Source organism: Xyrauchen texanus, chromosome 10 (assembly GCF_025860055.1).
Source record: "Xyrauchen texanus isolate HMW12.3.18 chromosome 10, RBS_HiC_50CHRs, whole genome shotgun sequence".
Classification (NCBI taxonomy): Eukaryota; Metazoa; Chordata; class Actinopteri; order Cypriniformes; family Catostomidae; genus Xyrauchen; species Xyrauchen texanus.
In genome coordinates this window covers 46,855,179-46,927,267 of record NC_068285.1, presented here as the reverse complement: position 1 = coordinate 46,927,267, position 72,089 = coordinate 46,855,179, and the positions used below count along the sequence as shown (strand labels likewise).

The 72,089-nt window shown below is 39.2% G+C and overlaps 3 protein-coding genes and 1 long non-coding RNA gene across 5 annotated transcripts in view; 2 read left to right on the top strand and 2 right to left on the bottom strand.

Moving 5' to 3' along the window:
- The window catches only part of LOC127650245 (cytosolic 5'-nucleotidase 3-like), a 116,252-nt gene extending 113,631 nt beyond the window's left edge, over positions 1-2,621 (bottom strand). Inside the window, exons 1-2 of the mRNA XM_052135558.1 lie at positions 1,848-2,621; positions 4-63 (exon numbers count right to left, since the gene is read on the bottom strand). The gene's annotated coding sequence lies outside the window, so the exon portion shown is untranslated. The remainder of the gene's footprint in view (positions 1-3; positions 64-1,847) is intronic.
- Positions 2,622-13,216: 10,595 nt separating this feature from the next.
- cratb (carnitine O-acetyltransferase b) lies at positions 13,217-47,232 on the top strand. The gene is made up of 15 exons (XM_052135534.1): positions 13,217-13,532; positions 13,746-13,964; positions 20,700-20,818; positions 21,063-21,116; positions 24,384-24,549; positions 29,048-29,222; positions 30,550-30,640; positions 30,751-30,838; positions 30,942-31,042; positions 31,177-31,296; positions 40,595-40,717; positions 41,644-41,779; positions 41,852-41,914; positions 42,407-42,544; positions 46,237-47,232. Exons 1-15 carry the CDS (start codon positions 13,482-13,484, stop codon positions 46,438-46,440), a joined length of 1,848 nt encoding a protein of 615 aa, XP_051991494.1. The 5' UTR covers positions 13,217-13,481; the 3' UTR covers positions 46,441-47,232.
- Positions 47,233-65,702: 18,470 nt separating this feature from the next.
- Positions 65,703-72,089, top strand: part of ppt2b (palmitoyl-protein thioesterase 2b) — a 13,534-nt gene continuing 7,147 nt past the window's right edge. Inside the window, exons 1-7 of the mRNA XM_052135564.1 lie at positions 65,703-65,995; positions 67,885-68,038; positions 68,425-68,520; positions 68,700-68,807; positions 69,768-69,851; positions 70,108-70,192; positions 70,304-70,358. Of these exons, the coding sequence (XP_051991524.1) occupies positions 65,861-65,995; positions 67,885-68,038; positions 68,425-68,520; positions 68,700-68,807; positions 69,768-69,851; positions 70,108-70,192; positions 70,304-70,358 (717 nt within the window). The 5' untranslated portion in view covers positions 65,703-65,860. The remainder of the gene's footprint in view (positions 65,996-67,884; positions 68,039-68,424; positions 68,521-68,699; positions 68,808-69,767; positions 69,852-70,107; positions 70,193-70,303; positions 70,359-72,089) is intronic.
- Positions 67,999-72,089, bottom strand: part of LOC127650268 (uncharacterized) — a 4,494-nt gene continuing 403 nt past the window's right edge. The window contains exons 1-3 of one of the 2 annotated variants that reach the window (XR_007971414.1): positions 72,031-72,089; positions 69,620-69,817; positions 67,999-68,585 (exon numbers count right to left, since the gene is read on the bottom strand). The exon at positions 72,031-72,089 is cut by the window's right edge and continues 403 nt beyond it. This is a non-coding gene — a long non-coding RNA (uncharacterized LOC127650268). The remainder of the gene's footprint in view (positions 68,586-69,619; positions 69,818-72,030) is intronic. The other variant, XR_007971415.1, reaches the window with a different exon arrangement.

Here is a 72,089-nt window from a genome sequence, read left to right as displayed (position 1 = left end):
TACTTATTTAGTGATGACTGAGTGTTGATTTATCATGTCTCCATTGAACAATCTGTGTCATAACTGCTGAAAAACAGACAGAACACAGAAATGTGACTGTACCTTTGATATCTCCTCCAGCTCAGAGTTCACATTCTCAGAAACACACACATAATGTTTACAAATATATTACAATAAATTTGGTTTGGAAGCACAGCAGCTCTCTGTGTTGTGTCTTCCTCTGTTCAGTGTTTCTTGTGCACAACATATTAAATGTGCTGCTGTTCTGCAGTTCCTCTCAGGGATCATTATGTCTAGAATATAACAATTGATCATTAAAATCTAAAATCTAATGCATTCATTTATGTCTTAAGTTATGATTTAGTGTTTACATTTTCATGAAAAATGTGTTAGAGTAGCCCCATGCTTAACAGGAATAAAACAGGGCAAAAAGTACAGTGTATTCAATAGTTTGTGCTGTTGTTTAAAGTGGTGTTGATCATTCAGCTGACAAAATGTTAAAAATACATCTTTCCAAAAGAACTTCAGTATCTCCAGAAAGCTTGAGTTCTGAGAATTAGATGTGATTGAGGACCTTTATACAGCTTTATACAGTGTGTGCTATTGTACAGAGTGTAGTATAAGCAGCTGATGGACTCACCTATACTCCCCTCAGCTGTATCTGTAGTTGGTACAGCCCAAACTGAATATGTGTGTGTTCCTTTAACAAGTTTTATAGGGTGACGCTGACCTGAGCAGTAAGGAAGTCCAGTTCATGAAATCCCGGCTTGTGTGTTCTTATTTGTTACTCATCTATCATAAGAAGTTACAGAACAGACTGTAAGTCTCTCTGTTTGTTTTTATCTGTGTCTATTTAATATGACATCTACCCTAACTTGGAGAACTACCTGTAAATAATCTAAAGAATGCAGACTTTAAAAGGGTTAAACCAAAAAAAAAAAACACAATATGTGTTATATATATAGCTGTTTCACATAAATATGTCTACAATATAAGTTTAGTTCTTCTCTCAGCATTCTCTGTGTTTTCAGTCTCCTCAGACACACATTTATTCTTCTGCTGAGGCTCCTCTTCATCCCCAAAAACACAATCAATGATTCACTCAATAATGAAAAGAATATGTGATTAATATTCAGGGAAAAAAGTAGTTTTTTGGTAATAGAATAAAAGAGATATATACAATCATTCAGAAGTGGCTGAAATACTGAATCCATGAAAAATGTATTTAATAAAGAGGTTAAAGTTTGAACTACATCAATATCTAAAAGTAATCCGTCTATTGTCAATAAATACTGATATTTAATATAGCCGAGGCTCTCAGCTTTCCAATGACTCCTAGACACCAGTAGGCCTACGGATGATGAGTGAGTGTTCATGGTAAGCAGGGACGTGCACAGACATTTTTGGGGGCAGGGGCTCAAGTGGAAAAAAAGGGCACTTTGCATAATTATTTAGTAAAAAAAAATTTTTAAACAAAACATACAAAATATTAACACAACTCTGACTTCCTTACCAATTTATTTGAATTCCCTCACACTCACGCAATATATATTAACAGATTTCGTTTGACTTGGTGGCTGTATAGATTCCTAAAATAATTCCCACTGGTTAAATGCTGTTTAAACAAGGCTAATATTATTAATAATTTAACAATTACATTTACCAAATAAATCCAATTAGCATAGAAAAACCAACATACACGTTCAGTAAGACACTGACTAATTGTGATATTACAAGTGACCTTAATATAGTAGGCTAATATATTGCCATTGATTACTGCAGGTAAATCAACGTGTTACTATATAAAACTAAATAGGCTATGTATTTTTAAAAAAAAACATCCTCACCATCAGCATTGGTGTGTTCCACCTCAACATGTCCGAAGAAGATGTTTGTGGGCTGTCCATCAAGCAGGATGCGGACATACACCATCACACACTACTTGACAGGCATTTCGGTGTCTCCATCATTGATGATTGAGATGTACTGAGCTGACGATACTTTATCTGCGGTGTTCTCGTTGATGGTATCTGCTATCACGCCGATGATGTTGGCACATAACTTGTCATTTGCTTACGCCATGTAGATTTCAACACTGTTCATTTTCATGAGCTGCAACATGGGTTTACATTTAGTAAAGGTGAGCTATTCTATGGCGGTGTTCAATTTCACGTTCAGCTCTGCCAATTGAGCGGAATGTCCGGCAGCATCTTGGTGATTAAAAGCTTCAACAATCGAACCTGATCCTGAATTCTTTGGCACACACTGATTTTGGCATTTCTTGTGCTTGGCACTCTCCCCGTGTTTAATTAAGCTCTTGCGCTTAAAATGTATGGATTCAGTGGCGAATGCAGTGTTACCTGCAACCTCTGTCACAGAATTTACAGTGAGCCTTTTTTATAGCGGAGACACTCTAAGTCTTTCAGCCACTCACTCCGAAAACTGTAAGCCTTCTTTTCTGCTGGTGGATCCAGATTCACCACATGATCGCCATAACCAACTTCAGGAGTTACATTAGCTGTAACTTTAGGCGGCTTACAAAATAAATCTCAGTGTTGTATTCAACTTCTCTCTTCAGCTCTTAACATTTTGCATGCTAGTTAGCTCCCTGTCACGTGACATGGAGCACGGTGAAAAGGAGTGATTGACGGCTAATATTAACCAATCCAAAATCTGCTTTAGATTTAAGAACGTAAAGATCAAGAATGTAAAGTTAAATTGGTTATGAAATGTTGAATGTAGCGGATGACTGGTCACTCTATCAGCTCACAGCAGGCACATAGTGCAGTAGTTAGCGAATGTTTTGTAGAGAAATGAAAACCGGTTGTGTCCCAACAATTATTTGCTTTCGCACAGATGCTCCCAAATATATTTTGAGGACGCCCAGATGACATTTCGGGAGCATATGCGACCAAAATGGTTGCAATTTCGAGACTTGTATCCTATTCACCTGCAGTGTCTTGACAAATAAAGCAAATTATCTAATTTTAATCAGTTAACACCTAATTTGCATATCAATGTGGCGATTGTGATGACGTTATTAAACACAAATTTGACAGTATTCACCTGTAATGTCTCCAATAAGTACAGTATATTGGCCTGTATGGCCATGATATATTGCCTTAGCTAGACTTTAGCTAACCTATTACATTAGCTAGTAGCTCATGAGTCATGAATGTTAGCAAGACACTAGTTAACTATATTTGCTTTTGGCTAATTAGCTGTAAAGTCGAGGCACTGTACACAACGCGGAGGGAGGGGGGGAGGGAGGGTGGTCATCGACAGAATCTCATCTACCGACCTGATGTTTTGATTTTTTATTTGATAAATATATTTGTTTGACAGGGAAGCTGTGCGCAAACAGGATATATTAATTTATTTATATATATATAAAAAACACCCCAGAAAAAAGGGCACTTTCTCTCGAGGAAGAAAAAGGGCGGGCTCAAGCCACCTTTTATGTCTATGTGTGCACGTGCCTGATGGTGAGTGTTCATCTGCGTAATGCAGCATCTGCATTTCTGATCTGGATCTGTAAACACGCACACACGAGCACACACACACGAGCACACACACACACACACACACACACACACACACACACACACACACACACAAAACAGTTGGGTTAAAAATAACCCAAAAATGTTAGAAATAACTTAATATAATGACCCACCTATTGGGTAAAATAAAATGAACCCAACAGTTTAATGCTATTATACTCACACTCAATCTATTACATGAGTATGTAGAATATATAATATAAACATAATTAATTTGAGAATGGTGCTGTTCAAATATTCTACTCTTTAAATCAGACATTGTTTTGTGGTTGTCCCACACATACCTTGTGTGTTCACAACACATAATTGATCATTGGTCAGTAAAGTTGAGCCTTTTCCTTTTGAACAGACTGAGAAAAAACACAAAAGGGAAGAAAGGATTCGTCTTACCATAAATATAAATACTAATGTTCTATATACTAGGAAATAAAACCTACACTTATACACAATGCATTTAAAAGCATAATGATGTGTTTTCACAAGTACCTAAATAGTTACTGTAAGCACTAGAGCTAGGCATGCTCCACAAATGAAAGTCTTGCTGAATCTTGGCTCATCTACACTATACTTTGTAAAGCTGCTTTGAAACGTTTTGTATTATGAGTATAATTTCTCAAGTACAGGCTCTTTTGACGCTCCACTCAAAGTTAAAATATTTTCAATTTTGAAGCTGTTGACACTACCTTTTTGAAACATAAGCTAATGATTACTGGATGAAGGCTGGACAATTTGGATGAAGTATCATTATGTAAGGCAGTGCCAGCGCTAAAATCTCTTATGTATGTGGAGCACAGATGATGCGGATGCCCTGACGCAAATCATGAATGTGCCTTCATGATTGCTGAAGCAAAGCAGATCATTCTTAGTCTAATTGATGTACATTGCATTTTTCATCCTACCAAGAGATAGTACACCTTCTACTCTGCCAGACATAAAAGTTATTCTAGGTTGGATTACATACTTATATCTCATGCTGCATACTCAGAATTACACAGTGTTGATATAAAGTCTTGTCCTTTATCTGATCATAGTGTGGTCTCAGCTAAAATCTCTCTTGTGTCTGCACCTTCTAGAGCATCACGTTGGTGTTTTAATTCCACACTGTTACAAAATAAAGATTTCTGTGCAATGCTCAAAAAAGAGTTGAGTTGGTTTATAGAGATAAATGCTGGTTCGGTGGATGATCCCCGCTTGCTCAGGGATGCTATTAAAGGTTGCATACGGTCTTCTTTTGTGTCCCAATTAAGTAAGTCTAGATTGTAGGAAATAAGCACTCTCGAGACAAAATTAAACAGGCTGGAGCATTGTCAGCAAATTTGTCACTTTGAAGATGTTCAGAAAGAAATAAAGGTGATGCATACAGAATTCATTATTACGGCATAGAGTTTTTAATGCACAAAGTTAGAAGAACTTATCACTTCAATGGTGCAAAACCAAGTCACCTTTTAGCACTTAGCAGGGGCGTTGCTAGGATCTTGATACATTGGGGGCTTAGCCCAGTCCCCCCCACCCACCCCCGCCCGCCCGCCCGCTTTTGGTAACTACTTCTTCTACTCATAGGCACATAATAATAAGCAATAATAATATAAATGGGGGGTCTGGGGGACCTCCCCCAGGAAATGTTGGCTATTAAACACTTCATTTCCTGCATTCAGGTGCATTTTTTTTTTTTTAGCATTTTAAATGATAGGTAAAAAGATAGAATGCTTTATTTGTAGAACTGTAACAGCTATTCACAGAAACACAAATAAATAATACATGAATATTAAATAATTAATAATGTATCCTGAATTTTACTTGTAACATTGGATAATGGGAAAAGGTAGAGGTGACTTGTTGAGTCAGTGACATGAATCTAATTATCTATTAATCTAACCAAATTAACCTCAAAAACATGAAGTTTAGTACTGTTTTCCAAGCTCACTCACTTTGGGATTGTAGTCGAGGCCGTTTGCTGGCCTCAGGAGGTGGAGGACTGCCGTCTTGACGGCGCTTAAAAAATTGCCGGATATCCATTTTTACATTAGACGTTTGGGCTAGTGAGTGACGGATGAATCTTGATGCAGTCTGCTGCTTCCTGCTGATTGGTCAACAAGACAGCACGCTGTATATAGCTGGTAGTAGTCAATATCGATGCACGCGCATGGAGCGCATTATGAAAGACTTCGTCTTAGGTTTAAACAACCTATGAAACTATAAATGAACAATATGAAACTAAAACGACATAAGCTTTAATTTAAAGTGGCTTAGGAACTATCTATTTAGAGGTGGATAAACGCAATTTAGAGGTGGATAAACCCACTTTGGAGGTGGGTAAACGCTATTTCCGAATTTTGGGAGGTGCGTAAACGGCGTTTATGTGCATTTAGCCTCCACTACATCCCTGAATAACGTTAATTTACACATCGTGTTTCAATCGCCAAATCAGATGTATAGGCTACTTCATCTACATTCCTCACGAGAAACGGATTATGGCTCACAAAATGGATTAGCTATAGGCGAAATAGTAAGGTCCCACGTACTTTATATATACAGTACATGTTCTGCATTAATACCACAGTGAGTAACTTACAGGGCTAGTAAGTTAGACCAGGGTTTGCTTAAGAGCCTTCACCGACCTGAGCTTAATGATGAGGGAACGGCGCCAGTAGATAACTCTTCTTGCCTCCCTCGTATCGTTCATGACTCCTTATTTTACTTTTTAAAAAGTGTCTAATGTCCATAATAGCTACCACCAGAAGCCACAAACAACAATGACAGTCAAGCCCTAAAGCTGTAAGTTAACCGATGACTCTTTCAGGCTCTCTCCTCTGGTGCGCACTCTAAATACAAGCATTCTGTAACCATAGTAACTTTGATCTGCTTGAACACATTTTAATCATCTTTAATACATGATTCCGAAGGATAGATTAAAAGACCCGGTACATTTTTTTAAATAAATACAAAATTATTAAAAAATAATAATAATTATGAATAAATTCAATTTTTTGAGATCCGGGGCTATAAAAAAAACATCCGGGGCTCATGTCTAACGACGCGCCTGGCACTTAGATTAAGGAATGGTGAAAAAAATTCAAATATTATGGCAATTCAATCTACTAATAGCTTGATAAGTGAACCTAAAGCTATAAATAGAGAGTTTAAAGATTTTTATCAGAATTTATATAGGCCGGATTTAGTTTTCAGTAAAACTTTATGTGACCAATTTATTCAAGATTTGACTCTTACATGTCTCTCGGAAGAAGAGGGTACATCTTTAAATGTTCCTATTTCGTTAAATGAGTTAAGGGATGCTCTTGTACGTATGAAGAGGGGTAGATCTCCGGGATGGGATGGAATACCACCTGAACTATACCTTTCTTTCTGGGATGAGCTGGGACAGCCTCTGTTGAATATGATTCATTAATCTATTTGGGTGGGTGTTTTTAATAATAGTGCTAATATGGCCATTACTACTCTTTTACCTCAGCCTAATAAAGACTTGACCAAGGTGCGGCAATTATAGACCAGTATCTCTGTTAAACAGTGATGTGAAATTGTTCGCCAAAGATTTGGCCTCCCGTTAGATGCATTCATGACTAAATTGGTGCATAACGATCAGACTGGTTTCATTAAATCTCGTCTTGCGGCCGATAATGTTTGCCGGTTATTGCACATCATACACGTGACTAGTGGAATGGACATACCGTGTGCAACTCTGTCTTTAGATGCTGAGAAAGCCTTTGACTGGCTTGAATGGCATTACCTTTGGTCAGTATTGGAGCATCTTGGTTTAGGCAGAGATTATATTAATATGGTAAAGGTATTATATGTCAATCCCTCTGCTGTGGTCATGATAGGGGGCATCACCTCTTCAAAATTTTCTATATTACGTGTGACTCGTCAGGGATGCCCTCTCTCACCACTCTTGTTTGCACTCTCTCTTGAGCCTCTTGCACAGAAAATTCATCAACATTCTTTGGTTAGTCCTATCACTTTTAGTAACACTTCTCATAGAATCTCGTTATATGCAGATGACATTCTTTTTTATATGTTAGTAATACTGCTGTGTCTATTCATCATATTTTGTCAGTATTAAACTCTTTTAGCCAATTCTCTGGGTATAAGATTAATTGGAACAAATCCTCATTAATGCACTTAAATATTTCATCCTCTAAGTCGGTTTTACCATCTTTTATACCGATAGTAACCAGCTTTAAATATTTGGGTGTGGATATATTTCCATCTCTACACACAATAGCTCTGAAAAATATCCAGGGTATATATAATTTTGTAGAGATGGACTTGACTCGCTGGTCAACACTATCTTTTTCTTTACAAGCTCGGATTTCTGTCATCAAAATGGATATTTTACCTCACGTAAATTTTCTCTATGATACCTCTGTCTCCATCTTTAGATTTCTGGTCTAAATTGCAAAAATTGTTTTCCAAGTTCATATGGAACGGCAAGTCCCCTCGTATAAAGTATTTAACATTAATTTGTTGCAAGGATGCTGGTGGACTTGCACTTCCAGACTTTAAGCTTTATCATTGGGCTTTTACATTACGACCTCTCACGGTATGGTTAAAGCCTGGTTCTGCTGTATCTTGGCAACCAGTTGAATTTAATCTGGTTTTACCTTATAGATTACAGGATTTAATTTATTGTAATACTCCGTTGAAGAGTGTAAAACAGTGTTTTGGCCCAATAATAGCATATCTCCTTTCTACCTTCAATGTATTCCCCATGATGACTATAAATGGCATTCTCATTCTCCATTATTCCGTAATCATGGTCTTCTTTCAGATAATAAGCCTTTTGTTTTCTAAGAGTGGAGTGATAGAGGGATTCATGTTTTGGCTGATGTTTGCGGGGACAATGGTTTACGAATGTTTAATGATCTACGTGCTGAATATAATTTACCAGGCACTTCATTTTTCTATGATCTGTGCCTGAGATCTGCCATGCGTGCATATGGGGTTCCTTGGGGCTCTAGTATTCCCTGTCTTACTTTGCATACGTTGCTTACTTCATGTGGAAATACAAGGGGTATAGTTTCATCCCTGTACATGTTGTTTCTGGAGGCTTCTTACAAAAAGTTACCAGTTGTAGATGTTTGGAGCAGAGATATTTATGGGATTGGTTCAGATGACAGTAATGACATATGTTGGGACTCAATATGGGCTAACCACAAACATGTCTCTAAAAATCCTAATCATCAATTGATCCATTTCAAGATGAAATCCCACATTGCAGTGGAGCACCGAGTAACAGATCAATGTCACAGTCCCAAGAATGGTGAGGTGGAAATTGAGAGGCCTTTTGGGGACTGAACACATTGGTGAATTCCTTGTAAACAGGTTTACCTCTTTGGCATTGGTAGGTCTCTCAACATTGATGGTAAAGCACTGGATAGGCCCCTTCAGAGTAAAGGTTTTAATGGTAGAGGGATGATGTGGATTGCACAGGCAGGACGAAAAGCAAGAATCGCTCCAGGCACACACCTCTCTGTTGGTCCTTGAAACTGTTTTATGACGAGCACCAGGACGACATCAGTGAAGCACTCATCCAAAATTAGGAAGGAGTTGGTGGTGGTATCTATTGGGGCTGACTGTTCACTGGACACTGATGAAGATGAAGTAGGCAGCACTCTTATTATAGTGTCCAGGTTGCGTTGAATCTGACTCATTATGTCTTCATGGCAATGGAGAGTTTGCCCCTGAGCAGAGGATTTGTTGAAACCGATCAGGTCCTGCTGGATCCATAGTGTGGTCGAGTCTTCTGTCACAGAGCAGAACTCGAAGATCAGGGTGAACCCAAGCACAGTGTTTATTAAACTGAACAAAAGAGAATAATATATAATAACAGGTATTCTTGCCAAAAGGAGATATACAACAATACATACAAGGATTAATATACCTGCTCACACATAGAGGAGAGATCAGTGTGGTCTAGATGAGACTTGGCAAAGACTGAGGGAAATAGTTGAGTAAACAGTGCGTCCGGAAAGTATTCACAGCGATTCCCTTTTTCCACATTTTGTTATGTTACAGCCTTATTCCAAAATTTATAAAATTCATTATTTTCCTCAAAACAACACCTTGTAATGACAACGTGAAAGAAGTTTGTTTGAAATCTTTGCAAATGTATTAAATATAAAAAACGAGGACCCTCAAAATTGAGCTCAGGTGGATCCTGTTTCAAAGGATCATCTTTGAGATGTTTCTACAACTTGATTGGAGTTCACCTGTGGTCAATTCAGTTGATTGGACAAGATTTAGAATGGCACACAATTGTCTTTATAAGGTCCCACAGTTAACAGTGCATGTCAGAGCACAAACCAAGCCATGAAGTCCAAGGAATTGTCTGTAAACCTCAGAGACAGGATTGTACCGAGGCACACATCTGGGGAAGGGTACAGAAAAATGTCTGCAGCATTGAAGATCCCAATGAGCACAGTGGCCTCCATCTTCTGTAAATGGAAGAAGTTTGGAACCACCAGGACTCTTCCTAGAGCTGGCCGGATGGCCAAAATGAGCAATCGGGGAGAAGGGCCTTAGTCAGGGAGGTGACCAAGAACATGATGGTCACTCTGACAGAGCTCCAGTGTTTCTTCATGGCCAGAAGAACAACCACCTCTGCAGCATTCCACCAATCAGGCCTGTATGGTAGAGTGGCCATTCCTCAGTAAAAGGCACATGACAGCCTGTCTGGAGTTTGAAAAAGGCACCTGAAGGACTCTCAGACCATGAGAAACAACATTCTCTGGTCTGATGAAACACTCTTTGGCCTGAATGGCAAGCATCATGTCTGGAGGAAACCAGGCAATGCTCATCACCTACCCTACAGTGAAGCATGGTGGTGGCAGCATCATGCAGTGGGGATGTTTTTCAGCGGCAGGAACTGGGAGACTAGTCAGGATCAAGGGAAAGATGAATGCAGCAATGTACAGAGACATCCTTGATGAAAATCTGCTCCAGAGCGATCTGGACCTCAGACTTGGGCGAAGGGTCTTGTCCTTTTGGAAGATGAACCTAAGCACACAGCCAAGATAACAAAGGAGTGGCTATGGGACAACGCCCAGACTTGAACCCGATTGAACATCTCTGGAGAGATCTGAAAAGGGCTGTGCACCGATGCTCCCCATCCATCCTGATGGAGCTTGAGAGGTCCCGCAAAGAAGAATGGGAGAAACTGCCCAAAAATAGGTAATAGCTTGTAGCATCATACCCAAAAAGACTTGAGGATGTAATTGGTGCCAAAGGTGCTTCAACAAAGTATTGAGCAAAGGCTGTGAATACTTAGGTACATGTGATTTCTTTTAATTTTTAATAAATTTGCAAATATTTCAAACAAACTGCTTTCACGTTGTCATTATGGGGTAGAATTTTGAGGAAAATAATGAATTTATTCAATTTTGGAATAAGGCTGTAACAACAAAATGTGGAAAAAGTGAAGCGCTGTGAATACTTTCCAGATACACTGTATGAAAGGGTTAATTACTGCCAGCTTGAAAGTTCTGGATTAAAGGAAACACCCCTTTTACTAGCTAAATTGGTATAGGGTCTAGCATACATGTTGTTGGTTTTGATGCGTTTACATGTTATGTTAGCTCTTCTTGACATTTAAAGGATTAGTTCACCCAAAAATGAAAATTAGTCTCATCATTTACTAACTCTTATGCCATCCCAGAACTCAAATTAAGATTTTTAGAAGAATTTCTCAGCTCTTTTGGTCTATACAATGCAAGGGAATTGGTGCCAACATTTTGAAGCTCCCAAAATCACATCCATAAGCATAAACGTATTCTATAAAATCAACATCCAGGGGTTAAATCAACATCTTCATAAGTGCTATGATAGGTGTGGGTGAGAAACAGATCACTTTCACACTCTTCTTCTTGTGTTTTTGGTGATTCACATTCTTCATGCATATGCCAATGTGGCAGGGCGGAGGGTGGGGCCGGGTTGTGATTATACACACCCGGTCCCTTATCAGGCTAATTAAGCCTCCGAGAGGGATAAAGACCAATGGCAGACAGTGGTGCGACGAGAGAGAGATAGTTTACGGACATGTCCGTCATGTGTGTGTTTGTCTTTTGTTTAAAGCCTTCATTAAAATATTATTTATATTGCCAATTCGGTTCTCGCATCTCCTTTCCATTGAACTGCTTTACAGCCACCTACTGGATAAGGAGAAGAATTTCAAGCAAAAAAGTACTTAAATATCACCCACGCCTTTCATATTGCTTCGGAAAATATAGTTTAAACCACTGGAGTCGTATGGATTACTTTTATGATGCCTTTATGTGCTTTTTGGAGCATAAAATTTTTGGTACCCATTCACTTACATTGTATGGACCTACAGAGCTGAGATATATTCTAAAAAACATTGTGTTCTGCAGAAGAAAGAAAGTCATACACATCTGGGATGTCATTAGGGTGAGTAAATGATGAGAGAATTTTCATTTTTGGGTGAACTATTGTTTTATTGTCTTCTATCGCAACACAAATGCTTTTGGTGCAAAAAAGATAAACGGTGAAGTACTTTTTTTTAAACACTAAATCATACTTCCGGTCAGAAGCAGTATGCACGTGACTTAATCGCATTGGGATTTGATGCGAGAACCGTCACACCCGGAAGAGCAGCACTGTTTACAAGTGAGTAGGAGGAACGCTGTACAGAAAACCTTCCGTTGATTTTGGTTTAGATATGTATTTATCTGTTTCTTTACTCACAATGGAGCATTTGTGTGCTTATCCTGCATGTCTCAACCATGAGGAGAACTTGAGATTACGTCCGTATCATGGCATTGGTAATATTTCACACGAGAGACCGCGTGCTCTCCACCCTCTCGCGAAGCTTCCCGGAAGAGTTGGATTATAGTTGTAAAATACTGAAATATTGATATTTTTTTGCACCAAAAGCGATTGTGTTGCTTTAGAAGACATTAATTTAACAGCTGGTGGCGTATGGATAAAGTTTATGATGACTGGAGCTTCAAAAAAAATCACAGACATTTGCATTTTAAGGACCTACTGAGCTAAGATATTTTTCTAATTTCTTCAGTCATAAGTCATACACACCTGGAATATAATGATGGTGAGCAAATAATAGGATCATTTTCATTTTGGAATGAACTATCTCTTTAATGTGTGCCTTTAGCCCCATTGTACCATATGCATAATGAAAACGAGTGTGTTTTGGCACTGTGGCAAATGTAATCGTCCAGGTTTTCATTGCTACCCGAATATTTGCATATTGTGCACAACATTATGCTTAGGCTACCACAGAAATAGTATGAAACAGTAGCATGGTGACATGTTACTGGAAACATAGCCACTGAAATAAAGATCAAGTTGCATTGCACAAGAGGGACTGTGGAGAAATAAAAGAAAGGGACAATATAAAAAAAATTAGTACCGTTTCAGTAAAAGCAGAAAAGGCAATGAATGAATGACGTCTTCAACTAAAAAATTATGTAGCCTATATAGTCTCCCATCAGGAGTGAAGAACTTGTGCTACCAACGTGCAGTAGAAGTTCGTACACATAGCATGACAGTATGTTTTTTCTGCCTCGCACACATACATGTTTGTAGAGTTTTGCGGACATACACGAAAGAATACGGCAGTGTGTGAGCACTGCACACGTGTTCTATTGACCACAGCACACGTTTTCTATTTGCCAATCCACACCCGAGCAGCGCGTGCTGGATCTCACGAAGTTCAGCCGAACTTTATCGACTGCGCACCTAGGCGGGACACTTCAGCTGCCAGCAGTAAAGCGTCAATCTGTTGATTTTCGTCCAGAAGTAAACTCGTTATCTTATTGCACTAAGATTGATGAGGACTCGGAGTCTGCGCGACGTGCATACTTGCACAAGCTTCAATCAATACGACTTTGCAAGTGCGGTGTGATCTACAAACAGCTTATAGTTATGATCTTAGAGAAAATTCCCACCAGAACATGCTCTTTCTTCATACTCAGGGTAAATGTTGTGCTTCATGTGCATTTACTGTAAACAAGGTTAAACAAGTTATAAGTGACGCTTTTAATTGTAAAACAATACACAGTTGCAAATTGCTCTCTGAATCTCACTCGACGTGTAAAGTACAGTTAACTTGCATAAGCTGGAAGTGAAGTGACTGTTTGGCGCATGTTTGAAGTGAAAACTTGTGAGTCATGCTGTGATGTTCCTCAGGTGGCGAGACAGGCCCACTCATCCTCCTCGGTACCGCCGCAGCCCGTTCCTCCGCTCGGGCAGACGCTGCAGCGTTATCTGCGGGCTCTGGAACCGCTCTTACCGGACGATGAGTTTGAACACACACGCAGGATTGTGCAGAAGTTTGGGTGCCCCGGAGGTCTGGGCGAAAAACTGCAGAGAGAGCTCATTAATCGAGCGAAGCATTCACATAACTGGGTTAGTTAAGCACTACATACCACCACCAACACAAAGTACCTAAGTAATCCCATGGTATTCTTAGGGTGTGTTCACACTTGGCAGGTTTGATTAGGCCTATATTAAAAAGTACTATGGTGCGATTGCTGTGTTAGTGCGGTTCATTTGAACGTCCGCTTCCATGGTACGGTTCGATTGATATATGAACGCAACATGGACCAAAAACGTCTAAACGGACCAAAAACAGGAAGCGATTTGCCTAATTCTGATTTCAAGCCTACTTGGTTCTTCTCATCATAGGAGCTATGTTGGCCATTACAGTTCGGTACTGGCGTCGGAACAGCCCGTCAGCCGTCCTTGCAGCATATCTTCGTTTGTGTTTACAACGGAGGAACTCCTGGCGTTGTTTTGACTCCTTTACACATTTTATAAACTCTTCATTTGTTCACAGCTGGTAAAAATACCACCATACATCCAACGAGCGCATTTCGCCAGCATTGTTTTGGAGATTCGGTAAGTTCCGTCAAAAATATATATGTCATAAAAGCTGTCCAATCAGGTCATGAATTTCCTTGATGCCTTTGGCTTTGTATCGGTAGGTTCGGTGTTAAAAATTCCAGTGTGAATGCTAAACGAACCAGGACTAGGGCTGGGATAAACGATTATTTTTTAAACGATTAATCTAGCGATTATTCTTCTCGGCGCATCGATTAACCTAACGATTAATTTTTTCCGCAGTCCGATTAGATTTTGATTAGATTATCTTCCAATTAATTGACTAATAGCAATTTATACATGTTGACTTACTTATCTGAATGAAAAAAAACATTAATTCCTTAACATTGCAATATATGTTTATTGCTCTTAAAATTCCAAAGTAAAAGACAACAACAGTCCTTCTGATGTAGGCTAATTCATGTTTAGCATATTTGATGCTATAAATTAACCAAGGAAAAGATGATCGGTTCACGAGCAGCTTTAACTGCGGCAATCTGTCACGACACATTAAAGAGCCACAAAATAGTAGGCCTATTTATGGTTTAATTTTTTTTGACTGACCAAATTTGAAAGTTGAGACTTAATTAAGTGTTACCTGCTTGGTCCTGTCTGTCAGCGCGTTGTCAGTGTCCTCTATGTATTTTTTACGACATTCATAGCTATAAGCCCATTATTAATAGCTATAAGCGAAAACTTTAGGTGTTGACAACGTATTATAGCCTACTCCAACATCGAGTGCAAAGTGGGGAGTTGGAAAAAAAACTTGCGGTGCTCTGTCATCTGCAGCTGCTCCCGGGTGGTGCCTCTTCAGGTGCTGGTGCATTGCTGTGGTGCTAGAATGGAAGGCCATCTCCATTTTGCAAAGACGACATATCGCAGAATTGTTTTCTTTTAAAGAATTCCCATACTTTAGAGGAACGAGTGCGTGCCGCCTTGCACTTCTGATAGTCTGAGGAGCCACTCGTGTTGCTACTACTCTCCGGCGCCGCCATCTTTGTTTTTGGTCTGACGAATCGACGTGCATATTTTGCGTCGACGTATTTTTTTGCGTCGATGTCACCGATTTAGCCCTAACCAGGACTAAATGTATCATTTTCATTTTTGGTCTGGACCAAGATAACGTGTGAACATGCCCTTAGATGTACCCCAGAGTACCATGTAAATACCCCGATAAATACAAATGACAATCTTTTAGTACTATGGTATTATCAAAATACCATGGTAATGCAATATTTTTGGACATTTCCTTGAATTCTAAAACAGAAATCTTATAGCCAGATATGTCATATATGAATATATAAAACATTATAGTTATTATATTTGAGCACTGTATGTAAATATTCAAATTCCACTAGTATTTGGGGAAATACACCGATGCCGCAACATTAAAACCACCTGCCTAATATTGTGTAGGTCCCCCTCGTGCCACCAAAACAGCACCAACCCGCATCTCTGAATGGCATTCTGAGATAATATTCTTCTCGCCACAATTTTACAGAGCGGTTATCTGAGTTACCGTAGACTTTTTCAGTTTGAACCAGTCTGGCCATTCTCTGTTGACCTCTCTCATCAACAAGGTATTTACAACAACAGAACTGCTGCTCACTGGATGTTTTATGTTTTTAGCACAATTCTGAGTAAATTCTAGAGACTGTTGTGTGTGAAAATCCCAAGTGATCAGCAGTTACAGAAATACTCAAACAAGCCCTTTCAAATTGTTTACACTTTTTCAGTTCTGTCCACAAATTTTCTATCAGATTGTGGTCAGGGCTTTGTTATGGCCACTCCAATTTATTGACTTTATTGTCCTTAAGCTATTTTGCCTCAACTTTGGAGGTATGCTTGGGGTCATTGTCCATTTGGAAGACCCATTTAACTTCCTGGCTGATGTCTTGAGATGTTGCTTCAATATATCCACATAATTTTCCTTCCTCATGATGCCATCTGTTGTGTTTAGTACACCAGTCCCTCTTGCAGCAAAGCACCCCCACAACATGATGCTGCTACCCCCATGCTTCACGGTTGGGATGGTGTTCTTCGGCTTGCAAGCCTCTCCCTTTTTTCTCTAAACATAACAATGGTCATTATGGCCAAACACTTCAATTTGTTTCATCAGACCAGAGGACATTTCTCCAAAAAGTAGCATCTTTTCCCCCCATGTGCACTTGCAAACAGTTGTCTGACTTTTTTATGGTGGTTTTGGAGTTGTGGCTTCTTTCTTGCTGAGCAGCCTTTCAGGTTATGTCGATATAGCACTCGTTTTACTGTGGATATAGATACTTGTCTACCCATCTACAAGGTCCTTTGTCATAATGCATTTCCTTCCTGAGCGGTATGATGGCTGCATGGTCCCATGGTATTTATACTTGCATACTATTGTTTGTAGAAATAAACGTAGTACCTTCAGGTACCACAGAAATTGCTCCAAAGGATGATCCAGTCTTGTGGATATCAAACATTTTTTCTGAGGTCTTAACTGATTTCTTTTGATTTTCCCGTGATGACAAGCAGAGGCACTGAGTTTGAAGGTAGTCCTTAAAATACATCCACAGGTACACCTCCGATTGACTCAATTAGCCTATCAGAAGCTAATTGCCTAAAGGCTTAACATCATTTTTTTGAGTTTTCCAAGCTGCTTAAAGACACAGTTACACTGTTTGTGGAGTGGTTTGAAAATGTGTTTTAATGACTTCAAACTAAGTGTATGTAAACTTCTGACTTAAACTGTATTTCCATTATATAACATTTCTGGAAATACATTGGTGCTTAAATATGGTTAAGTATTTATTCAGTACCAAGGTATACATCAAAATACTGTGGTATTAACATATGATGGTCTGATGTACCATGGTCGGCTACTGTGCTATTTTTAAGGGGCATGTTGATATTGTTTAAAGTAACACTTTGAAATGTCATATTATAACCAGGGGTTTAATTGGTCCAGAAAGAACCTGGGAGCTCTGGTTTCAATTCTTAAATCGGACTGTCTAGATAAACAAGCCTTTTAAAAGTATAACGTTTATTTTTGTTTATATGTGATGTTTACTCTTCATTTACTCATTATTTGATATGTGGATATGTCCAGACAGGAAAAAAACGATTTTAAGTGTTAGTTGGAGTAAAAGAGTTTGTGCTTAACATGTGCAGTTGTTTGCTGTCATAACTCGGAAGAGGTTTATGATATCAATCTAACCAACTTCAGTTCATAGTTTTGCACCATCCACTCCTCCTGTGACAGGTGAGGCACTGTCAAAATGGTCATCTTGACTTTCTAAAGTATCGACTCTATGAAAGTCTTTTGTTGTTGTTTTTTTGTGGTGGTAGCATAGTGGGCTAAAGCACTAAAATATTAAGCAGAAGGTTGTCGGTTTGATCCCCACAGTCACCACCATTGTGTCCTTGAGCAAGGCACTTAACTCCAGGTTGATCCGGAGGGATTGTCCCTGTAATAATAATAATAAGTTGCCTTGGATAAAAGCATCTGCCAAGTACATAAATGTAAATATAACGCTATGAACATATGGCAATTAGAACTGGGTAGAAATATAGATTTTTCTCTGATTATTTAATCCCAAGATCAATGTATTACTATATGCACAACTTTCCACAATGTAAATCATTCGCATATGAGGCAAAATATGTCTGGGATTTAATGTTCAGATTTCACTCATCAGCAATTGAGGAGGATATTGGCTTAGAAGTTCCGCAACGAGATCCTTTCACTGCATGTTGAGAGTTTAAGTTTGATTTAACTTGTTTAATGTAATGCGTCCAAAGACGAGATCCACACAAGTAATTTGTCATTGAATAATGTATCTTTTAATTTACAATGTGTACTTTACAGTCAGTTGTTGATAGAAAACAACAAACAAAAAAAACAAGCATTTCATTCTAAACACTAATAGCATAGATGAGTGTGACAGAGCGGACGGCGGGGCCGGGTCATGATTCTACACACCAGGCCCCTTATAGAGACAGAGCGCAACGAGTCATAATCTGAAGACCACACCCACCGGGGGTGGCGGCAATCCAACCGTCTCCATTGACTTTGCATTGCAAGAGGTTGACTCCTTGTCATTTATGGCATATAACAAAAGACAGAAAAATGCCTAAAAGTTGCTGTGTGACAAGGTGTACAGCAAACAAGCTAAAAAAGCCAGAAATACATTTTTATAAGCTTCCGAACCGTAAAAGCCAGCCTTTAAGGAGACAAAGGTGGATACAGGCAATAAGACGTGAAGCATCAGCAGGAAGAGTGGGTTAATTGTAGGATTCTGGCACTCGGTATGTCTACAGTGTGTGTTTTGATCGTAGGTGAAATGATGCTGTTACCTGGTGACACAGCAGCTTTTAGACATTGTTTTGTTTTTGTTGTAAGTCATAAATGACAAGGAGGCAGCCTCTCGCAATGCAAAGTCAATGGAGAAGGTTGGATAGTTTTCCCCCACGGTGTGGACGTGGCCTAAATGCTCTGTCTCTATCAGGCTAATCAAGCCTCCGAGAGGGATAAAGGCCGACTGTGAACAGTGGTGCGACAGAGAGGGAGCATTTACGGGCAGCTGTCCGTCATTTGTGTGTGTTTGTGTCTTTTGGTTTAAGTTCTTAATTAAATATTTATATTGTCAAGATGGTTCTCGACGACGACTTTCTGTAACTCCCATTACACTGGCCATTGAAAATATTGTAATTATGTCCTGGTTTCAGCTGGTAGGCTCAACTGATTTTTTTCTACTTATATTTGGTGTACTCATTTTCTTTCTCGCTATTGTCTTTGGTATCGTTTGCAGAGAAGAGAAGCAATTTTAAAGCGTTGCATGTTGATTTGACGATACTTTCATTCTAGTCTTTCTGCAAATCTTCTGAAATGTATCTGGATACAATGGCAATGATATCCAGTGATAGCCAACGCTTGCCACGCACTCTTTCTCATCCTGTCAGTCAGCACAAGTAGAAGTGCACCAATAAAAAAAATTGTTTTCAACAACGAGCTGAAATAAGCCGATCTATTTCTTTGTGCAATGAGTATTGTTCATTTCCACATGAGCACAGAGGTAAATCAGACTGCCACATTTAGACAGCTACACTGCACATTTTACATAGTACAAGCACTTATATGTATATCTTGACAAACTAAATCTAAAATATTAATTTTTACAAACTATAGAGCTATACAGTTTAGTGCAGAAGTTTGCATAACCCTTCTGTTTTTATACGTTTCCACACCCCTTTCAGAATGTATACAAATAGCCTATAAGAGATTATATTTTTAAAGAAGTACTGCCCTTCAAAAGCTACATAACACAAAATGTACTCTTATTTACACAAATCATACTGTTCAAAAGTTTGCACCCCTTGTTGGTTCGTATGTTGCCTTCATTAGAATCAATAATTGTTTTCACGTTTTGTAATAGTTGTGTATTAGTCCGTCAATTGTCAAAATCTGGACCTCATATATATATATATATAGCCACTGTTGGGAAGAACTCAAATGTGCAGAAGATGCTGAGAAACCAAATAATTTGACTGTAGTTGGGTTTTTTCTTAAGAACATCTTCACTGCTCAGTTTATCAGGGATTTGTGAACAATTATTACACAAACAGTCATTGTTCATCGAGATAACAACACTCCATATTAGAAACCAAGGGAATGTAAACTTAACAGGATCATGTGTGTAATTTCGGTTACTATATTGTCGTGTGGCGCATATGTGAGAATGTGTTGTCATAGCTTCTTAAGGGCAGTACTAAATAAAACAAAATACAATTTTTATGATCCCTCATTTTGTTTAAATCAAACCATACACAATTTTATTCCTTAAATTATCTTTAGTTGGTCTTCAAAAGGTCATAAAGGCTTCGTAAAACCTGCAGAAACCCTGTTAACAGCATTAGCTAGAAAATCATTTTTGTTATATGTAAGCAAAATTGATTTTATAGCTTAAGTATACCTATATGAATTGATATCGAATCAAAATCGGAATCAAATTGAATTGAGAGCTTGTGAATCTGAATCCAATCGAATTGGGAAATCTGTATCAATACCCAGCCCTATCACTCAGAGTGAAAACACTGGCAGCTGGAAAATGAAAATGGGCATTCATTGTAATCGTGGATCAATTTGCGTTCAGAAAAGGTGGATATACCATCAAGCATATAAACAGGAATGCAGTCATTTAGTTGAGCGTGTTTGTGGTTTTAGGTGAACTTGAAGCATATGCTATTTTTAATTTGAATTTCTTTTTATGTCTTGACTTGTAGATCTCTGATTGGTGGGTGCAGTGGGCATATCTGGAGTGCAGGCAACCGCTGGCAGTGCACTCGAACCCGGCCATCTCTCTCCCCAAACGAGACTTCACTGACTGGAGAGGTCAACTAGTGTACGTGACAGACACACACACACACCCTATTGATTTGTACCTTGCTGGTATATTTATGTGTTTTACAATGGTTCTTGTTTTGTCATTTCAAATTATTTTAATATGTATTTACCAAAAAATAATATTTTTTTGAATAAAGTATTTAATATTGTGTCATGATTTCTGGTAGTGTATTCTAGGAAGTGTTGTGTGTTTGTCAGATCTGATTAGGAAACAAATTAATATAAATGTTTTTATTTTTTAGATTTGCATCAAAGCTAATTGCAGGAGTGATAGACTTCAAAGCCAAAGTGGACAGGTTTGTTTTTGTCAATTACATATTGATTAATTTATGTTCAATGAGTGTCTTTTGCAAAATCAGTCGCTAACCTTTAACACTCACTTACAGTTGAAGTCAAATGTTTGCATACACCTCAGACATTTCAATTTAGTCTTTCACAATTCCTGACATTTAATGGTAGAAAACATTCTCTGTCTTACGTCAGTGAGGATCACTAATTTATTTTAAGAATGTGAAATGTCAGAATAATTGTAGAGAGAATGATTTATTTATTTCATCACATTACCACTGGGTCAGAAGTTTACATACACTTTGTTAGTATTTTGTAGCATTGCTTTTAAATTGTTTAACTTGGGTCTAACACTCGGGTAGCCTTCCTCAAGCTCCTCACAATAAGTTGCTGGAATTGTGGCCCATTCCTCCAGACAGAACTGGTGTAACTGAGTCATGTTTGTAGGCCTCCTTGCTCGCACATGCTTTTTCAGTTCTGCCCACAAATTGGATTGAGGTCAGGGCTTTGTGATGGCCGCCACACCAATACCTTGACTTTGTTTTCCTTAAGCCATTTTGCCACAAATTTGGAGTTGTGCTTGGGGGTCATTGTCCATTTGGAAGACCCATTTGTGACGGCACTTTAACTTCCTGGCTGATGTCTTGAGATGTTGCTACAATATATACACATAATTTTATTTTCTCATGATGCCATCTATTTTGTGAAGTACACCAGTCCCTCCTGCAGTGCACATTCACAACATGATGCAGTCACCCCCATGCTTCACGGTTGAGATGGTGTTCTTCGTCTTGCAAGCCTCCAAATATAATGTAATTATTGCCAAATGGTTACATTTTTGTTCCATCAGACCGGAGAACATTTATCAAAAAAAAGACCTTTGTCCTCATGCAGGGCTCCAGACTATAAAACAGTTTTTAGTAGCCAAATCACAGATTTTCTCGATTTAGATTGCTGTTCAGAAACAAGATGGAAAGCCAAAGAAAAGTCATTTTGATAACCTTAGATGAATGGGTTTAATAAACAGTTTATATAGTTGAGAAGATAAGTTTGCATTCCCTTTTGTCTCATAAATGTTCACACCCCTTTCATAGTTTAAACAAATATAAGAGATTTTTTTTTTTTTTTACTGCTCTTCAGAATCTACATTACACTACATTATTGGCCAGTGTAATAGGAGTTATGGAAAGGAGTCATCGAGAACTGGCTTGACAATATAAATATTTAAGAACTTAAAACAAAAGACACAAACACAGCTGCCCGTAAACACCACTGTTCGCATTCGGCCTTTATCCCTCTCGGAGGCTTGATTAGCCTGATAAGGGGGACCTGGTATGTAGAATCACGACCCGGCCCCGCCCTCCGCCCTGTCACACAGATGTTTACATAAAGTATAGTATACATAGAGTAGTGTGTTGTCTTGAGCATCAATTCATGTTTGCACCTTGTGTAATTGTTGTGTACAAGTCCCTCAGTTGTGCTAAGTGTGAAAAGCTTGATTTTTATTTATTTATTTATTTATTATTTTTTATTTATTTTTTTTTTTAATAATTTCAATTGTTTTGAGATTAAATTTTTTTTTATTCATATATTAACAAATAAAAGCAAAAACATCCCCAACCCCACCCACAAGAACAGCCCAGTGGTCCCACATGATTATAGACACAAAAAAATATAAAAAAATAAAATATAATAATCAACACACACCATCTACACGTCCCTCCCCGAGAGCCCTCCAAAAATTCCAGATATTTGCCCCACTTTCCCACAAACAAGTCCAAATTACCCAATCCTCTAGATGCTGCCACCCTCCCCATCTCTGCACATCAATCCAGAAATGACATCCGACTTCCAACCCCTCAAAATAGCGTAAATTTAAATTGTTTAAAATATTGCCTTTTTGTCTTTCTTTACGGTTACTGGATGGCCCAGATACAGAGACTACAAAAGTGCAAACTGAATGAAATCCCAGAAGCAGTTTATTGTGCTACTCCAATCCCAATCAATAATTACCAGAAGAAAAAAAAGTGCTACACAATATGGGACTTTTAATTATAAAGAAGCCCGAAATACACATGGGACTTTTATTTTGAAATGCCCGCACTCCCAGTTGTGAACACGGCTGATTTGCTGAGGAAGTGAATCTGATTCAAACTGCTAACCTAAGCTCCTGAGTTCAAACCCTCAGTCCTTTTCTGGTGATTCATGGAAAAGATCCAGTTCAAAAGAGTAATATGTTCATGACTCGCTGGGTTTGTTGCATGCGGTGCAGCGAGCTTGTCAAACAGAACGGGTGTCACTGGTGGTGCGCATTCCAAAGATGTATTCAAAAACTCAAGATGATGTTTGACGAAACGTATATGAACGTGCACAACCCGACTGTCGCCAATGGCGACTAGATTATATATGATTGTAGCAATCAATTATTTTTGGTCGCATTTGCAACCATTTTAGTCGTAGTCTGGAGCCCTGCCATGTGCAAACTTTAGTCTGGCATTTTTATGGTGGTTTTGGAGCAGTGGCTGCTTCGTGCTGAGCTGCCTTTCAGGTAATGTCGATATAGGATTTGTTTTACTGTGGATATAGATACTTGTCTACCAGTTTCCTCCAGTATCTTTAGATTATTTGCTGTTGTTCTGGGATTGATTTGCACTTTTCGCACTAAACTGCGTTCATCTCTAGTAGATGGAATGCATCTCCTTCCTGAGTGGTATGATGGCTGTGTGGTCCCAAGGCATTTATACTTGCGTACTATTGTCTGTACAGATGAACGTGGTACCTTCAGGCATATGGAAATTGCTCCCAAGGATGAACCAGACTTTTTTGGGAACCAGACTTTTTTGTTGAGGTCTTTGCTGATTTCTTTAGATGTCAAGCAAAAAGGTATGAATTGGCCTATCAGACGCTAAAGGCTTGACATCATTTTCTGGAATTTTCCTAACAGTGTATGTACACATCTGACCCACTGGAATTGTGATAGTCAATTAAGAGTGAAACAATCTGTCTAAACAATTGTTGGAAAAATGTGTCATGCACAAAGTAGATATCCTAAATGACTTACCAATCTATAGTTTGCTAGTATGAAATCTGTGTACTTCAACCTAAGTGTATGTAAACTTCTGACTTCAACTGTATCTGCCAAACACAACAGATTAATTTCATGCTGTTATTTCTAAATATATCACACCGTTACTATCTGTAACTCAATATGATTCTCTTGTTTTGCTTTCTGTGTGACCTTATGGATCTCTCTCTGTCTATCTTCGCTCCTGCAGTAGGAAGTTGGCAGTGGAGTACATGCGTGAACGCCCATTATGTATGGAATTGTTTCCACAGCTCTTCTCATCCTGTCGAATCCCAGGACCCAAACATGATCACGTGGTTCACTACGGTCGTCCTCGCCGTGGTCCGGCTCACATTACAGTGGTCAGGAATTACCAGGTGAAACCTAGTTTTAGGAAGATGATCTGATCAAAACGGTGATGATGAACTTGGCCAAAAGAAATCCTTCTACATGTGATTTTGTCACATTAATGGATCATTGTCAGGAAACGGTGCAATATATGCTAGAAAATGCCAACAATTTTTATTCTCATCGAGTGATTACTAAATGATATCACCCAATACTCAATGATGTTACAGTCTAGAACACCAATAGTTATCTATCGTTCGAATAAATATATATATATATATATATATATATATATATATATATATATATATATATATATATATATATATATATATATATATATATATATACACACACTCACCTAAAGGATTATTAGGAACACCTGTTCAATTTCTCATTAATGCAATTATCTAATCAACCAATCACATGGCAGTTGCTTCAATGCATTTAGGGGTGTGGTCCTGGTCAAGACAATCTCCTGAACTCCTAACTGAATGTCAGAATGGGAAAGAAAGGTGATTTAAGCAATTTTGAGCGTGGCATGGTTGTTGGTGCCAGACGGGCCGGTCTGAGTATTTCACAATCTGCTCAGTTACTGGGATTTTCACGCACAACCATTTCTAGGGTTTACAAAGAATGGTGTGAAAAGGGAAAAACATCCAGTATGCGGCAGTCATGTGGGCTGAAAATGCCTTGTTGATGCTAGAGGTCAGAGGAGAATGGGCCGACTGATTCAAGCTGATAGAAGAGCAACTTTGCCTGAAATAACCACTCGTTACAACCGAGGTATGCAGCAAAGCATTTGTGAAGCCACAACACGCACAACCTTGAGGCGGATGGGCTACAACAGCAGAAGACCCCACCGGTACCACTCATCTCCACTACAAATAGGAAAAAGAGGCTACAATTTGCAAGAGCTCACCAAAATTGGACAGTTGAAGACTGGAAAAATGTTGCCTGGTCTGATGAGTCTCGATTTCTGTTGAGACATTCAGATGGTAGAGTCAGAATTTGGCGTAAACAGAATGAGAACATGGATCCATCATGCCTTGTTACCACTGTGCAGGCTGGTGGTGGTGTAATGGTGTGGGGGATGTTTTCTTGGCACACTTTAGGCCCCTTAGTGCCAATTGGGCATCGTTTTAATGCCACGGCCTACCTGAGCATTGTTTCTGACCATGTCCATCCCTTTATGGCCACCATGTACCCATCCTCTGATGGCTACTTCCAGCAGGATAATGCACCATGTCACAAAGCTCGAATCATTTCAAATTGGTTTCTTGAACATGACAATGAGTTCACTGTACTAAAATGGCCCCCACAGTCACCAGATCTCAACCCAATAGAGCATCTTTGGGATGTGGTGGAACGGGAGCTTATTGCCCTGGATGTGCATCCCACAAATCTCCATCAACTGCAAGATGCTATCCTATCAATATGGGCCAACATTTCTAAAGAATGCTTTCAGCACCTTGCCACGTAGAATTAAGGCAGTTCTGAAGGCGAAAGGGGGTCAAACACAGTATTAGTATGGTGTTCCTAATAATCCTTTAGGTGAGTGTGTGTGTGTGTGTGTGTGTGTGTGTGTGTGTGTGTGTGTATATATATATATATATATATATATATATATATATATATATATATATATATATATATATATATATATATATATATATATATATATATATATATATATATATATTAGTTCCTGAGCCGAATCCTAAAGCACTACATTATATCAAGCCTGTCACATGTTTTGTGACAACCCTGCTAAATTCAGAATATTTGGTATTTTAATGTCACAGGATTGAAGATCATTGGAAAAAGTGTTGACTAGGAAATACAGTGCATTCAGAAAGTAATTTAGACCCCTTTTTTCTCACATTTTATGTTGCAGCCTTATGATAAAATGCTTTAAATTATAATTGTTTTTCTCTCACATCAATCTACACTCCATACCCTATAATGACAAAGCAAAAACTGAACCGATTTTTTTTAGAACATTGACGTAAGTATTCAGACCCTTTTGATATAACACTTGAAATTGAGCTCAGGTTGCATTCCATTTCTGTGGATCATCTTTCAGATGTTTCTACACTTTGATTGGAGACCACCTGTGGCAAAATCAATTGAATGAACATGATTTGGAAAGGCACACACCTGTCTAAATAAGGTCTCGCAGCTGAACATGCATATCAGGTCAAAAACCAAGCCATGAGGTCAAAGGAACTGCCTGCAGTGCTCAGAGACAGGATTGTGTTAAGGCACAGATCTGGGGAAGGCTACAAAAAAATTCTGCTGCATTAAAGGTTCTCAAGAGCAGAGTGGCCTCCATAATTCTTAAATCAAAGTTTGGAACAGCCAGGACTCTTCCAAGAGCTGGCTATAGAGCCAAACTCTGCAATCGGGGGAGAATGGCCTTATTAAAGAGGTGACCAAGAACCCGATGGTTACATTGGTTGAGCTCCAGAGATCATGTGTTGAGATGGGAGAAACTTGCAGAACAACAACCATCACTGCAACACTCCACTGATCTGGGCTTTATGGCAGATTGGCCAGATGGAAGCCTCTCCTCAGTGAAAGACACACGAAAGCCTGCCCTGGAATTGGCAAAAAAGCACCTAAAGGACTCTGTCTCTGAGAAACAAGATTATCTGGTCTGATGAAATGAAGATTGAACTGTTTGCCCTCAATTCCAAACGACATGTCTGAAGGAAACCAGGCACCGCTGATCACCTGAGCAATACCATCACAACAGTGAAGCATGGTGTTGGTAGCATCATAATGTGTGGACGTATATTTCAACAGCAGGGTCTGGGGGAATGGTCAGGGTTGAAGGAAAGCTGAATGCAGCAAAATACTGAGATATCCTTAATGCAAACCTGGTCCAGATCGCTCAGAATCTCAGACTGTGCTGAAAATTCACATTCCAACAGGACAATGACCCTAAGCACACAGCCAAGACAACGCAAGAGTGACTTCAGGACAACTCTGTGAATGTCCTTGATTAGCCCAGCCAGAGCCTGGACCTAAACCCAATCATCTCTGGAGATGGAGAGACCTGAAAATGGCTGTCCACCGACGGTCCCTATCCAACCTAACAGAGCTTGAGAGGATCTGCGGAGGTGAATGGCAGAAAATCCCCAAATCCAGGTGTGCCAAGCTTGTCGCATCATACCCCAAAAAGATTTGAGGCTGTATTCGCTGCCAAAGGTGCTTCAACTAAGTACTGATTTAAGGGTCTGTATGCTTATGTCAGTGTGAAATTTGTATTTGTTATTTTTAATAAATTTGCAAAGTTATCAGAAATCTGTTTTTTGCTTTGTCATTGTGGGGTGCAGATGTGAGGAAAAAATAATCCAAGGCATTTTGGCATAAGGCTGCAACAAAGTGTGAAAAAAATGAAGAGGTCTAAATTACTTTCTGAATACTCTTATCATTACACCACTCCACATTATCTACAGAATTTTTGTTCATAACATCAGTTTGTTGCTGCTGCCAGTTGATGCATGATGATAAAGTGCACAAAATGTGCAAGATTAAAAAGAGTGGAAAATTCATGCACCATTTCTGTTTATACTTGTTTGCACTTAAATTAAATTAAATACATGATGTTTAGTGCAGAAGTTTGAGTTATTTATGTTATATAATGGAGTAGGCTACCTGAACTATTTAGCATTAGATCATTCTCATCTTTGTCACTGTTTGCATGTTAATAGTAGACATTCTGAAGAAGGTCCGTGAGGTCTTGTCCATGTAAATGCGCTTTATAGGCGGTTGATTGACAGGTAGAGCTTTCATTCTAGAAGTCCTTGGTTTCACCATACACACGCTTAAGGAGTTAAAACAAATCTATCACATATCCATTATCGTGTGCATATACAATAATAACAGATGCTACACCCCCAAATTAAGCCCTAGATCTGAAACGAATGCAGGTATGACAAATAAAAATAGTAAAATAATTTTGGTAGAATCTGTGAAACGGTGATGTGATCGAGAATAATATGGGAAAACACAGTTTGAACACAACCATTGTCTCAATGTGTAAAAGCTTCATTAACACAAGTTTTCATTGATCGCGTGAGTTGTAATACCTTCTCCTGATTAGGCAACTTCAGGTAGATCGCCAAATCTGCTCGTTGAACTGCACACACCTCACAAATTCAAGCCGACAGAGGCCACCTTTTTAGACGGTTTTAAAACTTATCGGGAGGTTTGTATGCTGCTCGTAAACCGCTCTGCTTCTCTCGTAATTCCTCTCAAATGATGCGATCTGCGACCACAGGAGCACCGACTATTTCCAATTGATCTCTCCCGACTGGAAGAAAACGTCGGGAGCTTGCATAACAGACAAAAATCGCACCGTGTACGCCTGCCTTTTAAAGAGTTTCTGAAAGATCATCCAACTGTCTGTTTCTTGATCTTCAGATTCATAAAGCAGTCACAAACCCTGATAGAAAGTATATAGTTCCTGAAATAAAGCCAGAAGTGATGTGCATCATACATTTTTGTGTGTGTGTGTAGTTTTTCCAGCTGGATGTGTATAACAGTGATGGAACGCCGTTGACCGAGAGTCAGATTCATGCTCAGCTCTTGCGGATTCGCTCCCAATCTTGGAAAACTGATAAGGAGCCAATGGGAATTTTGACCAGCGAGCATCGCCACACGTGGGGTCAGGCATACACCCGCCTGCTCAAAGGTACGTCTATTGAATATTGATAGTTACTGTTGGGCTAATTCTTTACCCCTTTTAAGTTTTTCTCCGGAGCAGTTCAAGGCTTAGTGACGTTTCCTCCACTTTCCATCTGAATACACAAAGAAACTGGACTTGATTTGATGAGTCAAAGTGGTTGCAAAAAAAAAAGTGACACTTACTGTTCAGGGGCAAATTTGACCCCCATAGGAAATTAATTTTTTATTTATCAAACAAAATCAGCCAATCAGCCATAATGTGAAACACACGCACACAAAGAAATTAATTTGTGAGTCTATAATGCAGAGGGTTTTTTTTTGCCACAATGCAGCACACACACATGCATATACAGATCAAAGTTTGACACCACATTTTTGCTTTTCGTGTCGGAGATTTGAATTTTGATGCTTGCAAGAAAATAGTAAGTTTGCCATTGCAAAGTCATCTGTATGGACACAAATCTTTGAGAATCAGTCTCTCTCTCATCAGTGTCTGACTCCAGTTCAAACATATAGGGCTGAACACCACTATTTTCACTGTCAGTCATATTGCTTATGATGTCTAGTTATCCGAAGCAGAGATGTAAACTCTGCAATATTCTGGATATGGGGTGGGGAGGACCAGCTCATTTTCATTTAAAAACACACAAAAACAGCTCATTTTTATTCCCACCCAAAAATTGGCATTTTCAACATTGTATAATAAATGATCTGTAGGGTATTTTGAGCTGAAAGTTTACAGATGCATTCTGGGGACATCAAATATTTAAATTACATCTTGTGAAAAGGGGCATAATAGGTGCCCTTTAATATAAAGAATTTATTGACATTAATTTCCTCTATAAAAAATCTATTTCATGTATGATTACAATTCGAACAGTAAATGCGTTGGCCTTTAACAAACATTATCTAAGGGTTAATAACAGAGTTTGCAGTCAATTGTGAATGACTACTCCCTTCTTAATACACTGCTAGCACCCTAAGCACTTAAGTTTCAATTAAGTTATTGAAACTTAAGTGGCCTTGGTGATGAATTTTCGAATAATCTGGACCGAATCATTCACAATTTGACTTGAAGTGTGTATTAATAAAATAAATTGAGTGAATTTTGATCTCATGTTGAATTTATTGCAGCACCAGAAAAGATTTGTGTTTTAATGATCCTTTAGCAATAGTGATCCACAAGAGCAATATATAGGTGTTTGCCCTGCTGTACACTTTGGCTCATCACATCTCACTCTTTGGTGTTTATTTATTTATTTTAGCATACAGTAGTTTCTCTGTCATTGGTTTCAAACTTGATTTACACTCGTATTCCTTTTCTGTGTCTTCAGATAAAATCAATAAAGAGTCTGTGAGACTGATAGAGAAATCGATCTTCACACTGTGTCTGGACTCGCCAGTTATGAGAATTTCTGATGAGAAGTAAGAGTTTAGACACTTTATGGATGATATTAACAGTTACTAAAACTAAGTGTTGTGTTCCGTTAATGTTTTCGACAATAGTTAAATGTGCTGGGAACTATGATTGACAGGTATTCCAGTCGAATGGCAGCACAGATCTTGCATGGGGGTGGGACTTATTCTAACAGTGGAAATCGCTGGTTTGACAAGACGCTGCAGGTGACTCGTATGACACAGAGATACCTGATCTGTCTTAAAATGCATCTCGGCTGGCAAGTTTTATTTCTGACCTGATAGACTCTGTTTAACTCTGTATATTCAGTTTGTTGTGGGTGAGGACGGTTCTTGGGGTCTGTTGTACGAACATGCGACCGCTGAGGGTCCTCCTATATCTACACTACTAGATCATGTACTTCAATACTGGTATGTACAAACGCATGCTCCATTTAAATAACTGCAACGGGACATGTCTACACATACATTCTCGGGAGTGCACTGAATTTTCAAGTCACATGACTTGTGTTGTAATAATTGCTATTGATGTTTTTCTCTGTCAGTAAGAAACCGGAACGAGTTAGAGCTCCTTTAATTCCTCTGGCCATGCCGAAGAAACTTTACTTCTACATTAACTCTGAGATCAAATGGGATATAGAAATGGCAAAACAAAACCTGGATATGTGAGTCCATCTGTCTGCCAGTACCATTTATATACACTACCGGTCAAAAGTTTGGACACACCCCTCATTCTCTATGATTGATTATACTGCTTTTCACAGTACGCATCATTTTAAAATAGAGGACGATACTCATCATGATATAGTTTTTTTTACAAATGTATTGAATCTTTAGGTTTTCTTAGTCTTTGCTTACTGTGAAGGGCATAGACATGGAGGCAACAAGAGTCCAAATTTAACAAAATCCCATTCAATTTCATCTAGTAAATGCACTAAATCTAGTGCTTACATTAAGTTTTGGTATTTGTAGCATGTATCAATGGTTCCAAAACTTGGTTCTGTGATGACTGGTGAAGGGTGCCCTGGAATCTCTGCTCAGTTTAATATTTGAATACCCACCGACGTTAAAAGTACCAGCAATACTGAGTACTGACTCCATTCGGTACCCCCGCCACAACAGCAAGCTGCTTTAAAACACTCACATACAGATGTCTGCACTTGCTCTATAGAGCCCTCATGTCTTGTTGTGAATGCAGCTGTGCATGAACAGTCAAATGCACTTCTTGGTCAAAATGCCCCTCTTGACGCTATATTAATGTAAATGCAGCCGTGAATGTATTACGAGAGTTGACAAAAATCTGGTCAGTGCTAAATACAGGTCTAAATGATGTCAAAATCGGTGAACTATCTACAGTTGAAGTTAGAAATGTACATACACCTTCCTGAAATGTTGGACCAAATTTTCTAACAATCTCAACACTCCACTGTCATATAGGTCACCGAGCGTAATAACCTCCCTCACAATCCACTCTGACCAGCAGAAAGGGGACTTATTAATACGTAATTTTGGGTTTAGCCATATGCTCGAGGCAACATTTAAATAAATGAGTTAAACACACTGGACACTTTTGTCCATACCTCGTTCAAATTTGAAATAACGAGGTGTGACTTAGCTTCTGTGGTGGTGTAGTGGGCTAAAGCACTGAACTGTTAAGCAGAAGGTTGCTGGTTCGATCCTCACAGCCACCACCATTGTGTCCTTGAGCAAGGCACTTAATGAGCAACATGCAGGTTGGACACCCCTATATAGCATAGTGTATGTTGATGATAAAACAACTAGATTTTCTGAACTGGAGTAATATATATTTAGCCATTAACGATATTTTGAGATAAATTGTGATAAAATAACTTCCGCATCTATAAAGCACTAACCGGAAGTGACGATGGGTGAGGGAGTCTGGTCAAGTTCAAGCTCAGGTTACAATGGATGCGAATGAAGAAACTGAGTTCTCCGGTGTGGTTTTGCAATTTACTGGAGAGTATAACGTTAGCCTACGGGGATACAAAATCAGACGGGAGGGTGGCGGGAGAACAGTTTGAATTGAAATGCGGGGGAAACGGGAAAGTTGGGCTAGCTTCCTGCCAATAGCTATAGCATTGTGCAAACTACTAAATTCATTTCAGAAGGCAGACAATTACGTTACGACAACCTGTCCTAAAGCTCAGTCTCTCTCCCTCTCTCTGTATTATTATACTAAATAAATATTAAATATTTAATATTATAAAAAATATATTATATAAAAATATTATACTATTATTATTACGAAATTACACAAATTAAGAGTTAAAATAATTAAAAGTAAGACTTACTCTGCTAAGTCCTCGTTTTCGTTGCACAGAATGTCTGCTAACGTTAGCACTTGGTCCTAGAGTCCAGCCCGTGCCAAAATCCGGTGTAAACTTTGACGGTGGACTTGATACCATCAAGTGCACCGAGGGAACAGCATCAGTAATCAGCCTCACGTGGTCCTTACTCCGAAATCCCATCCGAGACTCCCAACAAATCTCCAGGTCGATAATTCTCCAGAGTGAAATGTGCGCCACAAACGACCGAGTGTGTGGTAACAGACGCGGCAGTGAAGTCTGCTCTCTTCACCTGCACAAAACGCACCCAAGACCGAAAAGCCTTGTTTTTCCTAGAAGGAAAATGATGGACACGATGTCCTGACAGGCTGGAATTCGTGCAACCAGCACAAACACAATAATTTACCATTATGGCTTCTCTAAAACTCGATCTAAAACTTTCTGTCTCTCACTACTGCTCTAACTACATCAACACCCAACAATAGAGAGCTGACCATGAGCTCTTTTGTTTGCCTCAGCCCTACGTCATATGACGCGTTGCTATAGCGGGAAAGGCGTATTCCAGAGCCTAGCACATTTTCATCAAAATCTCTACATCAAATGAGATTTCATTAGTAATTTCTACATATGTGTTTTTAAAAGATCTCTGCAGACAATATAAAGTATTAATTCAGTTATAAATTCAACCTGCATGTTGCTCTTTAACTCCAGGTTGCTCCGGGGGGGATTGTCCCTGTAATGAGGGCACTAAGTCGCTTTAGATAAATGCCTCTGCCAAATACATAAATGTAAACTTCTCCGATAGTTTAATAGAAAGACTTTACAGTGGCAAAATAGGGGCAAGAAATTCCTGTTCAGTGCCAAACCAGGGAGGTGCTTTCTCAGGTGGAAGTCACTAATGAGCCAAATGTCTGAGACCGAATGCATAATAATAAAATCTTGGGTAGGCCTAGCCCACCTTTTGTCAATTGGTCTATGTAAATTATTAAAATGTAATCTGGGGTGCTTACTGTTTCAGATGAAGTTCTTCCCTATGCTATCAAATTGCTTGAAATAAGAGAGGGGAACATCTACAGGGAGAGATTGTAGCAGGTAGTTGAATTAACCAAATCACACATAATTGCTGGGAATAAAATGCCCAAATATTTAATGCCCTGCTTGGGCCACTGGAATGTGCCCAGCCGAAAAGCTGTTACTGGGCAGTACGCCGTCAGAGCCAAATCTTTGGATTTAGACCAATTGACTCTGTATCCTGAGAATTTAGAAAAGGAATTTATAATTCTGTGGAGGCAAGGCATACAGGTGCTGGTCATATAATTAGAATATCATCAAAAAGTTGATTTATTTCAGTAATTCCATTCAAAAAGTGAAACTTGGATATTATATTCATTCATTACACACAGACTGCTATATTTCAAATGTTTATTTCATTTAATTGTGATGTTTAAAACTGTCAACTAATGAAAATCCCAAATTCAGTATCTCTGAAAATTTGAATATTACTTAAGACCAATACAAAAAAAGGATTTTTAGAAATGTTGGCCAACTGAAAAGTATGAGCATGTACAGCACTCAATACTTAGTTGGGGCTCCTTTTGCCTGAATTACTGCAGCAATGCGGCGTGGCATGGAGTCGATCAGTCGGTGGCACTGCTCTGGTGTTATGAGAGCCCAGGTTGCTCTGATAGTGGCCTTCAGCTCTTCTGCATTGTTGGGTCTGGCATATCGCATCTTCCTCTTCACAATACCCCATAGATTTTCTATAGGGTTAAGGTCAGGTGAGTTTCCTGGCCAATTAAGAACAGGGATACCATGGTCCTTAAACCAGGTACTGGTAGCTTTGACACTGTGTGCAGGTGCAAAGTCCTGTTGGAAAATGAAATCTGCATCTCCATAAAGTTGGTCAGCAGCAGGAAGCATGAAGTGCTCTAAAAGTTCCTGGTAGATGGCTGCGTAGACCTTGGACCTCAGAAAACACAGTGGACCAACACCAGCAGATGACATGGCACCCCAAACCATGACTGACTGTGGAAACTTTACACTGGACTTCAAGCAACGTGGATTCTGTGCCTCTCCTCTCTTTCTCAAGACTCTGGGACCTTGATTTCCAAAGGAAATGAAAAATTTACTTTCATCAGAGAACATAACTTTGGACCACTTAGCAGCAGTCCAGTCCTTTTTGTGTTCTGACGCTGTGTCTTGTTCAAGAGCGGCTTGACACAAGGAATGCGAGAGCTGAAACCCATGTCTTGCATACATCTGTACGTGGTGGTTCTTGAAGCACTGACTCCAGCTGCTGTCCACTCTTTGTGAATCTCCCCCACATTTTTGAATGGGTTTTGTTTCACAATCCTCTCCAGGGTGCGGTTATCCCTGTTGCTTGTACACTTTTTTTCTACCACATATTTTCCTTCCCTTCGCCTCTCTATTAATGTGCTTGGACACAGAGCTCTGTGAACAGCCAGCCTCTTTAGCAATGACCTTTTGTGTCTTGGTCGTCTTTGGTCGTCTTTTGGACAGCTGTCAAGTCAGCAGTCTTCCCCATGATTGTGTAGCCTACATAACTAGACTGAGAGACCATTTAAAGGCCTTTGCAGGTGTTTTGAGTTAATTAGCTGATTAGAGTGTGGCACCCGGTGTCTTCAATATTGAACCTTTTCACAATATTCAAATTTTCTGAGATACTGATTTTGGGGTTTTTCATTATTTGACTCATCAAATGCTTTTTCAGCGTCAAGTGAGATGGCAGCGACCGGAGTCAGCTCAATCGCCACTGACCACATGAATATGATGAAACGCCTAATGTTATCAGAAGAGCTGCGGAACCCGAATAAACCCCACCTGATATATATGTATAAGAGATGTCATAACTTAATCGGTTAGCCAAAATTTTTGACAATTTTAATGTCTAGCTGGATCAGGGAAGTTGGATGGTAACTCTTACACTCGCTTGGATCTTTGTCCTTTTTAAAAATCAGACTGATCCGGGCTTGTGTCATGGTTGGCAGAAGCTTTCCATTCTTTAGTGATTCCGTATAAACTTCTAACAAAAGTAGAGCCAGTTCTGTAACATAAGATCTAAAAAATTCAGTGGCAAAGCCATCTGGCCCCATAGCCTTTCCTGTTGGTAAGGCCTTAATTACCTCAGCAAGCTCCTCCAAGGTTATCTCAGAATCAAGAGAATTTTTGTGCTCAGTCGTCAGTTCATGGCAGGGGTCGGGGACCTATGGCTCCTATGGATTTTCCATTCCAAATATTTTGCTGATGTTCCAGCCACTGTGGAAGGCGACCTGAAAGACTTGAAAGGACACAAAGATGTGCGTTTGACGAAACGTGATTATATTTTGAAGAACAGATGAAAGAAAATCTGATTTGATGCGTGTGCAGTGAGCTCTGAGTGCAATGAAAGCGTTTCTCCAACACACAAACATTCATAGAGTTCTGGGACTTGTTTCCCAGAACATTTTCTATGAGTGATTTTATGAACGTTCGTTATTTTTTATGTGCAACCAGGGTGTGATATAGCACCCGCAAAATGCGACAAGACTCATTCCAGTTAGCGAGCTCCTCGTCCAAATGTTTTTCATGCACAAGTAATTTTGCTCATCTACCTGCAAAAGGTGTCTCTGAGTGACATGACAAGAAATGCTGATGTGTTTGAAGAAACACACTATTATATTTTTAAGAACAGACAAAAGAAAAGCCATCAATCTTTGTGTCTGATTCACTGTTCAGAGGCATGTAACGGTCTTGTGGAGCGAGCGCATGTAAAGAGTTATCACTCCTTTTTCTCTGTTTCATTCAACTGAAAACTTTTTGCAAGAATAATGTAATCTATGAGAATGTAGCAAAATATTTCCGATCATCTCTTGAGGTACTGCGAGTTTAGTATGCTCTTACACATTGTAGGGTCAGTAATATATACAGGTATCTTTGTATTAAATAAAGATGAAAGTAGTTAAATCATAAGGTAATACAAGACACGTAGGTGTCAAGAGTTCACCTTGGACCTAAAATTGAGTTCTGTTTTCTTTTCTTTAGGCAGCATAAATATGACAAACGGAATACAAACACATTCAATAAGAACACAAATTTTTTGGGAACACAAGAATGTTTTAGGCTTATTTATTATGAGGATTAATATACTTATCATTACATGTATAATTGTCTTTAGTTCTTAAGTTGTATGCTAGTAATTTGCAACTGTTGCCACATACTGATACTTGTGTGATGGTAAATGTTTGGATTTGGGGAGGTGGTTATATATAAGATTTTTTTATTACTTTATTTGTATTGCTTTTTTGTTTTGTTTAAAGTGCAATTTGAATTTAGAAATGTTTTTTGTTCAAGTTTTTCATGTTTCAATAAATTAATTTCTAAAGCAAAAATATTCACCAAACTTGGGTATTGACCATATAATCGGATATTGATATTTTAAATGCGATTATCATTAAAATGTTTTTTTTTACATATCGCCCAGCCCAAAAGGGAAGTAAAATTAAGTAATTTTATCAGGGCTCTACGCTAACTTTTTTCCCAAGGAGTACATGGGCTCCTAAATGAAAATATGTATACAGAGTTTATTAACAAACAATTTATTACATATTTATACTGCGTGTATGAGTGTGTGCGCGTGTAGGGGACACACATCTGTGGAACAGCACATACCACCCAAATCACACATTCACCCATGTCTACTAGAATCAAAGTATATCAGTTAGTTAGCGATAGTTTGACTATAGTTGGTGTTAAAATTCTAATTAAATTATTAAATGAAATTATACTCTTCCTTAACCACAATGTATTTAAAAATGCATTGATTTGTTATGAAAAATAATGCTATTAAACATTTGCATTTAAAGTATAACTTTATATAAACAAAGTGCATATAAATCAAAACATTCAAAACGAATACAGTATGAACAGCATAATAGACAGGGCCACCGCTGGCCAAATGTACATTTGTAATCTTTAATCGCACACTGTGCTCAAATAATTTTTCCAGTTCGCACATATCTATTTTTAGGGGCAAATGCGAGTGAAATACTCTCACTGTAGAGCCGCACAAACACGTGTACTCAATTCCATATTGCAACATGTTACCTATTAATATTTGCATATCTGGTTGTTTTTTATTAGTCTATGGGCAATATAAACATTGTATTTTATTGAAAAATAGTAAATTATTAGTTTGTGGTATGGCTCTTGCGAAAAAATTAATCAACCAAAAATTAAAAAATTGTCTCCTTAGTGATAAAACTTTCCCAACCCCTGGTTTAGGGAGTTCTAATGGTTTCCAAAAATATCTTCATTGGTGGACAAAGATGTGGAACTATAAATATCAAGATAGAATTCTTTAAAAGCATTATTAATATCAATGGCCGAGGTAAATATTTAATCATCCGCAGATTTCACTGAGAAAATGGTAGAAAAAGACTCTGCATTATATATCTAGCCAAAAGCTTCCCTGCTTTGTCCCCCGACTCAAAGTATGACTGTCTTGCCCTAAATAACCAAAACTCCATCTTCCGTGACAAAATAGAATTATATCTGTATTTCAATCGGGTCAGTTCTCTGAGGTCATCAGATAACATCTGTCTCCGTTCTTTTAATATTCTCTTCCAACTCCACAAGTTTTTTGGTGAATGAGGAATTGTCCGACCCCTAAAAAAAAAACACCAAGTGCCTCCCGAGCCACGCCCACAGAGGATACTGAGGACCAGTTAGTCTTCAAATGGAATTCAGGATTTTGCAAAAGGGATACATTAAAGCAACAACTATATGATTTTCTTTTTCTCCATATGTGGCAACACCTCTAAACTCACCAGGGTGTGATCTGAGACTAAGAAGTTTCCAATTGAGCAATCAACAACAGATGAAATGAGGGACTTTAAGTCCCTTCTAGATGAGTTTAAAAGTCTCCAAATATCTGTAAGACCAAGATTTTTACACATCCTGTGAAGCGTCAATGTTGCTTTTGGGGCTTACACACTTTTTCTTCAGTATGATCAAGGACTGAATCTATTAAAAGATTTAAGTCTCCTCCCAATATTATATCATGAGAGTTGCCAGTGACTTGCAACATCCCTTCAAGATCAATAAAGCCCTGATCATCAATGTTAGGTGTGTAAATATTAGACAAAAATCAAACTTTGCCCCTGAATTCCTGCTAAAACAATAATGTATCTTTAATCTGTTTGAGACATTTGAATTGTAGATGCTTACTTAATATATTATGACTGCTCTTACTTAATCCAGCACTGAAGAAAACATGTCCACCCCATATTTTCCCAAATTTTTCAGCTTCCTGTGGTGAAAGATGCGTTTTTTGAAGAAACGCTATCATATTTCTTACGTTTAAGAAAATAAATCGCCTTTTTATGGGGTGCCCCAACCCTTTCACATTCCACGTGGAGAGAGACAATCCACTCATTAACATTTTGACACATCCGAAAAAATATATTGTATGTCAAAAATATAATTATTAAGAACACATTCCCCATTAGTGCAACAACAGGTGCCTCAAAACAGATGAAAACACACAATGAATGTATCATCATTGGTTTTTGAAAGAAGACTTTCAGACAGCTGACGATGATCACAGTTGTCACCTCTGTATAATGAATGTTATCTATTGCTCAGGCACTGTTGGGGCAGGGTGTAGACTGTCATCTGCTGGGTCTTAAACTGCAAGCTATTGAAGAGGGACTGAGTGTGCCCAGGATTTTCATGGACACCGCATATGGACTGGCCACTCACTGGAAACTCAGAAAGTCAAACCCCGAACATCCCCTGGAACAAAAAAAATGAAAGAAAAACGCCAACGGAAAAACGGTGTCCATCCCTCTAAAATCAAAAAAGTCCACGCACGCCTACGAGAGCCCTCGTGACAATTTTGCCATCGGATTGCTCAAGTCCGGTGCTTCTATACAAATTTTGTAAAACCGAATTACATAACAGAAAATAATCCATAAAACAAATTCCAGCCGCTAGCAGAACCAGCACAAAAAATATAATTTCCTCGGACAGTCAAATGAATGTTCAGTGAGCCGACTGTTTCATTAATGCTGCAGATGACTTGATCATTACAATGTCCTTCATAAAATACTCCACAAAACAAACTCTAGCCACCAGGCGAACCAGCACAAAAAGAAACATAACAGGTGCCCAGCTTCCTCGAACGATCAATTGTATGTTCAGTGAGTCAGTTCACTTGGAGGCCATGTGAGAGACTCACGCTGTCCATTGATTTTATAAAAAAACATCATTTGTTGTGGGCATGTAAATATTTTGCGGCCATCCTTGGTATCCATTCTCAATTTGACCAAAAACATCAGTGCAAAAGCGATCCTCCATCATGTAAGATATTCTTGACTGAGTGTTACTGTACAAATCAACCAACAATTGAAGGGGTTCCCTTGTGTGTTGGACCCTTGTTGACTGTTATTCTCTCACTATACACTATACAAATCTTTTTAGAAATGTGCAAAATTGATATTTAGTTTAATTAATCATTAATGTTTATAGAGCATGAGAAACATGCTTTCAGTCAACTGTGTCCAAGCTGGTAGTGTAAATAATATTCTCATGTTATATTTACTGATTTGGATAACAGTATCAAGCTCTCTTTTTTTCCCTTACAAAATTCTTATCCCAGTCTCATCAACGATTTAGACATCAAATGTTTCAACTTCCAGCGTTTTGGGAAAGAGTTCCCCAAACAACTCAAACTGAGTCCGAACTCTTTCATCCAGGTGGCCATACAGCTGACATACTACAGGTACAGGTGCCACTATACATCATCCAATAACAATAATAAAATGTTTGTTTTAATCTTTCTCAGGTAAAGGTGCTCTTGGCAATTTAATTTTTTTTTAGTTCCTTCTCCCTGAAAGATATTCATGAAATATCTTGATATCTCTGTGACCACTCTAGACTCTAAATGGCAAACAATAATGTGTTTGTGGACCACGGTCTCGCATACTTTCTGGCTGTCGATCAGTTTCCGCATTCTCAAAGTGTTGTAGTTGAAGCGGATCATTGATGCTTAAAGGTGCACTCAATATTTTTTTTTTTATATGTTGTCTTGGACTTACAGGGACCTAGTGGTGTGGATGCAGCAAAATCAACAGTTTTCAGTTACAGATGCCATTGTAGAAATTCACTATTCATAAACAGCCATGATTCATTTAATCTAAGAGTAGAAGTGCCAAATAACAAGACCGTTACTGAGATTAAGCGAGTAGTATTCAGCTGGTCATGTGATCAAAATTGACACCATTTGCTTTAATACACTTTCCTCATCTTATTGTGCACAGTTTATCAGTGGATGTTAAATGGAATAAATTTTCTTCATAATCTTCCATCAAAAGCTAATAACTCTTAAATGTCTTGTCATCTGAAGTTACCTAGACTGTGAGAACTATTTTTATTTTTTTGTTAATTTATAGTCAAATAGCTATTTATGTGTTGTCTTGGGCTACTGTTAAGGTAAAGCGGTCTTTCTAAAAATCTTACCAATAGTTAACATAGTAATTTAATGCCAGTTAACATTAATGTAATAAAGGTTTCAGCAATAAAAGCAAGTAACACGAGATTTGAAAAAGATGAGATGACCGTGATCTTTCAGCCTCCACGTGTATCTACTTAAACATTGACCTCTGCTGACAGTCAAAAATAGATCTGTGTATTTGTTCCTGTGTGTAGAGTGCACAGTGAAGTGTGTACAGCGTGTGACATCGCCTCACTGAGGATGTTCAGAGGAGGACGCACAGACTACATCCGTTCTCCAACCAATCAAATGCTGCGATTCATACAGGCCTTTGATGATGACGCTGTTACCGTGAGTATAGACCAAATTACATCACATTTTTCAATAACAGATCATTTAAATGTGTGTATGTGCGTGTTTCAGAGAGAGGCAAAGATGCAGCTGTTGAAAGAGGCTGTTGATGCGTACAGTGTTCTCACAGAGCAGGTGATAACTTAATAAACTACAGCTACATACACACTTTATAAAGAAAATACAATGCAGTAAATATCCTTGATCAAATGTTTGGTAAAATAATACTTTGAGCAAGTTGTCTATTGCTCACTGACTTGTGTGCATTAGTCAATCTAAGCAATACGGTTTTATTTAAAAGAAATGTTTGAATATGCTGGGAAAAGCCTGTGATGATAATTTGTCAAATAAAAATTTGTCAAACTATTTTATGGGTTTAGAGTTCTAAACCCATAAAATGTTCTTTCTCCCGTAGTACACAAAAGGAGATATTTATGTACAGTTTAGCAGAATATTCAGACTGCTGTTTCTAAACAATGAGAGCAGACCGTAACAAGGAGGTGCCTCAAAACAGATGAAAACACACAATGAATGTATCATCATTGGTTTTTGAAAGAAGACTTTCAGAAACAGCTGACGATGATCACAGTTGTCACCTCTGTATAATGAATGTTATCTATTACTCAGGCACTGTTGGGGCAGGGTGTAGACCGTCATCTGCTGGGTCTTAAACTGCAAGCTATTGAAGAGGGACTGAGTGTGCCCAGGATTTTCATGGACACCGCATATGGACTGGCCACTCACTGGAAACTCAGAACGGGACAGGTGATAGTTGTGTTGACATGAACTGCCTTCATTTTCTATGATCAAGTCACAAGCATTTGGGCTGGGTGTGGGTGAAATGGCTAAAAATAATTAATTTCAAAATGTGTATATTTAAAATGTAAAATACCGTAAAAGGGTAGTTAAAACTGTGGATGTGCGTGGTCATGGCATGCCACAGTGGTCGGTATTAGGTCTTCTGCTGTTTTCCTTATAATTGCTTCCTCTAGGAGACATTATCAGGAAACATGGAATTAATTTTTACTGTTATGTTGATGCTCTGCTTTATATTTTCTTCAGACCTGATGAAATTTCCCAATTCTCGAAGTTAGCTGAGTGTATTAATGACTCAATGAACAGTGATTTCCTTTTCAGTTTTAACAAAAAGGGTTAGTTCACCCAAAAATCGAAATCCTCTCATGTTTTACTTTTAAGCCATCCCAGATGTGTGTATCCTTCAGCAGAACCGAAGTGAAGAATTTTATAAGACCATTTCATTTAGTCAGCATAAAAGTAATCCACACGACTCCAGTTGATCAATTAATGTCTTCTGAAGCGAATTGATAAGTTTGTGTAAAACATAAATTAATAATAAACACTAACTTAAAAAAAAAAATCAGTGATGTTAGCATGATCACGTGAGAAGTAGGAAGTGCACAATTTGTTTACAACAGAAACGAACGTCACGCAAGATTCATTTCAAACGGAAATACAGCGCTGGCCAGAAGCAAAATTTAATGATAAAAACTTTTTAATTATCGCTTTGCTATAGAAGACATTAATTGATCGACTGGAGTCTTATGGATTATTTTATGCTGTCTAAATATACCTTTTGTACCGTCAGACAGACAGCAGCCTGATGGCACCCATTTACATGCATTGTATGGACAGAGCTTGAAATCAGCTCATAAAAATCTTCAGTTCTGCTGAAGAAGGAAAGTCATACACATCTGGGATGGCTTAAAGGCAAGTAAATCATGAGAGAATTGAATCATTTTGGGGTGAACTAATATTAAAATTATTGGACCTAAAAACTCATTTTCTGCAAAGCAGGATCCCTTTAGACTTGAGGGGCTCAACATTTCTATAAAAAAAAAGATTTGAATAACTTTTTTATATTTAGGTATGTTGACTGTGTTAATAAATTCTATACTAATACATCATCTTATTAACAAAACGCTTTATAAAGATATACAGCCTTTACAACAATTCTTGAAAATAAAAAAGACTCTGCCCCTCACTTAAGTATTACACAATGTACATTTTGTACATCGTAGATATGACCAGTTCTGTTATGATTGTTAAAGATCATGATTGGAGACTGCAGACCATTTCAAGCATCATGAGCATTTCCCCACAGATGACAAAGGCATATCTATCATATTGTGAACAGCTGAGCATGACTTTTATCAAGCTGTACAAAAAAGACAATATTAGCCTAAAAAAAAAAAATAGTTTCAATAAAGTCTGGATGTGTTTGTAATCATCTGTTTTTCACTCCATTGTATTCATAATTTATTTGGCCCATTTTCTTGTTGAATTGAACAAACGACTCGCCGCTTCCTCTTGTTCAGGGATGTGATTCTTCCCACAGGACATCCCCAATGTCCTATCCACTGCATTCTCTGTCAGCATTTTTCACCCAAACAATTGTCATTCAACTTCCCTCGGAACAACTTCACCTCACAAGCTGCTTCTGCATCATGTGCGCACTTGAGAACGCACGGGATGGAGGCTCCTGATTTCCACCATCAGCACTTCAAGAAAAACGGGTTCATTTTACAGTGCTGTAAAGTATTTGCCCCATCCGGATTTCTTCTGTTTGTGTATATCTCATACGAAGTTGTTTTAAAAAAACTTGAACAAAATCTAACATAAAACAAAGGCAATCTGAGAAAAGACAAAATACAGTTTTTAAATGATAATGTTATTTATTGAAGCAAAAAGGTTATCCAATACCAACTGAGCCGGTGTAAAAAAAAAAAAAAAAAAGTATTTGCCCCTTACTAAATCCCCAAATCTATGAAACTGCATTCATAATGGGGTTCAGCTGGACTAGACACACCCAGACCTGATTACTGCCAGCACTGTTCAATCAAATCAACACATGGCTAAAAGGTCTCACCCAGTAGCACACTATGCAAAGCTCAATGATGTGGAAAAAGGTGATTGAAATACATTAGTCTTGGTAAGGGTACAATGCTATTTCAAAGGCTCTGGGACTCCAAAGAACCACAGTGAGAGCCATTATCTCCAAAAGGAAAAAACTTGGCACAGTAGTGAACCTTCCCAGAAGTGGCCGACCTTCCACAATTCTTCCAAGAGCACAGCGACTACTCATCCAGAAGGTCACAAAAAAGCCAAGGACAACATCCAAGGATCTACAGGCATCAATAAAGGTCACGGTTCATAAATCCACTATCAGAAAGGCACTGGCCAAAACTGGCATCCATGGAAGTGTGGTGAGGCGAAAACCACTGCTAACCCAGAACAACTTTAAGGCTTGTTTGAATTTTTCCAAAACACACTTTGATGATCCTCAATTTTTGGGAGAATGTTCTGTGAACTGATGTGTTGAAAGTGGAACTGTCAGGAAGACAGGTGTCCTGTTACATCTGGTATAAATCAAACACAGAATTCCACTAAAAGAACATGCCTACAGTCAAGCATGGTTGAGTAGTGTGATGGTGAGAGTATGCCTTGCTGCATCAGGGCCAGGGTGACTTGCAATAATTTAGGGATACATGAATTCTTCTCTTCACTAGAAAATCCTAAAGGAGAACATCTGGTCATCAGTCTCTGAGTTGAAAATCAAGTGCAACTGGATTATGCAGCAAGACAATAATCCAAAGCACAGGAGTAAGTCCACCTCTGAATGGCTCAAAAGATGCTAAATTAAAGTTTTGGAGTGGCCTAGACAAAGTCCTGACTTGAACCCGACAGAGATGTTGTGGCAGGACCTTAAACGGACAATGCATGCTCAAACCCTCCAATGTGGCTTAACTAAAGCAGTTCTGCAAAGAAGAGTGGGCCAAAATTCCACCACAGCATTGTGAAAGACTGATCTCATGTTGTTATGCCCTGCCCTGCTGCTTCACCCACTGACAGAAGAAGCCTGCGCCAGGAGTGGCATAAAGTCACCCAACAGCAATGAGAGACTGGTAGAGCATGCCAAGACACATGAAAGCTGTGATTTGAAAATCAGAGTTATTCCACCAAATATTGATTTCGAAACTCCGTTAAAACATTTGTATTGTGTTGTTTAAAAATATGAACTTGAATATGATAATATGAACTTTGAAGGCACTGCATTTTTTTTTTTTTTTTTTACCCGTTGTCATTTTCTGCAAATATTTGGATTTGGGAATAATGTTGTCAGTACTTTATAGAATAAAACAAAAATGTTAATTCACTCAAAACACATACCTATGAATAGTAAATCCAGAGAAACTGATCATTTTGCAGTGGTCTCTTAATTTGTTCCAAAGCTGTATACTATGGCTGTAGTTTGGGGACCCCTGTACTAGTTGCTTCAATGAGAAACCATTACTATCTAAGAATATCCTTTTAGGATTTTGTTTAGGTTACTAACACATCTCTTATAATGAAGCATTTAGCAGAAGGTGTTAATTTCGTTCAAGACTCGCAACAGAGTTTTGACTGTTTTGCCCTTCTTTCATTCATCTTCCTCACAGGTGCCCACCAATACAGACAGTGTGATGTGTTTTGGACCGCTGGTTCCGGATGGGTACGCAGTGTGCTACAATCCACAGCATGATCATGTTCACTTCTCCATCACTGCATTCAACTGCTGTGAGGAAACCAATGCAGAGAAACTGGCCTTGACACTGGAGCGATCGCTCTGTGACCTGCAGAAGTTGTTTCAACCTGACGTATAGAGACGCCCAGACAACGACCCTGTATTAAAACCACTAATACAGCATAACTGATACTCCAGGAGGAGTGATGAAGAGCATGTGCACCTGAGAGCATCTTTATGAAAGTCGTTCATGCACCTAAGATGGTGTAAATGTTTGCTGGTCCGTTGGGAAATAAGAAAAGCTTGCATGCTGGTGATTGTGTAAGAAGGGCCATTAAAGCTTAAGGGAGTTATCTGAGATTATGATGTCAGGATACCAAATGTAAATGCTTTTACCATATAAAATCGTAACATGCATTTTTGTTTTTCTGGTTTTGTGTGACATGTTATATAACTTGTACTATTATATTATAATATTTGATAAAGTTAACTTTTTGTGCTGTCAGCAGAAGTTGAAGTCTTTCATGGACCAAATATTTCAATAGCACACTTGTTTGTGTAAAATACAGGTTGTGTTGCCAAAGCTGCATTATTATTATTACTGTTAACGCTTATGGGAGATGGCTGTTACACTTTGTCAAGAATAAAAAGTTTTTCATCTGGTAAGAAAATATAGTGGCCATTTGTAAATAAATATACACCAAATTTGTGCATGGCCAACATGCATTAAAGTTGCTGGGTTATTTTGGGTTTTAAAAATGACAATTCTTAAACAATTAAAGGTTTCTCATAATATAACTATACAGTGGTCCCAAATGTGTTTTGGACAATTAGTCACACTTAACGTATCTGATGTCAGTTTATTACATGCTAAATATCATGTATGTGCAAACAAAGTAAGCCAGAGCTTTTCTCAGAATAAAATTCACTTTGCAGAGTAGTTTTTGCAATGACTTTAAAACAATGTTTGAACCGTTATTGCATACTGACTTGCATACAATTTTTCTTAAATATTGCAGCATACAAATTTCAAAATAACAAATTATATCAGACTTCGAAAAGTTAAGACATTTTCACACTTTTATTTCTGAGATGACGTGTAAATTAAACATGTAGTGAGGTTGTGACAATGTAGCATACTGCTGTTTGCAATTGAAACTATTAAGTGAACACTTTGCAGTATGCTTTAAAGGGGTCATGCCATGAAGAATCCAATTTTCCTTGATCATACACTGGCGGCCAGATTTTGTAACCCTAGTTCCCTGAAAGTGTGCTTTGGGAACGTCTTTAGGAGTGACCAGCTGTGAATATGTGTGCAACATATCAATGAAATTGACTAGAATTTATAGCCTTCGCCGGTGACATCATCAGGATGTGCCGGTACAGGGGTTATAAATAGATGCGCCACAGGTGCATTGTCAGATATTTTGTCTGAAGAGCAGTCCTGGGGCATCCTCAGTGCAGCAATGATGCGCAGCATCTCGTTCCGCTTTTTCAGGGAATAGGGGTTACAGTTAAGTAACCCGAGACAGTCCCTATCAAAAGCTTCACTTTGATGCTGCGCGTATTTAGCACTTTGGGAACGAGAATACCCACGCCACTGCACTGCGGATGTCTGGATCCCTTACGGTTGTGTAGTTGTGCTCACAAGAGCGCGAGAGGTCTCAGACATTAGCTTGTGATGTTGACTCAAGGACATAAGAGCCCGGAGTGGCATGAACATCCAACTATAAAATCTTATGAATATGTGCGGAGAGGACCTGCCTGCCGCATTACAAACATGCTGCAGAGGGACACCTCTAGCCAAGGCTGTAGAGGAGGCGACCCCTCTGGTACAGACCCGGCGCCAGACACAAATTCACGGACGGGCATTACATTTTTTTCAGGGGGGCACAACTGAGATAAACCTAATTCCCTAATTGCATAATAACATTAAATGATATGACCGATTATGAATTGAATTTGTATGATACAATGATAATACAAATTCATAACTGACGCAAAAGATTTGTGCTGTTTAGGCTCGCGCAGCCTCTCGATGAAACAAATAGGCCTAACTGCAGCTCACACGAAACTCAGTTAGCATACTGCGGTAAAAAATTCAAAATGTGTAAGTTAGTTTTTATATTTATAACATGAAGCAACACCATACAACCAAGTGCTGAATACCATCACGATTGAAAATGTAACACAACAGTTCAATAAACAAGTAATTCATATTAAGTCACTTACATTTTAGATGCAATATTGACTTTTTGTTCTATTTTAAAACAAAGATCCCAGCAGAAAAAGAACGCATCTCACAGTCAACCGTGTTTTCGTGATTCAGTGTTTTAAACGAATCGGTTGAGTCAAAGATTCAATGACCCATTCATGAACGACTACTTTATTCTTGATGAATCAGCTGTTTGAACGAATCGTTTGAACAAATGACTCAATGACTCGCTTAACACCGCAGCCGCTTATCCCTTACCCACCTGTGGCCGTGACGTCCCTTGCTTGAGGCTGGCTATGGCTTTGGCAAGTAACGTTAGACCAACTAGTATCGCTGGAATGGCTAGCCTCTGCAGTGTTGGGAGTTGGATCGACCTCTTGTGAACTGCTACACCCTGGGTCTTCTCCCCTTACCTCGCTGCTCTCTTCTGCCAACTTTGGTGGTCTTTGATTAAAGAAATGCCGTATATCCATGGTAACTGTCACACGAAATAGCTCAGCATAGTTGTTTAAAAAAAAATAATAATAAAAATAAATAATCATTATTAAGCGCTACTATGCTTAGGACACAAACAAATATTCCAGCGCTCACTATCGACAAACCAATCAAATCCATTTAAAAATATTATTTTTTAAATCAGACCAAACACATTTTTATTTTTATTCAGGAGTTTATTCATCATGTATACAAAACGACAACTTACCAACTTGTAACGAAAGTTACAGTAGCCTATTGATAAAAAAATATAAATAAAAGTGCAAACAAACAAGGACTGGTGGTTGGTCGACTCCCGCGGGACTACTAACATTCACGACTAGATTTGATGGTCGAGTGCAGGCGTGGGAGGTAATGGGTTGCGGGATAATAAAACGATTCGTGGGACTCCCTATCTAAATAAAACATCCAAAAACTAATACATTGTTATTCATCTATTGCAAAAAGCAATAAGAACATCTAAACAAAATAACGATTTACAGACGCAAGCATAAGTAGATGTTCTCATTATAATGTGTTTTTGCAGCGTTGTGCAATGTAGCCAATCACAGACATATGTGTTGATTTCTAAAACGCAATGGCCAATCAGATGCATTTCAGATAAAATCCACTCACTGCTCAAAACGTTGGAGTTTTTGTTCGGTGCTGAATTCTGCATGCTCCATAATAAAAGAGCTTTGTTAGATCGCGATGAAATGAGACGTGAGACGTGACGTAGAGTTGATGAAGGGAGACAGGATCGTCCAGGGCGGGCACTAGTGACTCACAGGGCAGGCCAGGCCCCCCAATGCCCGCCCATGGCACCGGGACTGCTCTGGTAGAGTGAGCCCTGATCCCTAGTGGCGAAGCTTGACCGCGCACCTCATAGGCCAAGGCAATAGCATCCCTTACCCAATGCGACATTGTCTGCTTGGTTGCGACCGCCCCCTTGTTACGGCCCCATGACAAACAAATAGTTGCCCTGACTTACGGCACTGGCTAGTGCAGTGGACATAAGCCTGAAGGGCACAGACTGGACACAGTCCATGAAGTCGTTCCTGATCCGGCGTTGTAAACGGCGGGGAACAGAAGGCTTCAAGAGTGACCGGATGTGCGGCCGAGAAAGGAACTTTAGTCAGGTAGTCAGCATGAGGGTGCAATATTGCTTTAGCCATTCCTGGGGCAAAATCTAAGCAGGATAGCAAGACAGACAGAGCCTGCAAATCCCCAATTCTTTTTAGAGAAGTAATCGCCATAAGAAAAACCATCTTGAGAGTCAGAAGTTTATCAGACGCTAACTCTAGAGGTTCAAAGGGGGTCTCAACCAGACCCTCAAGGACTAATGCTAAGTCCCATGAAGGGATCCTGGTCCTAGCAGGAGGTCTTAATCACATGGCTCCATGAACGAAGCGAGCGAGCAGAGGAAGTTTCCCCAGTGGCATCCCGTCAATCAAGGTGTGGCAAGCCGACAGAGCAGCCACATAAACCCTGAGAGTGGCGGGGCATGTGCCTGCTGATAATTTTTCCTGCAGAAAGTCCAGAACTGAAGCAGTCTGGCAGTTAACTGGATCTGCATTATGTGCACTGCACCATCTTTCAAAGACACCCCATTTATTGGCATAACTTCTTCTAGTAGAGGGAGCCCTAGCACTTAGAATGGTCTCGATAACTTCAGGTGAAAGCCTGGTGTCCCTCAATTGGTACACTTCAGGGGCCAAACATAAAGGTTCCACAACTCAGGCCGGGGATGCAATATTGTCCCCTGCACCTGAGACAGAAGGTCCCTCCTGTCTGGAATTGCCCAAGGCGAGCCGTCGAGGAGAGACATTATCTCCGAGAACCATACCCTGTTCTGCCAACGCGGTGCATTAGTAAGAGGCAGGACCCTTGCTGGCGAACTCTGGCCAAGACTCCCAGGAGCAGAGAAACCGGAGGAAACGCATATAGGCGCATTCTGGGCCATGTATGTGCCATCGCGTCCAGACCCAGGGGGGCTGGGTGACTCAGAGAGAAGTAGAGGGGACATTGCTCTGTTTGTTGGGAGGCGAAGCGGTCCACTTCTGCTCTGTAAAATCAGTTTCCACTCCCCTGCCGGTATTTTCTATCTGGACAGTAAATCTGCTCCCACATTAAGGCATCCAGGGATATAAACTGCTCTGATTGACAGGCGCTTGCCCTGGGCCCAAAGGAGAATCTGCCGTGCCAGTCTGTTCAGCTGGAGTGACCGTAGACCTCCTTGATGGTTTATGTAAGAGACTACCACTGTGTTGTCCACCCTCACCAAGACATGGCAGCCTCTCAGATACTGGAGGAAGTACTAAATACAGCCATCAACTAGAGACAGTTTATGTGCCAATCAAGCTGATGACCATCCCATTCCCCTTGAGCTGGACGACCACTCAAGACCACTCCCCAGGACGTCAGGGAGGCATTAGCAGCTTGCGACGGCAAGACGCACCTAGAGTGGGACCCAAAGTGAGGAACCGGGGTCTGAACCACATAGAAAAGGGTACGTAGCGTGCGGCGCGTAATCCTTATCAGCTTTAGGGGACTGGCCCTTGGATGAAATCCCCTGGCTTTGAGCCACAACTGAAACGGTCTCATGTGCAAAAGGTACAAAGGGATCACATGCAGATGCCATGAGACCTAGTATTCGTTGATACTGACGAACAGTGCAACCTTGGCCTAGCCTGACTTTGCTCAGGGTGTTCTGAATGGACTCGATTCGAGCGGGAGACAGTTGTGCCCACAAGCGTAGAGGTGGTCCTGCATGGCTTTGTGGGAAGAGTGGGTCTTTTTAGAGATGATACCGAGCCAGGTGAGAGATGACCCGCAAGTGTCTCTTCTACCCACGGCATCATTGAATACCCCCATGCCTCAGTACCCATGATAGTCGAATATGTCGAAGGCACGAAGACACGGGAAGTATAAGGTGTCCTCCATGAACGAGAAAACTCGTCATGGAGGTCAACAAAGAAAGGAAGGGACTGATGTAGCGTTCCCTTCCTTTGGCCACCAGACAGAAATCTGTCTTCCAACTTGGAGCGTTTGGGGGCCTCTTGTTCACGTGGCCAGTCTAGCTGTAGTCTGGCCACCACCCGAGTAACCACCTCGAGCAATTCCTCAGCCACTTTATTATCGTGCGAGGAACGTTCAGAGGTGGGTAGCTCAAAGTCTGCAGACTCGAGAGATTTGGCGTCCCCCTCATGAACCGAAGAGGTGCCAGAGCGCGCTTCAAGATCACGAGAAGGACCGGCTGGATCAAAACAAATCTGGTGTGTGTTCGTTGCAGCCATAGAGCATAAACACGGGAACACACACCGCTTGCTTTGTTTATCAGTCTTTTTTTTTTTTTTTTTTAAAGAAAAGTTTCTGCGCACTGCCTAACAAATTCTAACTCCTAACAGAGGAAAATAGAAAGTTTCTGACAGGGTTGAGAAGCACAACACACAGAATGGTAGACAAAAGCATCTATTGTGTGCCCATGTACCGGCACATCCTGATGATGTCACCGGCGGAGGCTATAAAGTCTAGTCAATTTCATTGACGTGTTGCACACATATTCACAGCTGGTCACTCCTAAAGATGTTCCCAAATCACTAAATCAGCGCAGCATCAAAGTGTAGCTTTTGATAGGGAACTCGTCAATCATTCTTTTGAGGAATGAAGGCTATACAATGCTTGAAATTACCTAAAAAAACGAAAGATTTCATACAAAGGTGTAGAATATAGTCTGCAAAGACAACTGGCTCTAACAAGGACAGAAAGAGATGTGGAAGGCCAGATGTACAACTAAACAAGAGGATAAGTACATCAGTGTATAAGAGTTAATTGTGCTATAAAAACGTTGTATACTTTTCAGAACTATTCCTCCTCACTGCAAAAAGAGTGTTTGTTGAAACTCGTGCCCTTCTTTAAGACATTTGCATCTGACCGCCTCCACAAAAACAAATCAACACCTACTTTACCTTACTTCTGTAGCTCCGTCCAGTAGCAGTGAGCAGTTCAGTCAAGAGAAGAGAGCCAATCAGAACAGTGGGCGTTTACTGTCTTGTCTTAAAGAAGAAGCAGCACCAAAACCAAGGAGCATGGAAAATGATGTTTTACTGATATAAGACTGCTTTTTTTGTGCAAAAAACTTGACTAATATCATAAGTGAGTCTCAAGGAACATATTAAAATAATTTTAAAAGAAATGTAATGACACCTTTAAAAACCAACAACAATGAGCTTTTTTATTGTTCTATCTAATTCTTTGATATATTTTATTTTTAATTTAAATACAGCAAAGGGGTATGTGCTACAGCAGTGGTTCTCAACCTTTTTGACTCAAAGGCTCTTCACTGTCCAAGAACGCATACTTCAAAGTGTTCACTTAATAGTTTCAATTGCAAACAGCAGTATGCTACATTGTCACAACCTCACTACATGTTTAATTTACACGTCATCTCAAAAATAAAAGTGTGAAAATGTCTTAACTTTTCGAAGTCTGATATAATTTGTTATTTTGAAATTTGTATGCTGCAAAATTTAAGAAAAATTGTATGCAAGTCAGTATGCAATAACTGTTCAAACATTGTTTTAAAGTCATTGCAAAAACTATTCTGCAAAGTGAACTTGATATGTCTGATTAAAATAATTAATCATAGTTCATTTTTTATTCTAGAAGTTTCAGAAAGAGTCTGTTTATAATTTGTGGGCATCTTAAGGTATTTTTAGCATTTTAATTATTTTAATATTTCTTATTTTAAATGAATTTTAAGTAATCTTGAGGCCCCCTAGTGGGTCCCGACCCCCTGGTTAACAACCACTGTGCTACAGCACAGCCAGCCAGCCTAATACAACTTAAAATAATTTAATAATCTGGAAAAAAGGGGAGTCACATGGCACCATGCGGGGGTCGGACACGTGAACGGCTAACTCTGTGCACTTTGCTAGTTCTTAATTCTTTTTTTGTCTTAAACCGGTGAGATTCGATACACCCTGCTACATAACTGTTCTATGAAGTCAACATGTCAAGGAATTCAAAATCCTTGTGTATAAAACTGTACAAACTGTAATAATTAGCAATTAACAATTTTGCCAGTATTTTTGATCAATTTAATACATCCTTTGTGAAAGGAAGCATTTATTTCTTTATATTTAAAAAAATGGAAGAGTATAGACTATATATAATATAATTCATTAAAGTAACAAATTAATTACTTGAGTAGTTTTTTGGCAAACTACTTATTTACGCTTACTTGAGTCACAATATTTCTGAGTACTTTCTACTTATACTCAAGTGAATTATTTCTTCAGTAGCTGTACTAATACTTAAGTTAAAAAAATCAGTACTCTTTCTACCACGGCATAACATACCATGTTATAAATACAACTATAATAATATTGGGCTTGTTTTTGAAGCTGCGGTTGCTTATTTGTCTTGCAAGAGCAATCACGGTTTAAAGGTCGAATAAGTCATTTTAAACCAATACTCTTTTTGTCAAATTCTGCTAATATCTCTTCACGGTCCGCTAGCTGTCCGTTCTGTGTGTGCGCTGAAAAATATCCAGTGTTTACTTTGTACACAGCCCTGGCTCTGTAAATTGGAAAATAAACGAAGTGGATTGAATTTGGGGGCGGAGCTTCTGAAGGAGCACTGAAGGGAGGGGTGTGTTTGTTTCACAGGAATCACTTTCTCCACCTTTAAAGGGTGAGGAGAGGATGATTAGAGAGGATTTCGGATTTGAGTAACATGCTCAAAACATTATATTATAAATTAGTATTTTTGTTCTTTGCACCACTGAATTAGGGTTGTTCTATTAAGCTTCTACACATTTATAACCATGCAAATACAAATAGCCAAATGGCATTCCGTTGGTATTGAGCAAATACAGTTATACCATTTAAACAAGTCTTTTAATATCTAATAAACATTTAATTCCACAAATCATGTAACGGGAGCCGGCTGATAGATAGCTGTGCAATGTGTATAAACCTCACTCTCCTGACCTCAAGAGGTGCACTAGCAACTGACGCTAGAGGCTTTAGCTGCGTTATATCATATTCACTGTGTACTGTATGTAAAATTGACATTACCTGGTCTTTATTTGTGAAAATGTGATTCCCAGTGTGCAAGAGGTCACTGTTCGTAGCCTACAGTGTTTACTTTTTATTCATATGTTTAACAATTTCTTTATCTGTGAAAAATACTATAATAGGATTACAGATTTAAGAAGTCACTATTTATAGTATAAATATTTTTTTTACAGCCGTAATTTTTATCATGTTAAAAGTTTAATTAATTTTCAACTTATTTATTTCAAGCCATTTTAGTATGTACAATTATTATGAATTTCAATGCAGCAATATTGTGCACGTGTTATTTACTATCTTTTAATTAAATTGTGAGATACATCAGCTTTATAGGCTATCGGTCAGATGGATCAAAATATATGGCTGACCTTCACAGAAATGAGTGATGAGGAAAAAGCCACTCTGTTGGATGCTCCAGTGTCTCCAGCCGGCCTCTTTAGCAGCTCTGTGAATAAGTTGGCTGAGCATTACATTTTTATTCAGCAGCAGTCACAGGACATTTAAATCGTGCACTCACAAAGCACCCATTCAAAATTATTCCTCAGAAACTGATCTTATCGCATGTAGGCCCACATGATTAGTTTGCGTCGATAGATCTGAAGATGCGTGCTTTCAAATAAAAATTGTATAACGTCACAGGATGTTTTTGAGATTTGCGTTGGAGGGAATGGCGTATCAATTCAAAATCCTCCGGACTGTCTCTGGCTCCTCACACATTCACAGAGTGCACCGATGCGGTTCTCTCTAGAGACTGAGCAGCATGCGCATCTTAAACTACCTCGACAATTGGCTGTTACTGGTGCAATCAGAGGCTCTGCTATTCAAGCACAGACTTACTGCTTCAGCATCTAAACAGCTTGGCTCTCAATGTGAACTGAGCGAAGAGCTTGCTCTCTCCCAGCCAAAAAAAAATCTCCTTTTTGGGAGTCCGCCTCGACTCACCGAGCGGGCACGCACACCTCACAAGCGAGTGCGTTCAGCCAATTTTACAGTGTCTCAGTTCAAACTGGGGAGAACACTTCCACTGAAGCTGTTTCAGAAAGCATTGAGATTTATGGCGGCAGCATTCCATTAGGCTACGTCTCTTACACATTGAAAAGAGACTTTTTCAGTGCTAGCTGTGTAGCCTACCACTACATGCTTGGCACCAGTGGTTAAATTGGCTTTTGTAGGGAGGGGGAGCCCTTATTTACGGTGAATGGTCATCATTTAAAATCCCGCCGTAAAATGACTTAATGTGTTTTTACACCAAACGGGCTCTTTTTCCATGTATTAATGTGTAAGGTAGGGATGAGTAGTTATTCAAACAAAGACAAATACTTTACAATTCACTTATTTTATTATTATTTTTTATTTGTGCAATTTAGAAACGTTGAAGTCCCTTCGCACCTGTATGTTAAAGGTGGGGTATGTGATTTTCTTTTTTTACCATTTTTTCAAAATAACTTGAAATCCTATTCCTAACCCACTTACTGGCTGTAAATTAAAAGCACTGAAATGAAAATTAAGCAATTTAATCATATGTGGAACGGGCAGGACTCGAAAAACTCCAGCCGATCATTTTCAAGACCATCTAGAATCATTGGACAGAAAATGTGTCAATCAAACGGTCGTACCATGCCCCCCCCTCCCCCCACCACCCTGGCGCGCGTGTCCCGTTCGTCATCAGCTGCTTTCAGATGGAGCGGCATTTACTACACAGAGCTGTAGTTCATCACTGACAAGCTGGGCAATTTACCCTTCATTATCACGGCCCAGCTTGTTAGTGAACTACGGCTCTGTGTAGTATACGCCGCTCCATCTGAAAGCAGCTGATGGCGATTTACTAATCAATGAATGCACTTTATGTTTTGTGCTTTACTGACGAGATGCGCATAACAATCTCATCTGATAACGTTATATCGGTCAGCCCTATATTTAGCCATAAACTTCGGTGACAACCAGGACGTCCAATATATTTTTATATATTTTATATATATTTATACAATATATATTTACATTTCAAAAACATCAATTTTCTAACAATACTAATGATTTATGTGACTGTTGAATGTTAATAATATCTGGTGTAACTTACCGCTGAATGTTGTGCCATGTTGACGGTCTTAGCAGGTAAATGGTGACGTCATGCAGAAACTCCAACCTATGCTAGCCTGGCTCGCTCTCGCGCATCTGAGTTTTCGCTCGTGCATGATTGCGCGTCCATGTTTTTCGAATGGGTGGAGTCAGGGCCAGCGTTGGAGGAGAGAAGGTAGGACCTTATGAGTTGTGTATTTTCAAAATCTGCCGGCCGTTTTGCAAATCACATACCCCACCTTTAATGTAACTCTTGCAGTAATTATTTATCATATTCATGCTGCCTGTGTTATTCTGTTGAGTGTTGAAAAACCATCGAGGAGAAACGCATCATGACAAGTTTTAGAAAGAAAAAAAAAAGAGTAAACTCGTCCGCTTTGCGACAAACATTAGTCGTTCTATACATTTTTTTTTTTTAAATTATTATTAAAACTGAATAATAAATTAACAGGGAAGTAGAGATGGCAAAATAAATGTATAATCTCCGCCTTTATTGAGTTTTGTAATGCCTGATAGAAAAGTATCTATCTTTGAGAGCAATATAATAATTTAGGCAATTGCAGAATAGTCCCATTAGTCAGATACACTTCAGAAAATTGAGTACACAACTATTTCTGTGCTTAAAAGTTACAACAAACCAAATCAATGCAGAACATTGTATCTCAAAAGCATTACAATGTGGCCCCCTATGCACTACTTAAAGCCCGATGTGGCCCCTTTACCAAAATAGTTACAAATATTAATAATTACACACATCACCTTTACAAATTTGTTTTAGGATTTTACATGAGTAAAAGTAAAATGTTTCAGTTTCATAAGAAATAATCTAAAGGTAGAATTATTAGAATTATTATTAGACATCAACAGTGGCCGTTTAAAGTTTCAAGATGTGTTTCAGCTAGTATTTATTTTTCATAAATACATTAATTTATTATTATTATTTAAGACTAGTACACTGACCTAACCATGGTAATGAGGAGCCTTTCCTTCTGTGTAATATGTGTATAAATATGTAATATTATGTAATAAATGAGATAATAATGGGCCCATATTAAGTACAGTTTCTGTAGATTTTGACATCAACAACAAATATAATGTCACGTGATGTATGTCCTTGTACCGGAAAACCATGAACAAATCTATGCAACATAAAAGGAAATGCAACCCAGGATACATTAAATACAGGTTATGTTTAATCTATGGCAGGACGACACAGAGGCGTTTCCAGCATTGAAGGACATCCGGGGCTTAGCCCACACCATTTTATTTTCACACTAGCAACCACTTCTCTGTAGTCCAAAGCTGGTGAGAGGGTATTCTTTGAGTTTTGCTCTGGCTGGGCCTGTTTCTACAGTTCCTAAACCTTCCACTTTAGTACTATCCTCGACTAACTCATCCTCTCTCCTCCCTGAATCATCTGTGATGCAAAAGAACAGATACAGCACATAACTTATTGCAAATCAGCTTCAAACAACTAATTCATCAAGTGCTACATATTTCAAATTGTAGACCAATACCATTGAAGAAGAGCAGATCAGTGGGATTGCCCAAAGATCTATCATGATTCTTGAATTTTCATGTACATTAACATAAAGTCATCACAAAAGAGTTATATTATAGTGAGTAAAGTGAAGATTTTTTTTTATATAAATAATTTATATTTTTTGACATAAATAGTCAAAATCATGTATAAGATCCTAAGTTAAAGCAATACATGAATGACTTTAGTCTAAGTTCATTGACACACCATGGCATCGAACTGTATATCATTCTCCATGTTCATCTGTCAAAATCCTTTCATTAGGATCATTGGGATAAACAATGTTTCACTTTTAACTTTCTCTAAAGTAAAGTGACTGATTAATTGCCAGTTTCCATGCCTGATTCTGGCACATCTTTGCTACCCTCAAAGTGTATATTTACTACAAACTAATATCACAAAACAAGTCACACATACATTTTATGTTAATGCTTATTGGTTATCCTTAGCGAAAACAACACCTGATAAACAAGAAAATTATGCTACGAATGGGTGTTGAACCGCGGTCTCCAGCGTGAGAGGAGATTGAACTAACCACGAGACCAAAGGCTATATAACATATTATAATAGGCGGTAGTGGATGTCTTGAGGTTTAGCCTACTGTGGGTGAAAGCCAGATAGATGATGATTTTTAGACTTTAAGGACAAAAACAAATGAGAATTCTTACCCACTGACTTCTTTCGGAAATTTTAGAAGCCTCATTTGCTTCATTTTTGCTGTCTTTCCTGCTAACTGCTGTTAACTCGCCACTAATAACGTTAGTTGATGTCAGCTCCTCCCCTACCTGCTGCATATTCAACAGAGAGGAATAAACGGAGTCGCCCATAGGCTACCGACAGCAAAGGAACTTATTCTATAGTCTAGATTATGCCTATGTCTATTTTTACAGGCTGTATGCAGTATGTGCAAAGCCAAAGCACAATGAAATAAGGCAACTTATGATTTCGGGGGTCTACATAGGCCTTTGTCCGGTTTCATATTTGTCAGTCAACTTTTCAAAATTCATTCGGGGCTACACTCAAAACATTCAAAATCGGCTGCCGCCGCCTCTGAAGGAGACGGAGCTGAGTTCCGTCAGGGTGTGTTGTGGACCTGAGGAGGCGGAGCTGCGCTCCGGTGCGCTCCGGCCCAATTTAACCTCTGCTTGGCACCAAGGGCGCATGCGGATATATTCTGAAGCCGTATAGCTGCTTTAGCAACATGGACAGCTCCTGCATTTTACCAGAGAGGTGTCATGCTGGGGCAAGATCTATCAGATTTTTTTCTATCCTTAAAAGCTTTTCAGTCTGTAATAGCGAGCTGTCATGTCCTGGTTCACTCAGATAACATGACAGTTGTGGCATATATAAATCGCCAAGGCAGAATTCAGGAGACTTTACCTCAAAGTGTATTGAGGATTTGACAAATATTTAGCAAATCAGAAATCGATCTATTTGCCTCAGTGGAGAATACCCACTGTACCCTCTGGTACTCGAAGTCCCAAGCCCCTCTGGGAGCAGGCGCAATGGCACACAGATGGCCGGTGATATGTAAATATGCGTTGTATGTATGCCTGATTCACTCTGTTATATGTAATGTCTGAGAGGACAAGAAAAATATTCTATTAATTGCCTCGAAATGGCCCAACTAGTCATGGTTTCTGGAAATTATAGAGATGCTGTACAGCTCGCCATGGGAAATACAGCTGAGGAGGGATCTCCTCTCTCAGACACAGGACACAATCTGGCATCCCCAGCCCCAGATGTAGAACCTGCATGTATGGCCCCTGAAAGGAGCTTGCTAGACATGCCAGAACTGACGCATTCATTCATGAACACCATTTTACAGGCCAGAGCGCCATCCACGAGACACCTCTCTTCGCTAAAATGGAAGGTGTTCACTGATTGTTGTATGTACATGGCAAAGACCCAGTAAACTGCCCCATAAATGAAATTATCATATTTCTTCAAGAACGATTAGACGTAGGACTCACCCCGTCAACACTCAAAGTGTACTATATCTGCATATCATCAGGTTTGGGAGGGTTACTTCTGAAATGTATTCCACTACAGATTACAGAATACATGCTTTAAAATGTAATTTGTAACGTATTCCGTTACATTACTCAAAGTCAGTAATGTATTCTAAATATTTGGATTACTTCTTCAGCACATTTTTTCACTTGTTTTGACTATATAAACTTTGCCAGTACAGTAAGACATATACACGTTAAAAATACATTCTCTGAAAAACCTAAATATCTTATGCAGTGTTGTTTCTATAACAAGATAATTCAAATTGATCTTGTTTTAAGGATTTTTAGGTATTTTTATTATTAGATAATTATATTTATTACGATATTAAATTATTATCAAGAATATGATTATTTACATTATTTACTATATACAAGAATATTTTCTTTTTTTTTTTGCCTCTCCGGGAATCATCACCTTATCGTGGTGGAGAGGTTTGTGTGCCCTTATGAACCTGAGGGCTGAGTTGTCTGGAGCCAGGTGCTCCTGGTAGGGTCTCCCAAGGCAAAGTGGTCTCAGGTGAGGGGCCAGACTAAGACTGGTTCACAAAGACTCCATGGAAATAACGGCAAGAGGAGGAGTTACTCTGCCTGGAGGAAGCCCTGGGCCCCCGTCTGGAGTCAGGCCCAGGCGGAGGGCTCGTCGGCGAGTGCCTGTTGGAGGGTCTTGCCACAAAGCACGGCCAGGTAGAGCCCGAAGAAGCAACGTGACACCCCCCTCTACATCCCTTGGGCCCACTACTCATTGGAGAAACTGCAGGAGTCGGGTGCGCTGCCATATGGGTGGAGGCCGGGGGTCTCGACGGACCAGACCTGGGTGGCAAAGGCTAGCTCCGGCGACATGGAACGTTACCTCGCTGGTGGGAAGGAGCCGGAACTGGTGAGAGGAGAGGGTCGCCTCCCTACGCCTACGGGTTGTGGGGGAGGAAACTCTGACTGTTGTCTGTGCATATGCCCCGAACAGCAGTTCAGAGTATTCAGCCTTCTTAGAGACCCTGAGTAGGGGACTCCATAGTGATGCTGGGTGACTTCAACGCGCACGTGGGAAATGGCAGAGACACCTGGAGGGGCATGATTGGGAGGAACGGCCTCCCTGATCTGAACCCGAGTGGATGTTTGTTGTTAGACTTCTGTGCTTGTCATGGATTATCTATAACAAACACCATGTTCGAAAATAAGGATGTTCATATGTGTACGTGGTACCAGAGCACCCTAGGCTGAAGGTCGATGATCGATTTTGTAATCGTGTCGTTGGATCTGAGGCCATATGTTTTGGACACTCGTGTGAAGAGAGGGGTGGAGCTTTCAACCGATCACCATCTGGGGGTGAGTTGGGTCAGGGTGTGGGGAGATTCTGGACAGACCTAGGAAGCCCAAGCGAGTAGTGCGGGTGAACTGAGAACATTTGGAGGAGGCCACGAGATTTTCAACTCACACCTCTGGCGGAGCTTTCCGGGCATCCCTGCGGAGGTTGGGGATATTGAACCAGAGTGGGCAATATTCAAAGTTTCCATTGCCGAAGCTGCGGTGGAGAGCTGCGGCCTCAAGGTCTTAGGTGCCTCAAGGGGTGGTAACCCTCAAACACCGTGGTGGACACTGGTGGTCAGAGAAGCCGTCCGACTGAAGAAAGAGGCCTTCCGGGATATGTTGTCCCAGTGGTCTCCGGAGGCAGTTGCAAGGTACCGACAGGCCCAAAGGGCTGCGGCCTCTGCCATGAGGGAGACAAAGCAGTGGGTTTGGGAAAAGTTCGGAGAAGCCATAGAGAAGGACTTTCGGTCCACAACAAAGTGCTCCTGGAAAACCGTCCACCACTTTAGGAGGGGGAAACTTGGAACCATCCAAGCTCTATACAGCAAAGATGAGAAGCTGTTGACCTCAACTGAGCAGGTTATTGGGGTGGTGGAAGGAACACTTTGAGGAACTCCTAAATCCCAACATGCCCTCTATGCTAAAGGCAGAGCCAGAGGCTGATGGGGGATCAGATTCAATTTCACTGGGGGAGGTCACTGAGGTAGTCAAACAACTCTGCAGTGGCAAAGCCCCGGGGATTGATGAGATCCAACCAGAAATGCTTAAAGCTTTGGATGTGGAGGGTGTGTCATGGATGACACGCTTCCTTTACATTGCGTGGGAGTCTGGGACAGTGCCCAAGGTGTTGTAAAACCAGAGGAAGTGGTGGTTCCCCTCTTCAAAAAGGGGGACCAGAGAGTGTGTGCCAACTACAGGGGTATCACACTTCTCAGCCTACCTGGTAAATTTTACTCCAAGGTGCTGGAGAGGAGGGTTCGGCTGATTGTCGAACCTCGGATTGAAGAGGAACAATGTGGGTTCCGTCCTGGCTGTGGAACGACGGACCAGATCTTTACTCTCACAAGGATCCTGGAGGGGGCCTGGGAGAATGCCCATCCAGTCTACATGTGTTTTGTGGATCTGGAGAAGGCATATGACCGGGTCCCGCACGAGATACTATGGGAGGTGCTGCGGGAGTACGGGGTGGGGGGTCCCTTGTTAGGGCAATGCAATCCCTGTACATCCAAAGTGAGAGCTGTGCCCTGGTCCTCGGCACGAAGTCGAGTTCATTCCATGTGGGGGTTGGTCTCCGCCAGGGCTGTGCTTTATCACCAATCCTGTTTGTGATATTCATGGACAGGATATCGAGGCGTAGTCGGGGTGGGGAAGGGGTGTGGTTCGGTTAGCTGGGGATCTCCTTGCTGCTTTTTGCAGATGATGTGGTCTTCATGTCATCATCGGTCTGTGACCTTCAGCTCTCACTGGATCGATTGGCAGTTGAGTGTGAAGCGGCTGGGATGAGGATTAGCACCTCTAAATCTGAGGCCATGGTTCTCAGCAGGAAAATTATGGAGTGCGGACTCCAGGTAGGGAAGGAGGTATTGCCCCAAGTGAAGGAGTTCAAGTACCTCGGGGTCTTGTTCAAGAGTGAGGGGACAATAGAGCGGGAGGTTGTCTGGTAAATCAGGGCAGCGGGGACGGTATTGCTCTCACTCTATCGCACCATTGTCACGAAAAGAGAGCTGAGCCGGAAGGCAAAGCTTTGGATCTACCGGTCAATTTTCGCTCCTATCCTCACCTATGGTCATGAAGGCTGGTTCATGACCAAAAGAACTAGGTCGCGAGTACAAGAGGCTGAAATGGGTTTCCTCAGAAGGGTGGCGGGCTTCTCCCTTAGAGATAGGGTGAGGAGCTCAGTGATCTGTGAGGAGCTTGGAGTAGAGCCACTGCTCCTTTGCATTGAAAGGAGCCAGTTGAGGTGGTTTGGGCATCTGGTAAGGCTGCCCCCTGGGCTCCTCCTTAGGGAGGTGTTTCAGGCACGTCCAACTGGGAGGAGGCCTCAGGGAAGACCCAGAACTAGGTGGAGAGATGACATCTCCACACTGGCCTGGGAATGCCTCGGGGTCCCCCAGTCAGAGCTGGTTAATGTAAATCGGTATAGGGAAGTTTGGGGCCCCCTGCTGGAGCTGCTACCCCTGCGACCCTACTTCGGATAAGTGGTTGAAGATGGAGATGGAGATGGAAATATAATTTTTGCCCTAATATCAAAGGTCTTACTAGAAAAAAGAAATTAAGTTCCAACATTAATTTTCTTGCTAAAAAAATATGATCGTGTCTGATAACATGTAAATGGCTAGAAATTGCATTTTAGCTTAGCGTAAAGCTGACAATTTACACAAGGTTTATTTCTATTTCTTCTGCTCCAAACGTACTTCTCTGTCTGCTCGTATGAATGTAACACATCATAAGAAAGTGACTATGACTAGTTAAAATATTCGAGTGCTCCCCTCCTGGCCCAACATGAGGATCAGTCCCACGAGACTGCAGCATCACGATTCCTTTCTGAGAGATTATGTTGTGTAGTGCAGTGTGATGGGATTCTGTTCCCCATATGCATTAATAAACACAATGTCAAGTGTACTGAGTCGTAAGGGAACATCTCGGTTATGTACGTAACTTCAAGTCCCTGAGATGAAGGGAACAAGACATTGCAAACTATTAGAATATAGGCGTTATTGTAGAGAGGTTTCAACTAGGTAATGTTAGAAGGCACTCCCCATATCCGAAAATAAACGCAGTATCTCGTTCCCTTTGTCGCAGGGAACCAAGGTTACGTATTTAACCAAGACGTTTTGAAGGGCCCTTTGAAGCAGCTGTTTCTGATCCCTTTTGTTTGGTCCGACCCTTCAACATGGCGACCACGATCACTCCGCCTAAGTGCCCTTCAGAGGCGGATTTATTCAGATCAGAATGCAGGGTCATCTGCCAATGTTCTCTTCTGCCCTGTCGCACTGCTTCAATGTCATTATTTAAGACAGCCCAGGAACGTTATTAATTTGCATGTCCTCTAAATGTGTAGCTTAAGATTTAAATTTATGATTTTATATTTACATTTAGATTTAACATTAGGATTTATTTATATTAATTTATATTTAGGATTTATATTAATAATTTGCATTTCAGATTTATATTTAGATTCAACATTTATATATAACATTTATATTTATTTTAAAGTATTTGTTGCACAATAAAAGGATAAAAAATAGAGAATAGAAATATTAAATGCTTATTTACATAAATCTGGCAACATTGAAAGTTTTTATTTTTTTCCCCCAAATGTTGTATTTTACAAACGGCGCAACATATTCAACAGTTATATTTTCATAGAGCCAAATATCGTTTTCAATATTTTCAATAAAATAGCTGTTTTGATCGCTTTCTTGTTTAAAGTAAAGCAAGGGAGCACATTTTATTCATTTTAAAATCGAAGCACAAATGCTGAAAGATGAGTTTTGCCTTGCAATATGTGCGTATAAAATTGACCACATGGTTTACACTTTGAGATTTACATTTATAATCCATCGTATATAATCCAGCATCCCAATTTAAAAACAATACAGTTATAATCCCTCGGGAATTTCCAAGTGATTTTCGAACGTCAGTTTAATTTAAAAGTCTATCCGGATGTGACGTAGTGAAGGTTGTTCATGTTGATGCACTAACCGGAAGCAACACAAACAGATGCTGATAAATATGATCGAGGCAGCAGAGCGCGCGGAATAGCTGCGTGTGAAATAACGTATTACTGTTTATTTTATTGTTTTGTTTTTATCGTTACATTTTAATCGTAGTTTTATATTTGTGTTGTTATTATTATGATGAAGTGTGTGTGGTCTCTGCTCGCTGTGAGTGTGTTGTGTGTGTGTGTCGCGTACAAACCGGTTATCGTTGTTCACGGTCTCTTCGACAGTTCTACAGACTTTATCAACCTGCAGAGATTCATCAAGCAGGTATTACTCTCAGACAGCTGTCAGCTTCTGTTCACGTATAAAGTACTCTTATAAAGTCTATCACATCTGTACATTTATGCAGGGTCAATAAGCGCACAATGAATATCATGAGACATCAATAACCCTGATAAAAAGTGTTAAAAATGAGACTTGAGATACATTTTGATATTTGGCTGATTCTCACGCAACTGTGAAAGAGAAAAAACCCCGGTCATGTTTTACTCCAAAATGAAAAGAAACAAATATGAAATTATGTTTTACATGTAGAAATGTGAAGCCTTATTATTAGGACCATTAAGATGTTTTACATCGTGACATTTACGTACATTTTACACCCCAAATTGTCATTAACGCAATGGGAGACAAAAAACACAAAACTGCATTTATAGACCTTATTTTGTTTGGTATTTATACATACATTTTTATGAAAGAAACAAAAACTAAGTGAATCAACATTGTTCTAAGATGATGAATGTCATTTCTGAGCCACAAAATGGATTGCAAAAATAAAGTAATAAAATAATATAAATAAAATAATTGTTTTTAAAACAGCTTTCTGAATTTACCCCTTGTCTACCATCGGTCAAACAAGAGATTGTCCCGCCACCAACTCACACCATTGGTGGAGCAGCGTTGTTGGGTCAGGTCGCTCTAACAAACAAGAATTTTCAAAACGCCCGAGAGAAAGAATGCTCACAGAATGGCTTACTCGTTGTGTCTGCATATTAAACTATTTTAAGACCGAAACAGTTACACACTTCAGCTTTAATGAAACGGTCTGGTATGTAAATCAAATGGATTATACAATATATAACTGCACAATTATTAAAAGTGAACTAATCCTAAAATGTCTACATTTTATATTTACAATTTGTTTTTGCAACATTGAGCATTGTCACTAATCAGAGAATGAATGCAGCGTGGAAGCAGAGTTTTTAGATTAGTCTGGATACAGAAACGATAAGACTTTTTTGGCATTTTCTGTGTTGATTTTGTCTGAAAATCTTTATCATTTGGCAGACTGAGAGTTTCGATTGCTGCGGAAGCTATTATCAAATTAACCAAAATACTTAATAAACAAACACACAAGGGTAGATAATGTGTGGAAATGTGTCAATTCTATGGAAATCTGCACACACAGACTCTATTTGTCCTGAAGAGTGAGTTTAGTGCTGTCAGTCTGATGATGAACACACTTCTCTGCTTTTTTGGATGTTTTGCCCTAAACAAAATGTAAAATTATGGTAACACTTCTCAATAAGGTTCTGTTTGTTAACATTAGTAAATGCATTAGGTAACATGTTGTTACTTCATTTATGAATCTCAGTTAATGTTAGTTGTTCAGTGTTAGTTCATAGTGTATTAACTAATGTTAACTAATAAAACTTTTGATTTAAAAAATGTATTACATGTTGTAATTAACATGAACTAAGATGAATAAATACTGTAAAAGCATTGTTCATTGTTAGTTCATGTTAACTTACGTTGCTAACTAATGTTAACAAATGGAACCTTATTGTAAAGTGTTACAGTATGTAAATGCGAATAATCGTAATCACAAAATCAAGAGAAATAATCGGCGGTTATGATTTTTGTCATAATCATGCAGCTCTTTTGCAATGTGCTGGTACAGGCTGGAAATTCCTCGAACATTCCCTGGAAAATAGCTTGGTCAGGTGCTTGATGTCACGTGAAAGCTGTTTTGCTGCTGTAGTGTCTCATCAGGGGTGTGATGTTGATTTCAGAACTGAAGGAACTGGAAATTACATGTTATAAACAAACATTCATCTGATGCAGTAAATGCAGAGGACAGCATCATGTCAATGTGTGTTCTTGAGGAACTGATGTGTGTTTTCTCTGCACGTCTCTCTTTTCTCATCATGTCTCAGTCTCACCCGGGCACTAATGTGTCGGTCATCGATCTGTTTGACCGCAGTGCCAGTCTCCAGCCGCTCTGGAAGCAGGTGGAGGGCTTCACTCTGGCCATATATCCCATCATGCAAAACGCAGCTGACGGCGTCCACCTCATCTGTTACTCGCAAGGTCTGTGTGTTAGATCTGTACACGAGAACTGTCTGAAATCAGTTTTTTTTTTTTTACATTTCAGTGATGATAAATTATATAACAATATATATATATATATATGTGCTTTATTTATTTTACACAAAATGTACACAAACAATCATTCATCTGTTTTGAAAGTATTTTGGCCTACATAATTGTCTTGTAAATCTAGACATTTATAAGATCACTGACCGCTGCATTTCTCATGCGTATAATGTGCTTGTAAATAGTTCAGTTTTCATTTTTTTAATTTATTCTTGATAACACTGTGCTCATTTTAGCATTTACTTGTCTGAGTTTTCTTTCACATGTGACGTTGACTTTGTAAACATTAACACAAGGACATCTGTCTGTGTGTGCTGCAGGTGGCCTGGTATGTCGAGGAATTCTGTCCACACTTCCAGACCATAATGTGCACTCTTTCATATCGCTCTCTTCACCACAGTCGGGACAGTATGGAGGTAACACACTTCAGGGGTTTTGCTGGTAAACAGATCTAGTTGTGCTGAGGAACACATTAACAGACCTGTTGAAATGTCATGTGAATTCATTAAAGGGAATTTGGACTTCCTCTCTGGAAATGAATGTTTTGAGAGTTCATGCTTTAGTCCACACAGAAGGTTTTGCTCTTTTGTTTCAGACACAGATTACCTGAAGTACCTGTTCCCACAGTTTGTCAAATCCAATCTGTTTCACGTGTGCTACACTTCAGTGGGCCAGAAAATCTCTATTTGTAACTACTGGAATGGTGAGTATTGAATTGGTGTAAAACACAAAACTCATTAATTCTTACAATCAAGAGAGCTCATGGAGGGGTCAGATTGTTACACTCCGCTAGGGATGTTAATGATTAATTGACAGTAGACTAACCAGGGATGGGAAAATATAGTTCTCAAGATTTGGTTCAATGTACAATATGAGGTGCAATATTCAATTTTTTCTTGATTTGATATAATAACACTTAAAAAACAAATTATGTCCGAAAATTGTGTTTATTTCTTTAAAAATTTTGAGCGAAATGCACATTAAAAGTTCTTTAATACACAGTATAAATGCTCAATGCTTAAATAATAAGATTTTCTCAATTACCTTTCTCATAAAGCTTCAAATATTGTGGACTACATTCAGACTGATCAGGTGCAAGTTGAAAGTTTAAAAAAAAATATTACATTCTATCAATTAATATTATATGACGAAATTGTACAAGAAATATTGTATTTCAAAATTCTCTATATTATCCCATCCCTTGGACTAACTGTCATTTATAATTCTTTTGATTAAGCGAATTGACTGTCAACACAACAGTTCGCCTATGCTGGCACCAAATCTGTATTTTTGTTGTTTAAGCTTTATTATTAATAGTGTTAAATTAATAGTAAATTCAACAAACTAAGTTTATCCTAGATATAAATGCATTCATTAACCGCAAAATACAAATACATAAATTTTTTAAAGATATAGTTCTTCCAGTCCTAAAAACAAAAATGTTGTCATCACTCACAAATTGTACTTCTCTCTGGATATATATAACCTTACAGAACTGAGTTAATGTCTATTTACCTTCATTAAGAGCTGGACATTCATATCCTGTATCATCACAGCCGTTCTTATGTGGGTGTTTCTTTCTTCAAATGATTGTCACATTGGCATGTTCAGAAATTCCAGTGTATGTTGAAACATTCAGTGATGTGACGGTGTATTTTCTCAGATCCTCATCACAGAGACATGTACATCAATGGCAGCGACTATCTGGCCTTACTGAACAGTGAAAGAGCAAATCCCAACACAACCGGTAAGACAACAGCATGCTTCCTGGATTACAAATTCCAACATGTACAAAAGTATGTAGATTGTAAGTGTGGTTTTGAGTCGATTGGCGGAGCTTGCTTCCTGTTTTGACGGTGATTTGTGGTGTATTGCATGAGAATATTATTGATAGAATAAGAGGGGTGGTACTATCTGTTTGTTTGATCATCAGTAGATGGGGGTGTATTTGGAAATCAATGTTTATTTTTGCTAGTCCGCTCATATAAAATATCCTCACACAGTTTGGAAACAAAACTTTCTTCGCATTAAGAAGCTGGTGCTGATTGGCGGCCCAGATGATGGAGTCATCACACCATGGCAGTCCAGGTTAGACAAATGCTTTTTTTAAGTATCGTACTTTGATTCTCAATATCTTTAAAATTAAAGTCATCTGCTGTCATTTTGATGTTGTCTCATTTACATTGTCTTGCTTTTCAGTCAATTTGGTTTCTATGATGATAATGAAACTGTTGTTGAGATGAAAAAACAGAAAGTAAGTAGACTTTCAGTTTATCTCTTTTGCCAAAAAGGTGTAATTTGTTGTTGTAATTATAATGGTAAACACTTTACATTAATGTTCTCTTTAATTGTTTATAAAGGCCACGTATGAAGAATAAAAAAACATTAAAAACCTATGTACATAATGATCAGTGTGGTTTATTTTATTTGCCATTGACAAATGCAGTATAAATGATTGGTATGTGTTTATAAAAACATAATTAAAAATAACAAATATACAATTCTTGTCGATTTAACTTACATGTTATAAATGCTTATTAAACACACTTGGTCGTACTTCCATTCAATGCAGCAAAATAGACTATTATAGTGAGATTAAAAGGAGGGATTATGTCATTTTTTTGTTTATATCCATGACCGTAATGTCTTGACTCACTTGTGTTGTCAATTTTTTTTTTATGTTTATGTCAAAATAATGGTTTTAACTAGTCCTATTTACCTAAAGTCCTCTACAAAAACACTTTTCAGATCTTCATGCTCACTCACAGCAGATATCATAAAATAAACCACACTGATCATTATGTACATAGGTTTTTAATGTTTTTTTATTCTTCATACGTGTCCTTTTTACAACACCAATTTCAAAAATGTTGGTACTGTATGCACAATGGCAATGAAAATAAAAAGGAGTGATTGTACTTTGACTTGTATTCAAGCAAAAACAGTATAAAGAAAATGTTTTACCTAATTAACAGCATTGCTTTTTGAAGATGACATTTCAAAAAGTTAAAATGGGAAATTTAGGACTAATAACAATCTGACAAGTTGAAATAACAAGGAGAAGTGAAACAGGAAATGTTAAACAGGTGAGGCAATCATGTCATAGTATTTAAGGAGATTCCAAAAAAAAAGCCTACTGCTGCAAGGATCGGTCGAGACTTGTCAATTTGCCAACAGATGCTTCAGCAAATAATCCAGTGCTTTGAGAACAATGTTCCCCAAAGACAAATTGGAAGGATTTTGTGCATTTCACCCTCTAAACTGCTCAATATAGTTAAAAGATTCAAGGAATCAAATCTTGTGGATATCATAATATGATGTTTATCATGACATGGGATCCTACATTTTTTAGTAAACCTTTGTCGTTCAACACCACTCCTTCCTGCATCCACAGATGCAAGTTAAGACTTAGCTAAAATGGCCGCCAAACAAGATTGCTGAACAAAGGCTAGTGCCAGCATGCCCTAATATAATAATATAAAATGCCACAACAGTTGTAAAGTGCTGAATATTTTTAGTTTTTTGTTGAAACTGGAGGCAAGCACGGAAGAGACGATTGAGGAGTTGCAGTCGTTCATTGACTCATATTATTTACTCTACAATGGTAGACACGAGAGAAAGTAAACGCTGTCGACAGGAGCTAAGCTCAAGTGAGCATGAGCCGGAGGAGTCCAAGTTATCCAAGGACGTACAAGCAATCCGTGATTCAATACAAACAATGCAACAACAACTGCAGAAACTTGACTTGTTGACAAAATTATCTGGTGATATCGAGGATTTAAAACAATCACTGGATTTTAGCTACGCGCAAATGGATGTACTCGAAGAAAACGCGGCGCTTCGAGCTGAAGTGAGTACTCTGGGAAAGCGCACACAACAATTACAAAAAGACAATCATAAAACATCTTCAGATATCTTGGACTTACAGTGCCGAAGTATGAGGGAGAACATCATAATCCACGGGATTCCAGAAGAAGAGAGGGAG

What these genes read in the sequence shown, in the direction of transcription:
- cratb (XM_052135534.1), top strand. Translation starts at nt 13,482, where the DNA reads ATGATCTTAGAGAAAATTCCCACCAGAACATGCTCTTTCTTCATACTC. An exon ending in ACAGTGTTCTCACAGAGCAG is followed by an intron (nt 41,915 to 42,406) that starts GTGATAACTTAA and finishes TCTATTACTCAG; the next exon opens with GCACTGTTGGGGCAGGGTGT. An exon ending in GGAAACTCAGAACGGGACAG is followed by an intron (nt 42,545 to 46,236) that starts GTGATAGTTGTG and finishes TCTTCCTCACAG; the next exon opens with GTGCCCACCAATACAGACAG.